The sequence below is a fragment of the Zingiber officinale genome, chromosome 3B (genome assembly GCF_018446385.1).
Source record: "Zingiber officinale cultivar Zhangliang chromosome 3B, Zo_v1.1, whole genome shotgun sequence".
Classification (NCBI taxonomy): Eukaryota; Viridiplantae; Streptophyta; class Magnoliopsida; order Zingiberales; family Zingiberaceae; genus Zingiber; species Zingiber officinale.
In genome coordinates, this window is record NC_055991.1 from 104,768,417 (window position 1) to 104,840,505 (window position 72,089).

General features: G+C 37.1%; 2 protein-coding genes across 2 annotated transcripts; both read left to right on the plus strand.

The window, feature by feature from the left end:
- The first annotated feature begins 25,930 nt into the window (after positions 1 to 25,930).
- LOC121967208 (ribosome biogenesis protein NOP53-like) lies at positions 25,931 to 34,723 on the plus strand. The gene is made up of 12 exons (XM_042517288.1): positions 25,931 to 26,185; positions 27,570 to 27,742; positions 27,816 to 27,861; positions 27,955 to 27,980; positions 29,035 to 29,115; positions 29,219 to 29,329; positions 30,677 to 30,762; positions 32,890 to 33,009; positions 33,090 to 33,212; positions 33,975 to 34,041; positions 34,120 to 34,199; positions 34,419 to 34,723. The coding sequence occupies exons 1-12, from the start codon at positions 26,005 to 26,007 to the stop codon at positions 34,429 to 34,431; spliced, it is 1,107 nt and encodes a 368-aa protein (XP_042373222.1). The 5' UTR covers positions 25,931 to 26,004; the 3' UTR covers positions 34,432 to 34,723.
- Positions 34,724 to 36,040: 1,317 nt separating this feature from the next.
- LOC121967207 (transport inhibitor response 1-like protein Os05g0150500) lies at positions 36,041 to 50,591 on the plus strand. The gene is made up of 3 exons (XM_042517287.1): positions 36,041 to 36,659; positions 48,577 to 49,069; positions 49,421 to 50,591. The coding sequence occupies exons 1-3, from the start codon at positions 36,187 to 36,189 to the stop codon at positions 50,195 to 50,197; spliced, it is 1,743 nt and encodes a 580-aa protein (XP_042373221.1). The 5' UTR covers positions 36,041 to 36,186; the 3' UTR covers positions 50,198 to 50,591.
- The last annotated feature ends 21,498 nt before the right edge of the window (positions 50,592 to 72,089 follow it).

Sequence of the window (72,089 nt, forward strand, 5' to 3'; positions counted from 1 at the left end):
ATATATTTATCTATAATTTTCATAAGTAGAGTATAAAATCTATAAATTCAATATCAAAACTATTATTTTTTCCATTTAAAAGTTAATTCATGAACTTGCTAATGAACATATTCACGAGCTAACGAGCCGAGTATTGTGAAGCTTGAATTTGGTTTGCTTATCTTAACGAGTTCATTAAATGAGCTCAAACGAGTTTTTATCGAATTGAGTTTCGAATAGCTCACGAGCGACTTGATTCATTTACACCCCTACTTGTAACTATGAGATGCTCGCTTCTGGCTATTCGCAACAAGTATTTCTCGATTTATCCTAATAGTCTGTGGAAAATTTTCGTAAGATCGAATGGGTCATCCCAGTGGCGTAGTTAGAATTTGCATTCAGGGGGGCGAATTCAAACTGACCATAGCACACTACTGAGGTCACGCGCCAACCTCGCCACCTCACTGCAAGGCCGCAACTAAGGAAAGACCTCACTGTGAAGCTATGGCCAAAGCGAGACCTCGCTGTGAGGCCACCGCCAAGCAGTCACTAAGAGAGGAGAGGGAACGGGAGAAGATCGTGCATACCGACAAGATGCATGCCAGTGCTGGAGATCGAAGAGGAGAGGAGAGGAGCGTGTCAGAGATCGGAGAGAAGGTCGATCAGAGAGAAAGATTTTTAGGGTGCTGGGAAGAAAAATCGAGAATAAAAACCTTAATTAGAAAGTTAATTAGTAACAGAAACTTAATTTTTGCTAAAATAGAGACGAAAACTTATTTTGTTGCTTAAATAGCGAGGGAATTAAGTTTTGTAGCAAATTAAATAGGTTAAATAAGTATAGAGATGGAATTGACAACGAAATTTAATTTTTGTCGCTAAATTACTGACGATAATCTATTTTAGTCGTTAATTAGTGACGAAAATTAAATTCCGTCATTAATTGCAGGTTTTCTTGTAGTGAATTATATGATGAGAAAAAATAAATGATATGATTTAATTGATCAAATTTTGAAATTGATCACCTTCATATAACAAATCAAACATTAAGCGTTTGGTTAAATGATGAGAATGACTATGGGTATGGGTTTGATAGTAAGGTGTAATGGGAATGGGAATGGAAATGAAACTCGCCTAGTTATATGGGTTTGGTTGATTCCCATACATCTAGAAATCATTCCCAAATTGTCATTCTCAAACCCACAATCCAAACACCATCTTTTACTATCATTTCATTCCCTCATTCTCAAACCCATCAACCAAAAACCCCCTAAATGCATAGAAGATCTCAATATCTATAAATATTTGGTATACTTAACTAGAAAATAAATTATAAATATATGAAAAATTAACATTATATGTTTTTCCAACACTTAAATTCGTAATCAAAAGAGATAAAGTAAGAAAACTTTACCTCAATCAAAACGCATTTGCTGTGGAGCGTCGACAAAGCGACGATGACAGCGTTGCAACAAATGACAACGGTGCTGGTGATAGCAGCGATAGCAACCTAGATGGTAACGACATCAATGTATGACAAAGAATTTGAGGGTAAAATTAAGATTAGGGAAATAATAATAAGGGGATTATGAGAGGAGGAAGACCACAGGAGAGAAAAAAGGAGAGGAGATTAGGAGGAGGAAGAAAACACAGGAAGGGAGAGGGGAAAAAAGTACGAGCAATGAGAGAGAGAAAAAAAGGTTTGGTTCTTGTTTGTTTTAATTGAACATTTTATCAAAAAATCATGAAATTTTTAGATTTTATAACTAAATCCTTTTTTTTAAATCACTGTATTAATTTTTTCTCCCAAAATTTCAGAGGGGGCGGTCGCACCCCCTCGGCCTCATGTAGCTACGCCCCTAGGTCATCCAGACTCGACGTTACCCGACCTGATTAATAATTTTTTTTACATTTAACTATTTTTCTTGCTTGTTTTTTCCTTTTAAATTAAATTAATTTTTCTATCTCCTTTCCATACATTTTACATGCATGTAACAACCACATACTAATTTTTTTTTAAAAAAAAAAATAGCATCACGTCTTAATTACACTAGCACCATTAGGGTGCTGGTGTTTAAAAATGAATACCATAATAGTACTAGTGTGTTAAGTTCTGATGCTAATTTTTTAAAAATAGAAAAGAAAGATATATTTAGACTCCGAAGCACTATAGAAATTCATAAGAGTTGAAATCATTTCAATCGGAGTTCTCTAATTTTATCAATGAATTTTGATTGAAATTTATTAATGGACCTAAGACATTTGGATTTCTGAAAAGTTAATATGCAATGGAAGAGAGTAATAAAGTTAAGATATTTATAATGTCTCTGTCTGATTTTAACATCCCTACGATAAATTATGTGTATGTAACAATTACCTTAAAGTCATAAACTTTGAAAACCTTCTGATCACTACTATTAATGACTTCAAACTAATTTCTCTCGGCACATATGGAATTCGGGACACTTCAAAAACTTGTAATATTTGGAATGCGTTTGATCGGAGTTTTCTCTCGATTTATGATTGAGCTTTGACCGAAATTCATTGATGAACTTAGGATATTTAAATTTCTGAAAAGTTGACATATAATTGAATAGAGTAGTATAGTGTAGGTATTTATGGTGTTCTTGTCTGGTTTGGATATCCCTATAATAAGTTGTGTATGTATGTATCAATTATTTTCTTTATAAGAGCATAACTTTTGACTCAGGTATTAAAATGAGATGTAATTTTTTTTAATCAAAGCTCATTTAGACATCTACATTTGTTACCTGGTAAAACCCATAATAGCCCAGTTTAAGCTCAAAAATTACCATTTAAAGCCTTTTCAGATCCATCAAAGGGGTTTGGTCAAAACTCATTGATGAATCTAGAGAACTTTAATCGGACCCGTTTCAAGTGCTACAGGTTTATGAAGTGCCCCAGAATATGTGTCTGGAGATATCAACTGGAAGTCATTAACAATAGTAATAAAAAAGTTTTCAAAGTTTATAACTTTAAGACAATTAACACTTATATATAACTTATCGTAGGGATGCCAGAATTGAACATGGACATCATAAATACTTTCACTGTACTATCCTCTTCCATTGTATGTTAACTTTCAAAAATCTAAATCTACTAGGTTCATTAATGGGTTTCAGTCAAAACTCATTGATCAACCTAGATATCTCTAATTGGACTCCTTTCAATTTTTTGTGAATTTATGTAGTACTCTGAAGTCTAAATATGTCGTTCTTTATTGTTTAAAAAAAAATTAATATTACAACTTAACATATCATCATCGTTTTGGTGTTGTTTTTTAAAAATCGGTATAATTATGATGTTGATTTTTAAAAAATAGTGCTATTGTGGTTGTTATATGCATTGAAAGGAGAGAAAATTTTAATTTAATTTAATTTAATAAAAAAGTTATTACATGTAAAAAAAAATATGAGAGAAAAAAAGTAACTTTGACAGAGGGGTAAAATGAGAAAAAGGTACATCTTTTGGGCAATCCTAAAGTTCGACGTTCCTTTTGGATAATTCTAAAATTTAGGTGTCCTTTGAAAAATTATTTTCCAATGTATGAAACCTATAATGATTTTGAAAACCTATGAGATATAAATATTTTAAAAATTAAAAATAGAGAGTAAAGCGGTATACATTTTATTGTAAATTTTTTAAAAACTTTCATGATAGTTATAAATTTTAATATATATATATATATATATACATATTTAAAAAATAATAATTACAATTAAAAAATTCAAAATAATATAAATTTTATAAAAATTAAATATATATCATAAAAAATTTGATAATTTTGATAAAAAAAATTTATAACTTCACATGTATTGCAACAAATTGTATTTGAGTTGTTGGTTACTTTCAAAGTATGGGTACATACATATGACATTATTAAATAGATTCATCCATTTAGATTTAAAATTTAAAAAGAAAATTCTCATGTATGTAGTAGCTTTAACTAAAAATAAATAGTTATTTTTTATACTTTTAATAATTTTTAAAAAGCGTAAATGAATTCGAATGGTCTCTTACATCTATTTATTTAAATATAAAAATTTGAGAAAAAATAATTATGCAGCACTTTAAGGCATAATTATTGTATAATCATTTTTTATTTATTAGTTTTTCATCGATTTAAATTAAGCTCGCACAGGGATTAGATTTTTTTAATAAAAAATAAGACAAAATATTTTATCACTCAATTTAATATGGCTTTTAAAAAAATAGCCGATCACTTAAAATATTTATCTTATTTTTTTTCCATGTTTATCTAAATTAATTTGGCCTAACATTAATTTCTTAGCTTTGACTATTTCTATAAAAGGCTTGAATAGCCCACGGCAGCTAACAGTTCAAAGTCTCCACAAATAGAATAGATCCCCAATAGTTGACTAGATCCTCAAGTTGACTTTGAATTGAGCTGGATCCACCATGTCGAATAGATTCTACTGGGAAAAAAATTATTTTAGGATCGACTATAGGTTTATTAATCATTGTGGTAAAAAAAGAATATGTTTATTCCTAATGTATCCGTCAATCCGTCTCAAGATCAACACGAAAAAAATAAATCATAAATAATTACTAACTTTTGGAATACAACATCGTATAATTTTTATCACTCACAGAAAATGAATTGATTTATCAAAAATAAATATATATTAACTTAGAAGATCGTCTGCCCACGTGATGAAATGAAATAAAGTAATTGTTTTTTAAAAAAAATGAAATTTTTTATGAAATCAGTCAACCTTTCACATGTTAATTCCTATTGTCTCTCTGCTGTGTTAATATAGAAATGTATGTTATTTCACTGATTCGAGACCATCCATTGAGTCAGCAAGCTTAGTTTATCACTAACTAGTTAGTGTTTGTGTAATTCCTATAGTGGATCAATTTGCTAACGATAATCTTCACCTCAGACACTCAGCTTCTTCAATGCAAACTTTATGGTCCTCGCGATAATTTACAATGAGCCTCATTTTTATTTAGAATATCCATTTATTTTGCAGAATGATAATAATAAATATTTGGCAAGATGTATTTAAAATAATTCTTAATTTCTAATTAATGTTCATATATATGATTTATTTTTCTATTCAATAGCTTATATGTCTTGGTTTTATTATGATTAAATAACATGATTAAATAGCCACAAAATGATAACAATTTCTAATCAATAAAGAGACAATTCTCTTCATATTCATGTAAATAAATTTAAAAGAAGATGAAAAGATCATTCTTATGTTCATTTAATATGAGAATTAACGTATTACATTAAGAGATAATTGAATGTATAAATTGATGGAATGTATAAATAAAATGTTATAAAATGGTCCTCCCTCTATCCAATGTATAGGTCTTTGCTTCATCAAAAGGCTAAGTAAGAAGAGAGGTCAAGAGAGAAAAATACAATTGTCTAAGGGGTTCTAGTTTCTTCATACTTGAAGGTCATCATGAACCAAGGTATGCTTTACTTTTGAGTATCATAGTAAAAATCATTTAGTTCAAAACCTTGGCCATTAAGGAATACGTAAAATGAGAAACTTAATTTGCATACTCATGTTGATGAAGATATATGTTATGTTAACATTTGGTATCAGAGCTCTTGTTAAGAACTTATGATTTCTTATTAAAAAATATTTTCTCTCTTGATTGATTCTATGTTAAATGTTTTTTAATATTTTCTTCCGTTGTGATTTACATGTAGAAATATAAACATGTAATTATGAATGTTCTTGACATGTATGATAACTTAATTGAAAAAAATTATATGATTGCACATGTCGAGTAATTATGCAAAAATAATTTTGAGACTAAAAGTTATATATGTTTTTATTGGCATCTCAACTTTTTATGAAACATAATGTTTTAAACATGTTACACTTATTTGTGTTTGATTAGATCTTTGTATACTTTCTAATATATTCATTCATTAGAAATAAATGATTATGATCATCACATATTTGCTTAGTATACGAGTTATGAATGTTTTCTTACTTTGAGTATAATTATGTTTAGATCACTTTGAGTATGATTAATTCATTATTATGTTTACTCATATTTTATGTTTGATGGTTCATAAAGTTAAAAATTAAATACATATGAATCTTTAAATAATTATTGTCATTATTATTTAATTTAATGTCTAAATTATGCATAATATGTTAGTCACCAAAGTGGTCAAATTAAAAAGTTTAGATATTAAGTAAATAATATTAAATTATTTATGAGTATGTAATGCTATGAGATGATATGATGAAAATACTTAACTCTTATCATAAATAATTTAAAGTTGATTGATTATAAAATAATTAAGATTCACCCAAAGGTTGATTACTTTATTTTAATCATGAATATAGTTGTGGTTAATTTATATGCTTTATTAGATATGTTTAAGATATCCAAAGATAACAAATAAGTTTAATTAAAGCAAATTTAATTACCTATTATATGAAATTTTATTTGAGCATCGATTATGTGTGTATTGTAGTATCACCCAAAGGAGAACTTCAATATGCATTTAAAGTTCGTATGAATATTATCTGAATTTTGTATTATAATTTATAAATCAAAGCATTGAAGTATGAGCATTCTATATATTTGGTAGCATTGCTCTTCATTAGTAAGCTTCGTTTATTATGAAGTTCAATGGGTTTATGTTTTCTAAATACAGTGAACAAATCCAATTATATTTAGGTGTTTTGGATATTGATTTGACATTTCTTACAAATAAACTTGTTATACTTATTGATACTAGCAGCATAGAACAAGTATCTTTCTGTAAGGTTTGGGAAAGATCAAATAGATTTAGATTGATGTTTATGTGAATGATCGTAGTAGACATCATTAAGCTAACAATCCATAAAATAGATTATGTTAAGGAATTTATGAAGTTTGTAGAACATCTATTTCAATTTGAGTCTACTGATAAGTCATTTTGTGGGATATTAATGAGTATTTTAACCACCATAAAGTTTGATGGTCTTGTACCATGCATAAGCATATCACTCAAATGATGAATATTGTAGCAAGATTGAATTTCATAGGAAGAAATTGAGTGAAAGCTTCATTATACAATTTATTATAAACCCCTTGTCTCCTGAATATAGTCCATTCCAAATCAATTATAATACTATAAATGATAAATGGAATGTGATAGCCAAGTATGCTTATTCAAGAGGAAGAAAGGCTTAAGAAACAAGGAGTTCACTCAATTAATCTCATGAGTCATTCGAATGCTAGAAAGAAATTAGGAAAGAAAAATACAAAAGATAATAATGGACACTCAAAGTTAAATATGTCATCTGTTCAAAACCAAAAGAAGAGACAAAAGAATGATAAGTGTCATTTTTATTACAAGTCTGGACACTTTCAGAAAGATTACCAAAAACGAATGGCTTGGTTCGAAAAGAAAGATAAGTGTGATAGTATGTTTTGAATCAAATTTGGCTAAAGTTCCTTATAATACAAGGTGGATTGATTCTGGTTATACTACTTATGTTTCAAATACAATGTAAGGATTTCTTATGATCCAAACTATAAAGTCAAATGAAAAGTTTGCCTTTATGGGAAATTGAGTCAAGGCTCCGATTAAAGCTATTAGAACTTATCGTTTGATTTTAGACACTAGATATCATTTAGATCTTTTTCAAACTCTTTATGTACCTTTTGTTAGTAGAAATTTAATTTCTTTATCAAAACTTAATACAGTTGGATACTCATTTAAGTTTAAAAATGGATATTTTAGTTTGCTTAAGAATAAATACTCTATTGGTTTTGATGTTCTTTGTGATGACTTATATAAATTAAAGCTTAATAATTTGTTTGCTAAGACTCTATTAACTTTGCATCATATTGTTGGAACAAAACGTGGTTTAATGGATGAAAGTTTGGCATAAGCGTTTGGGTCATATATCCAAAGAACGATTACAAAGATTAGTAAAGAATGGATTCCTTCATGATTTGGATTTTAGTGATCTTAATATTTGTGTGGATTGTATTAAGGGGAAACTTACAAAACACACAATAAAGAAAATAACGACAAGAAACATACAACTTTTAGAAATTATATACATTGATATATGTGGACTTTTTGATGTTCCTGTTAGATTTTGAGGGATATCCTACGGTAATCACCTTATAGTTTTAGTATTTATTCGATAAATATAGATTCACTATTTGAGTGCAAATTATATATTTAAAAAATCTTAAACTCATTTACTAAATGTCTGTAATGCAATTCATAACATGAGAGAATTCGTGATTGGATCACAACGTAACTTATGATTATCTCTACATGTGCAATTATGAACATATTAGAATTTCCCTAGTCGTCGAATTAGTACATTTGGACATCATCAATTCTATAAGACTAGCATGGATTATACTCATTGGTTTGGCCAAACAGCTATTTCTCACTAGTTTGAGACATTAAAATGTCGAGAGTTAAACATGGATGCTAGCTATGGTTACTATTTCATTAGAGTGACTTGCTGTAAGATTTTATATGGTTCTCTCTCTCTCTCTCTCTCTCTATATATATATATATATATATATATATAAAGTTCTTATTGTAGCTCAAGTACAAGTTTCTTTCGACTTGAGGTATACAAGTCATCTTGGTCATGGAGACTTATACTTTGACATCTTAAGCAAGTATCTCTTGGAGGTGTGGACCCGAGACAATTAGGTATAAGTCGAAGTACCCGAAGGTGTTTAGATAGCCCATAGAGGATTTACCACCCCTTGTGAGGAGATGTATACCCTATGGTCACTTTTTAGGATTATTACTCAAAATTTTTACCAAAACATCACATGTTAAGAGTATGAGACTCTTGTACACATACACGAGTAATTTAAATCGGTAGAACGAGGAAGTATTACTTGGGTTGCGTGTGACATAGTCAGCCTAGTAGGAGCAGACACATAGATCATATCATGAACCAAGTGGGTATAAGACCAGTGAAAAGAACGAGACACGACTCACTATAGCTATAAGGGTTTAGAATTAGTTCTGAGATCAACTGTAATTTTTTGATTAATTGGAGATCATGATGTACTATTAGTGCAGGGTGTATTAAAATCAAACCTGAGTTTTGATTTCTCAAAAGTTCAAGTTAAGTCTTGTTGTGATCTGATGATCTGACTAAGTGTGCAGACTATTTAGTTAACCGAGAAAGTCTTAGTCGTGGTTAGACAGTAAAGTCCAAACAGGTCTGGAGGACCCACTATTTGGTAGGTAGGTTAAGATAAGTAACTGGAGTGGAGTGACAGAGAGGTCGTGTCCTGGGAAGGGACAAGTCCTAGGTCATTGATCCAACTAAAGAAACTAACAGAGATTTCTAAGTTGAGATCAAAACAGTCCTAATTATTATACTCATGTATATTTACTATCTATTATCTAACTCTATTTTGCAGGATCAATATCTATTATCTAACTCTGTGTTGCAGGATCAATTTTTGACTCAGAACTCGAAATCAAGCTCTGTCAATGACCATGTGTCCACAAATCAGAGATCTTCATTTAAACAAGGGTTTAGTCAACTTAACAGGAGGTTCAGTCTACCGATCAGGGCATTTTATTAGTCAAATGAATGGAGGTTTAATCGACCGATCAGGGCATTCTATCAGTTGATCGAATAGACAAAAAAAAAAGGAGAAATAGATCAGGATCATAAACATGGTATCATAGCATGATCGGTCAACTGAAACTGAGGATCAGTCAACCGAATCTCAAATACAAATGATAGAAGATCAGATTGAATCTTCACTATAATGGAAATTCATGGGATCAGTCAACCGATCAAGTTGATCAATCGATTAAACCATAAATGCTCATAAATGCGTGAAGATTAGATCTTGGCAAAGAAGAAAAGTAAGGTGTTTAGTCAACCCATAGAAGGATCAGTCGACCGAAAGGATGAGTCGATCAAACGACTTTTTGGTCTACCGAATGAGATTTATAAAAGGGGTGCTCGAGGTCTGAGCTGAAGCAACTCTGTCATCTATTCTGAATCAGTTCTCTGTTGGTGCTCCTGCTATTCTGCGCTCCATCTTCATAAGCAAGCTTCTCCATCAAGAAGTGTCGACGAGCTTCGCTTCTTATTCTTTGTTGGTATATTTTTTATTAGCTTGCATTGCTTTAATTTCAAGAAAATAGTAATGTGTTACTATCTTCTAGTTGCATTGTACGAATTATTTCTTTTTGAAGATTTCGGAAAGAAGAGTTATAGTAAATTATCTAACAGTGCGATCAAGGATCATGAGTCTTAGAGTAGGAGTCGACATAGGCTTCAAACTATGTAACCACCAGAGTCATCTGTCTTTCTTTTGATATTGTATTTTCCACTATTTTACTTTGATATATGTTTTACAAATCAATATAAAAAAGAAAAGTTTTTAACTAGTGATATCCCCCCTCTATCACTTCATCTCGATCCATCATGTATTACTAGATGCCACTCATGATCGTTCCATAATTAAGTAGTTGATTATGGATGATCAAGATAAACTGGGAACTTATTAGGTCACCTATACTACGAGTCTCTAAAAAACATAAAACAAGTTAGAGAATATGATTCTTAGATTAAGAGATAACTATTTAGTTGGACCATATATGTAATATACCAAAAATATAATAAAGATTTAAATATAATTTAAATGTGACATAATTAAATTATTTTAGGGAAAACAAATATTTTTGGAAGATAATTTATTAGGAAACATGTTTATATGAATTTTTAGAATTTACTGAATTTTTTTCTGGATTTTAAAGGGATTGTTTTAGGTTTTAAGGGGTATAAATGGGTAAGAGAAAAGCATGTTTAGAAATACTCAATTAAAGTAGGAGTTGATAAGATATATATAGCTTAGGGTTTGTTTATCAAAACCTAAGTTCGTTAATTAAAAAAAAATCCAAGCCTTTGTTCATCTTCCTCATGCTCGCTGCACCGCCGTGCTCCCGACCCGATGACGGCCGCTGCTCGCGGACGACCGACGCCTCCCCTCCACCTCTTCCTCTTCCTCCTCCTCCTCCACTTCCGGTGACCTCGAGCGCATCTTCAACAAGATCATCTCATGATGACAAGATCCTAGGAGGAGCTTCGCCGGATGATGGTCGAGGCCAACTCCGACGAGGATGGTTTCATCTCCTTGGAGGAGTTCGTGGAGATTAACGCCCAGACGCACAATTTCATCTTCCTTGTGCTCGCGGCGCCGCCGTGCTCCCGACCCGGCATCGACCGACGAGAGACGTCCGCGTCTCTCCTTCACTAGATGCATGATGGTGTTGTTCCGCCGCGAGAATGATCGGCGTCGCCCAACTGCTGGCGATGCTCCCCCGTCGACACGAGGTGCTACTCCGCCATCGTTCCCCAGCAATTACCAACGCCTATGCTACAACTTCTCAAGCACACTCGCACATCCTACTGTTGCTATCGGCCGGCTCAACCTTGCCATGCTGAGGTCACACCCCTCTGCGATGACGCGTAGCTACCTTCCCTTTCCCTCTACTAGCCACTGTAAGTAGAAGAAGGCAAAGTTAGGTAACCACTTATTGCTTGATTAGCATAATGATAAACTAGATAATTTATTTAGGTTGATTTAAATGATTGATTAACATTGATTAAGTTAAGTTGATTAACGAATCATTTGATAAGGGATATATTAACGTGAATCAAATGATAGGTGGATTAATGGATTAACATATGATGTGATTATAGATAAATTAGCTTTACTAATCATTGGATTAATTGAATTATTAATTAATTAGTGAGTTGATTAATTAATCAAGGGATAGATAAATTAAAGAGTAGATTAATTAATCAATAGGGTTTGATTATTGATTAATAGACTTTTAGATTCCCTATATCCTATATTTGTAGGATTTGAGCTCGAAATGATTTCACAAACTTGAAGATGATTTATACACACATTGGTATTTGTGTTGGCTTGAATTGATTTGATATTAATTATTTCATGAATTGTCACTAGGGGTACCATCCGATTTGACAGACATGTATACCTGATCCTGTCCGAATGCTGAATTGATGGACGCTGGGCACGTGGCGCTCTTCCAACTGATGACGTGGGTCTCTGACCGGCCGTATGGAGCTCCGGCGAACCTGCAAAGAAGTCGGGTCGGGAAGGGGTTCTCGGCGACGACCCTCCGACGCTCAAGTCAGGCAAGAGGAAATCATGAAGTGGCTTCCAATATCAGAGATCGCGTACCTCCGGCGAAGTGTGAGGACCCTTATATAGAGCTGTGAGGAGGCTTATGCACACATACCGAGGTGTACACGTGTCCTCTTACCATACCTCAGTATGGGCTTGCCAGAGGAGCTTGCCTGACACCATACTGCTACAGTCCGAGCACCTCTCTGATGGGACGGCAGAACTTTCTGTCGTAAGGTTCTGCGTATGGCTTGGTCGTCGAACATGCTCGTTGTCAGAAGATGTTCCTCGATGTCCCCTTGTCCTTTTGTCCCTTCTCTCCCCGCGCCGAGCATCCAGCCGCTCGGCATCCCCATCACGTCTGACCGGACGCAAGTACTGGTACGCTCGGGAGATTCCCGGTCATGTGCTCGGCTGAGACTGTTCACGGCCTTGCCACCGTATGTCTCGGCTGAGCGGGCCACCCGCTCGGCCCGACGACCTTGTTCACCATGAGCGTCGGAAACCTGACTCCCCTCCGAGCTATCTTTGATCTTGTTCTGACTCGTTCGACCGGTTGACCCGACCCTTACCCGATCGGTCGAACCTCATCTTGCCCTTAAACTTTTGACCTCTACGTGTCACTGACTTCCCTCAAAGGGGGTCCCCTATCTGTACCGCCGGATCACTTGCCTCCCCTTCAAGTCTAGTCGAAGGAGGCGATTAGTCCGACTGACTGGACCGTTAGTTGCGCCGAGCGGTGTCTCCGTGAAACTATCTTTCGCTCGACCCTCACGTGAGTAGCTATGACGTTCAGTCAACGGCAATATTCCTCGGATATCTTCGGAATTTGCGCCAATCTTCGACATTAAGGCCAGGCACGCGCTCTGTGCCTCGTTAAGGCACTTACTAAATGCTCTCCCGTGGTGGAATGCCACGTGGCATTGCTGCCGTCATCGTACGGCGGCGGCGCCACGGGTGACGAGACCGAGGCGATTTGAAATGGACGGCGCGATGCGTGCTCCGGTTCTCGCGACCTGAATCCGACGGTGGAGGCCGCTCGGGCTCAACCCTATAAAGCCTTCGCCTTCTCGGCCTTCGCCGCATTTCTACTCTCGCGTGCCCAGTAGATGCCTTCGGCGTTTCAGTGCTCCGGTGATCTTATTGCTACTTCTTCCGGCGACTCCGTGTTCTTCGTCGATCTCTGTTCTTCTCTGTAAGGCTCTTCCTCTTTTCTATCTTTGGTTCTCTTTGCGTTTCTTTCCCTAGTTTTGGTCCTCTGGGCGTTGTCTCGCTTGCCATCTTCTTTCTTCTATCCTCTGCCTTTCTTCGCCTTTTTTTTGATTTCATCCGTTCGGACAATGGCTAGTTCCTCTCAGCCTCAAAACCAAGCCCTCGGCCCATGGTATACTACCATGGAGTCGCGCTTCGATCGGCGCGACACCGATATTCTGATGGATAGTTTTGAAATCCCTTCTGATTTTGAACTTATCTTACCCTCCCCCTCCGCTCGGCCAAACAAACCGTCGCGCGGAGCTTTCTGTGTTTTCCGCGACCAGTTCGTAGCCAGTCTGTGCTTTTCAGTCCATCCCTTCATCGTAGAAGTTTGTAATTTTTTCGGCATTCCGCTCGGAAGCCTAGTCCCTAACACTTTCCGCCTTCTATGCGGCGTCGTCGTCTTATTCAAAATCCACAACATTCCCCTCCGACCGAAGGTCTTCTACTACTTCTACTACCCTAAGCAGTCCGAGCTGGGCACTTACATGTTCCAGGCTCGGCCCGGCTTAGTTTTCTTTAATAAACTGCCCTCTTCCAATAAATATTGGAAAGAGTTCTACTTCTACCTTCGTATGCCCGAGCGGGCCTCCTTCCGAACCCAGTGGCAGGTCGGACCGCCAGTCTCCCCTGAGCTCAAAAGGTTCAAGACCCGACCGGACTATCTTCACGCTGCCAACATGCTAGCCAGTCTGAGGGTCGACATCAACAAGTTCTTACCAGAAGGGGTGATGTACATATTCGGCTTGAGTCCGATCAGGACCCCCCTCCTGAGCGGCTTCGGTAAGAATTTTACTCGTACATTTGTCTTGATTGCTAACTGATTTTCTCCTTTTTTTTCTCTGCAGCGGACATCGTCATGGAGTCCGTGATGGCCGGCATTTTGAAAAGAAAAGCGGCGGCCCTCGAGGCCGCGGCTGCCAAAGAAATGGAGACGCTTGGCATTGAGCCGGTCGGCTCACATGAAGGAGAGAGCGATACGAATGCGGGGGAGTCGGCCGCTCAGACTTCTCTCCCAGAGCCAGCGACTGGCGCAACTGCTAGTCGAGAGCCTTCCGTCTGGGAGGAAGGCTCGGCTCAGGAGGAAGAGCGCCCCCTCCGACAAAAGAGGCGCCGCACGGAGACACCACTCCGCTCGGCTACTTCTGCGGTCCATCCGTCCGAGCGGGCCACCGCCGATTCTCGCGGCAAAGCGCCGGAGGTGGAGGCGATCTCGTCCGATCGGACGCCATCCCAACTGGATGCGTCTGCGGACCCCCTCGAGGTCGTTCCGATCAGCGCCCTTCCGCCCGCTCCCCGCCAAGTCCAACGTTCGGCGATTTTGTCTCAATTTTCTGTGTCGGCCTCCAATCCTTCCCCGGCTTCCTCCCAGACGACTCCCGGTCGGCACCGTACCATCCGGGTCTCCTTGCATCTCCCCACCGAAGAGATGATGCCTGAATCCGATCGGCCAACCACGCCCGAGCACCTGATCACAATGAAGGGGCCCCTAGTCGAAATGTGGGCCGACGCTCGGGCACGCGTCGCTATGATTCCGCTGAGTAACCTGGCCAATAGCCAAATGCAGCAGGCCACCGGGGTAAGTGCATTTTCTTCCGAAGTTTTTTATGCATTATTTCCGATCGGCCATTAACAATTCTTGTTTATGCCAGAGATGGGTGGAGGAGATTGCTGTTTGCAACCGTCTGGCTATGGTGGACGAAGAATTAAAGAGGCTGAAGGCTCCGGGCGGCCCGTCCGACTCCCAAGGTCCATCATATGCCGAGCTGCAGAAAGAGCTCAAAAAGGCCCAAGACTTGCTGGCGGCTGAGCAGAAGAAGACGGCCGACCAGGCTCACACTCTGGCCGAACTCGATCGCCGGAACAAATCCCTGGATCGCAAAATAAGCCTGGCCACCAAGCGGAAGAAAACGACTATCTCCGATCTGGAGAAGAAGAATGTCGAGGCTCGGGGCCTGGAGCAAAAGGTTAAGGAGCTGATGGATCAGCTGGCCGGCGAGAAGGCGGCCCGATCGGATGAAGTGAAGAAGCTTGAGGCTGCCTTGCAAGAACATCAGGAAGCCACCGATGCTTCCCGAGCGGCTCTCAAAGAATACCAAGATGCTGAGCCAGACCGGGTCGTCGCCTTGAGGCTGAATTACATCCGTTCGGTCGAATTCTCCGAAAAAGTATGCGAGCGGATGTATACTGCTTTTGAGCTCGCTATGACGGCCACCACAACTTATTTGAAGTCCAAGGGCCATCTTCCCGACTCCGTCCTCATCCCGGCCCAAGACTAAGTGACGCTCCTCGGCACCATCCCGAAGGACCTCTACGATTATCTGGAATAGAAGTCTATGTTTAATTCGGCCGCTTGGCTAAAAAACCTTCTCCTTTTGTAATTCGGCCGCTCGGCCTTGATTCCCCGGTTTTAAATGAAAAAATTATCTGCGTTGTGCAACTTCATTTTTAATTTGTATGCTTGCGGGTGATTGGTTGGAGTATGACACACAACTTGGCCAACTAGGCCTCCCGAGCGGGCATGGGTGACATTCGACTTGTCACTACTTTCCCTTGCCGCTTATCTTCAAACGTCTTTCGTTCCGGCCGGAGGGTTTATAGTTGCCGGCGCGACTCTCGATTGTTAACGTCGGAGCTCGACGGTCTTCCGGCCGGAGGGTTTATAGTCGCCGGCGTGATTCTCGATTTTTAACGTCGGAGCTCGACGGTATTCCGGCCGGAGGGTTTATAGTCGTCGGCGCGACTCTCGACTTTTAACGTCGGAGGGTTTATAGTCGCCGATGTGACTCTCGATATTTAACGTCGGAGCTCGACGGTCTTCCGGCCGGAGGGTTTATAGTCACCGGCGCGACTCTCGATTTTTAACGTCGGAGCTCGACGGTCTTCCGGCCGGAGGGTTTATAGTCGCCGGCGCGACTCTCGATTTTTAACGTCGGAGCTCGACGGTCTTCCGGCTGGAGGGTTTATAGTTCGCTCGGGAATGTGAGGCCCTCCATTCGGTCGATGTGCGCCACCAAGGATACTTGTTCGATTGGCTGCTGGATGACGACCGGTGATATTGAACTTGCAAGTTTGGCTAACTCATCTGCCGCCTGGTTCTCTGCTCGAGGTATCTTCTGGATGATGACTTCTCTGAAGTGGGTCTTGAGCTTTTCAAAGGCCTCAGCGTAAAGCTTGAGCCGAGCATTGTTAATCTCAAAAGTGCCCGAGAGCTGCTGGGCAGCCAGCTGAGAGTCTGAATGGAGTGTCACCCGATCGGCCCCTACATGCCGGGCGGCCTGCAAGCCGGCTATGAGCGCCTCATACTCCGCTTCATTATTGGTGGCTTTGTAGTCCAGCCGAACGGATAGGTGCATCCTTTCTCCTTGGGGAGAGAGTAATAACACACCAATCCCGCTACCGAGCCGGGTGGACGATCCATCCATAAATATTTTCCACATAGCTTCGGGCTCGGGATTTTGCACTTCGGTAACAAATTCTGCTAAGGACTGCGCCTTTATCGCCGAACGGGGTTGATACTGAATATCGAATTCACTCAACTCCGTTGTCCATTTGATGAGCCGCCCGGACGCTTCTGGGTTCAGCAGCACTCTTCCCAATGGGCTATTTGTCCGGACGATGATTGTATATGCTAGGAAATAAGGACGAAGTCTCCGAGCGGCAAGGACCAAAGCAAAAGCCAGCTTCTCGAGCCCAGTGTAGCGAGATTCAGCGTCTTTTAAAATATGGCTCAAGAAGTACATGGGTTCGTCTCCGCTCGTCCTCACTAATGCCGAGCCTACCGCCTGCTCGGTTGAAGATAAATAAATACAGAGCGGCTCACCCATAGTTGGCTTGGCTAGCACGGGCAAAGAGTTCGGATATGTCTTCAGTTCTTCAAACGCCCGATCGCATTCCTCGTCCCAATGGAACTTAGTAGCTTTGGCAGGTTCTTGAAAAAAGGGAGGCTCCGGTCAGCAGTCTTAGAAATGAATCTTGACAATGCAGTTATCCGACCGGTCAGGCGCTGTACTTCCCTCAGATTTCTTGGGGGCGACATATCTTGCAACGCTTTTACCTTGCTGGGATTCACCTCTATGCCCCGTTCGGTCACTATATAGCCCAAAAAATGCCCGCCTTTTACTCCGAACAAATATTTCTGAGGGTTCAGCTTGACTCCATACTTTCTCAGCGTTCGGAAGGTCTCCTCTATGTCCTTAAAAAAATCAGCCGCTCGGACGGACTTGATGAGAATATCATCCATGTACACTTCTAAATTGCGTCCGATCTGCTCCTTGAATACTTTGTTCATCAAGCGCTGGTAAGTTGCTCCTGCGTTCTTCAATCCGAACGACATTACATTGTAGCAGTAAGTGCCGTCGGCTGTGACGAAGCTAACCTTCTCTTGATCCTCTCGGGCGAGCGGCACCTGATGGTAGCCCTGATAAGCGTTCAACATGCATATTAACTCGCACCCGACTGTGGAGTCCACCAGTTGATCAATCTGAGGCAAAGGGTAGAAATCTTTTGGGCATGCTTTGTTGAGATCCCGGAAATCAATGCAAACCCTCCACTTGTTGCCCGGCTTGGAGACTAGCACCACGTTCGCCAACCAGCTCGGAAACTGCACTTCACGTATGTGGCCGGCCTCCAGGAGCTTCTCGACCTCCGCTCGGATGATGGCGTTCTGTTCGGCGCTAAAGTCCCTCTTCCTTTGCTTCACCGGCCGAGCGTCCGATCGGATGTGAAGTTCATGCTGTGCTATACTTGGCGAAATTCTCGGCAGCTCATGCTTTGACCAAACGAAGACATCGCAGTTTCTCTGGAGACATTTGATCACCTCCTTTTTCTGGCTTGCCTCCAGATCGGCCGCAATGAATGTGGTGGCCTCCGACTGGGTCGGGTGGATATGCACCTCCTCTTTTTCTTCATAAACCAAAGAGGGTGGTTTTTCGGTTATGGCGTTTACCTCGATCTGTGGCATCTTCCGAGCGGAATTAGCTTCGGCTCGGACCATCTCGACGTAGCATCGCCGAGCCGTCAGCTGGTCTTCCCGCACTTCTCCAACTTTATCTTCGACCGGGAACTTAATCTTCTGGTAGAAAGTGGAAACGGCCGCTCGGAACTTACTGAGCGCTGGTCGCCCCAAGATAACTTTGTATGCTGAGGGAGAGTCGACCACGACGAAGTTTGTCATCCACGTCCTTCTAAGCGGCTCTTCTCCCAGCGAAATAGCCAGTTGGGCCTGTCCGACCGGCAGAACTTCATTGCTCGTAAACCCGTAGAGGGGAGTTGTCATGGGCAGCTGCTCAGCTCGATCAATTTGTAGTTGGTCGAAAGCTTTCTTAAAGATAATGTTGACCGAGCTGCCCGTATCGACGAAAATGCGGTGAATAGTATAGTTAGCTATTACCGCTTTGATGAGGAGGGCGTCATCATGTGACACTTCGACTCCCTCTAGGTCCCTGGGCCCGAAACTGATTTCGGGCCCGCTCGCCCGTTCTTGACTGCAGCCGACCGCATGGATCTGGAGCTGCCTGACACTTGCCTTCTTTGCTCTGTTGGAATCACCTCCGGTCGGTCCGCCTGCGATGATGCTAATTTCGCCTCGGGACGTGTTGCTTCTATTTTCTTCCTCCCGAGCGGACGACCTAGGTCGTTCCTTAGACACCCGAGGATTGTCCTCGTGCCTCTGAGGATAATGCCGCTCGGGAGTTTGTTGCTGTCGCCTGTCGGATATCCGCTGATCGGCTTCATGGTGTCGCTGTCTCCTGTCGGATGATGGTGATCTACGACGGCTACTTCGAGGAGCGGGGTGGGCGATCAGGGGAAGGCTTCGACAATCTCGTGTGTTATGCGTGTCGGTCCGGTGGAATGAGCAAAACATGGGGGTCCATACCTTCTTCTTTGGTTTGGGCCGCTCGGCGGCTACCTCTTGGACGGCGTGGGACCTCGCGTGGTGAGGGCGGACTGTTTCGGCCCTCGGACCTCTGGGCGGCTCCTGGCGAGTGACAGCCTTCCGCTCGGCATGGGCTAACCGTTCGATTGAAACTTCTTTTCTTCGGGCCGTCTGGGCTTCCTCCACATTAATATACTCATTGACCCGGTGTAACATATGATCGTAGTCTCGGGGCGGCTTCTGAATAAGTGAACGGAAGAAGTCACCATCCACGAGGCCTTGCGTGAACGCATTCATCATCATTTCTGAGGTGGCTGTTGGAATATCCATGGCCACTCGGTTGAATCGTTGGATGTACGCTCTGAGCGGCTCCCTGGGCTCTTGTTTGATGGCGAATAGATTGACACTAGTCTTCTGGTAACACGACTGCTTGTAAAATGGTGAAGGAAGGCCGTGCGGAACTCCTTGAAACTTGTAATGGATCCGTCCGGCAGCCTCCGAAACCACCGTTGCGCCGATCCCGAGAGGATGGTAAGGAACACCCGGCACTTTACTCCATCTGTGTATTGATGTAGGGTAGCTGTGTTGTCGAACTTACCCAGATGGTCGTCCGGGTCAGTGGTTTCGTTGTATTCCCCGATCGCCGGGGGCACATAATGCTTTGGCAGAGGGGTCCTGCAGGATGGCCTCTGAAAACTGCCGGTTGATCCGCTCGGGGGAGGCGTCCGTTCGGGGAGCCTTGCCTTTTCTGTTGTCTCGCCTGGGCACCTCGTCGGATGAAGATCCTCGATCACGGTTAACTGTTGTAACTTCAGGAGGCGTACGAAATAGGGCCCGATGAAATGGAACCGTGGCAGGCAGTGCTTCCGCTCGGCCTCCCGACGCGGACGTCGCTTGCTGCTCCATCTGCTCGGCTTGCGCTTTCTGCTTCTGTTGCTCCACGAGTTTAGCTGCTCTTGCCTCGATTAGAGCGTCGAGCTCCTCCTGGGAGAGCATCACGGTGTGCGGTCGTCCAGTTTCATCCATCTCTTCCGCTCGGATGCAGGTGCGTTCCCACAGACGGCGCCAATTTGATCCTGTCTGAACGCTGAATTGATGGACGCTGGGTACGTGGCGCTCTTCTAACTGATGACGTGGGTCTCTGACCGGCCGTATGGAGCTCCGGCGAACCTGCAAAGAAGTCGGGCCGGGAAGGGGTTCCCGGCGACGACCCTCCGACGCTCAAGTCAGGCAAGAGGAAATCATGAAGTGGCTTCCAATATCAGAGATCGCGTACTTCCGGCGAAGTGTGAGGACCCTTATATAGAGTTGTGAGGAGGCTTATGCACACATACCGAGGCGTACACGTGTCCTCTTACCATACCTCAGTATGGGCTTGCCAGAGGAGCTTGCCTGACACCATACTGCTACAGTCCGAGCACCTCTCTGATGGGACGGCAGAACCTTCTGTCGTAAGGTTCTGCGTATGGCTTGGTCATCGAACATGCTCGTTGTCAGAAGATGTTCCTCGATGTCCCCTTGTCATTTTGTCCCTTCTCTCCCCGCGCCGAGCATCCAGCCGCTCGGCAGCCCCATCACGTTCGACCGGACGCAAGTACTGGTACGCTCGGGAGATTCCCGGTCATGTGCTCTGCTGAGACTGTTCACGACCTTGCTGCCGTATGCCTCGGCCGAGTGGGCCACCCGCTCGGCCCGACGACCTTGTTCACCATGAGCGTCGGAAACCCGACTCCTCGCCGAGTTGTCTTTGATCCTGTTCTGACCCGTTCAGCCGGTTGACCCAACCCTTACCCGATCGGTCGAACCTCATCTTGCCCTTAGACTTTTGACCTCTACGTGTCACTGACTTCACTCAAAGGGGGTCCTCTATCTGTACCGCCGGATCAATACCCTTGGGGAGTGACAATTTTATTGGTATCAGAGCTTGAGTTCAAGTGCTAGATTTTGTGTTTTGGGAATTTTGATCTCGTTTCGATTTACAATTTTTTTTCTTCAAGTTTGGGACAAGGCAAGTCGAAGGACATCTCTGAGCTATAGGAAGTAAGGTATACCTTTGATGATTATCTTACCTTTTGTGTTCACTATCTTGTTAGCTTACGGTTAGACACTCTCTAATTTAGTTGGATTATATATATGTTTCTATATCTGTCTAGTAGGTATTAACTGAGGTGTACCATGATGACACTTAGTCAATCAACCCTATTCACAATTGTGGTCAAGGACTCAACCTTGATGAAGAGAATATTATTTCTCTGGTAGCGCTAGCTGATACTAAGTCGGAAAGCAAGGGTTGAATCTGTCAACAATCTAGTGGAGATCAAGGAACACAGTCTCAGGTCATCCCTTGTTATTACCCGTTTGGTAAAAGACAAGGAATATATGCCTATATTCATAGTTAGCAGAGGATCGATGCATCCTAGTCATGGGGACTTTGACCATGAATTACTTGTACTTGGTTAGCTAACCTAGAAAGTACCTCTAGTATGTGATCTGCACCAATGCGAGAAAAGTATAGAGCTAGCTACTTAATACTTACGAGATACATTCGGGTATATCACTTGACTTGATGCGAAGAATGATATAGATCGCATATCATTGTTGGCTCAGTCAGTAAAGGATCGATTTACTCTGTTTCATAGAATTTCTAACCTTAGGTAGGTTGTGCTTGGTTAGAAACTTGGAGTGCATATTTGAGTACATGATTTGTATAGATACAGATAAGGTTGAATTAACTGTATACCATCTACGGAATCAGGTTGTACTTGATGGCAAATGCAGAAGATGATATTTGGGGAACAATGCATCACTTGGTTTTATTTCGAGATTCCTTGTAGAGGCAGTACTTTCCTACTTTATAGTGTAATGGATTGCAAGGCGATAGTTAGTCAACTCACTTAACACGTTTCTATAGGAGATTTTGACTCATATATCGGTCATACATGGTGGATAAGCTCGATGGTACATTGAAACTTATGACCCGTAATGATACAGAGGATGTAGTGTTAGCTATTTAACACCTATGAGATCAGACCGTAGTTGAGTGAAAATTTACAATGATGGTCTTCGAGTGGCAGAATGTCGATTGATAGTTATTTCAACCGACCATTTAGTGTTAGTGCTCCTCTGTAGTGTGATGGATTACAAGATAATGGTTAGTTGATCCAACTAACATTGACTCCATCAATTAGTTCAAGACCTTGAACACATGATCAATTATCCAAGGTCTTGAAGTCTATATTATGTCAGATTAGTCGATACTTTGTTGGCACATGTTGGAGGATATTTTTGGATAAGATTAGTAGAGTTTCTATACTCATATCATATGGATTAACTGCATCCTTACCACTTGGAGAGGGATGATTATCAATCAGGAAGTCTAGTGATGTCCCTTGGATTTCAGTAGTTATACACTTATGAGTGGATGACTTTATTTTGCTCTATCGTTGTTCAAGAAGCAATCAAGTTTGATTGATGTTGAGAATAATTTGAGACATTGATGGATATTATGGGATCATGTTTGGTGATATGCCAATTTCTGATGGTTTATTAGTGAATATTTCAATATATACATAATTATACATGAAGAGATACCCATTAATTGTGATCTAATCATAATTTCTCTCTTGTTATGTATTGTATTATGAACTTCATTAATTGAGTTTAAAATCCAATCAGATACATAGAGAATGTACACTCAAATAGTGATTTTATTTTTCCAATAAATAGTATATTATCTAAGGTAATTATCTTAGGACATCTCTCAAATATAATATTTATATGAAGTATAAGTTAGGTTAAGCGATTTTTCTTAACTCCTAATAAGGTCAAATTTGGTTCTTCAATGTACTTAGTTAAAATACATTTTATTTTATAGCTAGTATCACACAACTTATTCCTGCTAAGCAAATTAGACAAGAAATTTTCAACATGCAAAGTTTTCTTAATAAATAAATTTAAAGAGATGTTAACTCAATTACCTTTAACTTGCGTTATCCAAATTTTGACTTGGGCTCGAGTTCTGATTCAGCTCTAGCTTCATCAATTGAGTCTTTGAAATTTGATTGAGCAATAAGATCGATGCAATTAACTTGTTTAGGTTCAGCTTCTTTATTTTTAGCACTTAGCTTTTCCTAAAGCTCTTTTGCATCTTTGAAAGACCCGACTTTCTCAAGTTGGGCTTGAGTTAGACCATAAAGGATGATGGTAGTAGCTTTTGCATTTGATTGAACTGCTTGTTTCATGCTGCTTGTCCATGATTTGAACCTGCATAGCTCACCTTTTGTGTCTCTTGACAAGTTAATTTCATTTTGGATACTTTCCTAGCATTCTGAGTTAGTTTTAAGAATATTTTCCATCTTTCTCCTCCAATTGGAAAAACTTTTGCCATTGAAAAGAGGAGGGTAGGTTATGCTAAATTCTTTCTATAAAGACATATATGCAAAAAGTATTTGTTCAAGTTGTACTAAGGCTTAGGATAGAATATGAGTTTGGTATGGTTGTAATTAGAATTTTGATTTGGGTATGAGCTAGGCTTGGATTATTAATCAATTAATTGTTTGTCTCTGATTCTAAGCACAAAGTTAGTCCTATAGGTTAGATTTAGATTTTACTTTGGATGAATTTAGCAAGAGTTTTAAAAATTTGCTTCTAGGTCGTGGCAAAACACATTATCTTCTTGAGTATCGGAGCAACGACCACTTCCTAGACAAACCTTTTTAAGAATCAGGAGCTAAATCAACTTCAATACGTTGTCTTGGTCTAACTAATTTAGAATGAGGTGAGATAACTTCTGCTAGTTTCACTTGATTAGAAGCACCAAGTAGGGAAATCCAGTCTAAACATGCAACTATCCAAACTTTCTTAGGTTTTATCAACTCAACCCGTTTTAATACCAAATTGTAGAATCGAAATTGATGCTAGTAAGAATTTTTAAAACAAATATTATATAATAACTAAATCAATCAAAATTAGCATAGCAGAATAACAAATTCACTTAGACTAATTCAATTAAGTAAGACAAAGGCAAAAATAATATCTAACAATTTAAGCATGCAAACTAATCAATCAAGCTAGAAGTATAAATATGCAGTAGTTTAAAAATTAATTCTTATTTCTAATTTCTCCTAGGTGGAGAAACCTTACAGAAAAAAATCTAAAAAGTTAAGCACGATCAAACAGATTAAAGCAATACTAAAACAAAGGAAAATATTACTCTAGGTGTTGCTAAAAGAAAATGATATGCAAGTTACAACGTGTCACAACACATAAGGTGAAAGAACACTCAAAGCATGAGAATAAGAGTGAATTGTTTGTAGATTGGACATCTTGAAGGTTTGGCTCGAAACTCCTTATATAGTACTCTCTCGGTCGATTGGAGCCTCTCGGTCGCCTATGAGCCTCTCGGTTGCCTGTATAGGTGCTAACATGGCTACAACTTCTATTTGGTAGATAACATTAACTTTGACTTCATTGCCGTCTGTAGAGCTATCTTATCTTAACCTAACTAGCTCGGGTTGTCGATAACTTCATCTTCCTAGTTGCTTGGAAGCTGCTCTGATTGCTCGTACACTGCGGTCACTTGGACCCTCCAAAATCCAATCGTCGAGAGTTAACATTAGCTAGTCACCCCCTGGACTCCACCCAGTTGCCTAGAATCGTCTAACATGCTTCCCTGCAATTGTTACACGTAATGAGTATGATATAGGATATAAAGTTACTTGCACTTACTTGACTAGATTTGACTTGTCTAATTCAATTTTACCAAGTAATTAGCTGTCAGCAGATTTCACACACTTAAACTTTTTACCAAGCAACTTTCATCTGATTCCACACACTTGAACTTTTTACCAAGCAACTAACTTTCATCTGATTCCACACATTTGAACTTGATTCACCTAACCTCTAGCAAGAAATTTGTCTGTCAAACCTTAATAATTTGGACTTAATTCACCTAGCCTCCAAATAGAAATTTTGTTTACCAAAACTTAATTACTTGGACTTGATTCACCTAGTATCTAGCTAGAATTTTTATCTGCTTAGTATCCAACCAAGACTTAGCTCATGCCTGATTCCCAATTAGGACTTAGCTGCTTAGATCCACTAAGACTTGATCACTGCCTAGTTCGAAATCAAAACTTTAACACCTGTCAAGTATTCTGTACCTGAAACTTAACTCAATTGGTTTGATCACAACTAACCTAACTTTAATCTAGTCATATATCAAAACTCTGGTTACATGTTGTGCACCCAATATTAACCTAAAATATCTTGTTGATATCTGACCTTCCTATGTAAAAGGTCACTATGCTAGTATAAAATGTCTTCATAATTTATTTATCTATATTTTATCATGATGGTAAAAAGGCGAATACGCTCGCCCCCGCTAATCTATCCCAGAGCCAACACGGAAGAGGTAAATCACGGACGGCTACTAACCTTTAAAATAATGATATCTATATTTTATCATGAAGTTGATGATATTAGATCACTTGAATTGAAGAATATAATCCTTTACTCTAACCATAGCCTTTCAAGTTGGTGACCATATTAATAAGTGTTTATTAAATTTAATGAGTTATTTTAAATATATTTATTTAATTAATTTTTATATATTAATTTTGTTTATAGGCCAACATTAGGTCACGCCGCCGCCCAAGCTCTTCGCTTGCCTCCCGCTTATTCCTCTAATTTGGTAGCAGAGGTTGGCGAAGAAGGGAATGGGAAAGGCGGCGAAGGGATCGCGGAAGGGGAAGAAGGCATGGAGGGCCAACATCAGCACCAACGACATCGACGATTACTTCGACAAGTCCACCAAGGACTCCCTCACCGGCAAGGCCTCCGCCATCGCCTCCCTCCCCAGCGACTCCCTCTTCTATGTTGACACGAAATCTACTGACAGTAAGTGTCATCTACTTCTTCCTTTCTTGTAAGGCTAAATCCTGCCCAGTAGTCATGCTCTTGTTTGTCCCGTTTTACGCTCGTTCAAGGTCAATTACGCTGGTCTTGGAGGAATGTGGACTGTAATGGAGCTGTAGGACATGATAATCATTTAGAAAAACGTGGTTCTGTTATGTGGATTGCTTGCAGAATTGGGTTATTTGAGGATCGAAATGATCTTACATTTAATTTTAATAGGTGGACACCATAGGTCGTTCGATAACGAGTTTTTTTTGGGTGATGAGAAATTGTCCAATGCTACCTAAACCGAGTGATTGACTGATAGTGTTGTAACTGCACAGAGAAATAAAAATCCACGATCGTTTCTCACTTGTCAAGCTTAAGTATTTGACATTTTACTGGTGATGGTTGTTTTCACCTAGGGTACTAAACAGGTTTATACAGTACGGATTGTTAGCATCTTTTTTATTGTGAAGATCCAATCACATATATCAGATGATTATTAGGCATTATCGTGTCTATGTAAACTAATATCATTGGCGTCCCACTGGAAATATCAATAATGGTGAACAATCAGGTCTTATGTTGGATTTACTAAATTAACATCGTTTTTGTTTTCATTGTTAACACAGTATCCTATGTTTTTTTTTAAGGTTATTGGGAGTGTCCCAAGTCATTGAGACTGTTCACTAAATAGTCTATACTTCTCAAGATATTTGTCTGTGATATGCCAATAGTTCTCTAACCTCTGAGTAGAATGTGGCATATGTTGCTATTGCATTCCTTTAAATGAATATAATTTTTTTCCAATCAAGAACTAAAACTAATAGTTGTAGTTTGTTGAGATGCTATTAAGAGATGGAGAAGAAAATATACTTTTCTTTCTTTTAGAATACAACATACAAAGTGTTGCAATTCCATCTCAAGTTTATAAGTTATGCTCCTCCCAAGTGTTTGATGGATAAACAAAAGAAAATTTATGGGATTATTTAAAAGCCAATATTTTACAGAAAGAACATTTATAGTTTCTGTTTTGTTAGTATCAATATAAAACACAAAAATGCATGCCGAACCTTCACATGTAGTTTTCATTGTGCATCATTCTGCCTTTCTAGTAATTAATTTGAGTAGCTTTAGTTGAGGTATGAAACAACTTGGAAAGCAACCCTTGAATGTTGTTTTTTCTCTCTCTGTTCCATGTGAAATTCACATTCCAATTTGGCAGTAGCTTGGCCACATATGGTATATGACCATGCTATCTAGTGGATGCAATTGGCTTCTGCAGTCAGTAGCTGCATTTTTTTTGGGTATTAGTTCTTTTACTAACTTAACTAGGTAGAATACCACATTATCGAGGTCTATTGATTGTTATTGACTGATGCAGAAATACCTGCTAAAAGAAAAATTGAGAAACACAGGGAAAAAGTTCTCCATTACGAGAGCTTGCTTCAGAAAAATCCTTTTGTCCAAGCTGTTCCATCTTCTTCTTCAAAAAAATCAAAGCGGAAAAAGAAACAAGTGAACACACAAATAATACAGACTGACAAGTCTTCACAGGCGAGCAATTTTTCTGAAGTGTTTTTATATAAAAGTTGACTATATGCATCTCTTATACTGTTTATGTCTTCAGGTAGATGATATGACTTCCACTCTAACTGACATATGGAATAATGAAGGTTCTTTGACTTCTCTACTGCTCATTTGGTCTATTGTATTGCTAAGTTCTAAAACTTGATTTCAACATCATAAGTTATCTTTAAATATTGCAGGTGAAGCAACTGACAGGCCTAAAAAGGTGAGTTTTTTCGTATTTAATCAATTTTTGGTAATAAGTCCTTGGTACCCATGTGAATGTGTCTCGGATAATTGTTTGTTTCTTGAATTCATAATCTTGTAATGTATCCCAAGAAAAAGTTTGGTAAATTTAAGACACTTGAATTTTCTATTTGATTTTGTCTTTGGTCTAGTACAAGACATGATAACGTATCACCACTTCTATCTTGATTATTTCATTAGTTGAACCATTAATATTTGAAATGAGCATTTGCTCCTCCATTGAGATTGTAAATTATGATGCAAAGCTGTATTTTGTTGTTGATATTGTTTAGTAGGACAAGTATGTGCTATCTAATGCCACTAAATTTTATATGAACAATCTTTTTTTTTCTGCATTAGCCGACTCCATCTTGTGGGATAAGGCTTGGTTGTTAGTGTGATGGTTGGTTTCTATATTTAAATGGTCCTATGCAAAATGCTGAATAGCTGCTATAGTATTTACCGACTAAGATAAAAAGTCCTTTTAAGATAATGTATAGAGAGCCAAATTATTCTATTTGATTATTCCAAACTGTTATGCGAATTAAATTAAAATATTTTGAGTGACAGAAGATAAAATCCACAAAATGCCTACCATTGAGCTAATCAATTTTCATATTGTACCATAAGCATATGATTGAAGGCAACCTTAGCGCAATGGTAAAGTTATTGCCATGTGACTTAAGAGGCCACGGGTTTGAGTCGTGGTAACAACCTCTTACAATGCGGGGTAAGACCGCGTACAATAGACCCGGGTCCTGCATTGGTGGGAGATTCGTGCACTGGCTGCCTTTTTTTTTACCATAAGCATATGATTAACAATGTTTTGCTTCATTGACAAGATGGATTATTTATTTATGATGGTGTTGGATCATGTTATGCCATATTTTCTTAAGGTTGGACTAGGGGTTTTACTTTTAAGTGTCTGTTCCTTCCTCAATAAGCATATCAGTAGTTGAGAAGTTTCTCATTTCTCAACCACTTGATTTTAACTTATCTTTTTTTAAAATTTCTTCGCATTTTCAATCTCGCAGAAACAGAAGTCTTCCATCATTCCAGCTGTTGAAGTGGAGCCACCAGGCTGTTCATTTAACCCTTCATTTGAGGCTCATCAAGTAAATATTCAAATCTTTATGCGCTATTGCTTTGGCATGCATAGTTATTCCCATTCTCCTTTGTAGGATCTCACTTCTGTGTTCTGTCCTACTGTCTATATAGGATTCATTGGCTCTAGCTGTTGCCAGTGAGATGCAGAAAATTTATAAAAAAGAATTGGGTCCTCAGCCTGTACCAGAAACAGTTCCAGGAGAAGCAATTGCAGATGAAGACGTGAGCATTACAAATCTCTTTTAATTGTTCTTATTATAAAAAAAAATGATTTATTGTTGAAGATATTTGATTTGTAGCAAAAAAAAAGCTACTTCTTTGATGAGCCCTTGGTTATCTCTTTGCCATTTTTTTGAAGGGAAATTAGCTGCGGCCAAAACCATTCCGTTATCTTTAAATTAATGCACTGAATCTGAAGGTTAAACCATCACACCAAACATAGAAAGAAAGCAACATATATTACTTTTTTGTTTACACTATAATAGATGAATTACATTATCAGAAACCAATAATTGGTGGCATTTGATAATACTAGTGTTGCTGTATATATATATATATATATATATATATATATATATTGATTAACAAACATTCAACCTTTATAACTGTTAGGTAGCAATGTCAATTTGCGTATTTAGTCTTAAACAAATGTATGCATGTTCCTTCTCTTCATTTTTTTAACTTTTAAAGAAACTTAAAAGGGCAAAGATATTAATCTGCTCCAAACTAAATAGCAGCATAAGACTAAAATAGACCACATTGGTATCTCACAAATTTTTAGAAAAAAATTAGGTGTTGGTTGTGTCAGTTAAAATACAATCACCATTAAGAAAGAACTAAGATGGAAATCATCTGTAAGCTAGATTGCCTGGTTTTATGTCTTCCTTTGCTTCTCTCAAATATTACTCTTAGACATCAATATTAAGACTTCACCATGTGCAATTTTTATAATGTCAAACTAATCAGTTGGGCTCAAGTGTTAATTAAATTCGGCATTTTATAGTGTCAACAATCAGCTGGACGTAAGTGTTAACTAAAGTCAGGACACTGCATTCTATAATTCCAACCAATTAGTTGGGGCCGAAGTGTTATTTAAATTCAGTACACTGCATCTTTTAGCAGAACCAACCTAGGGCTGCATTCCGCCTTGCTGTATTTATAAAAACTAGCACTTTCTAGGACTTGGAGCCTAGGATTCATGCTAAGGCAAAAGGAACTTACTGAAATTCCGCTGGAAATGGAAGGCATTGTTTGAATTTTATTTAGTTGCCCTCAATTACACACGTTTCTTGATTTTTTCTTTCTAAAAACCTTCAAGAATTGTTGCTTTTTAAAAACAAAAAGGTATTTTACATTAGCTAGAGAATGAATTGTATTTACCATGCATTTTCAGCTGTGTTTAAAATGTGCAAACTCAAGATGACTATATTTTTCTTCTTTTGTGCCTTTTGCAGTTATTGAGGTAGACAAAAATAGTTTATGAAAGTTTGCCTTTGATAAGGAAAATGTGTTAAAGGAAACTGGAAAATATTTTGCTCTAAAAATGAATATTTTCTTCTTTTTTTTCAGAAATATTTTCTGGAGGCAGACAATGGAAATGAAAGTGATATAGAAGAGGAAACAGATAATATTACTGATCAACAACCTCTGCCAAGGTAAGCCTTCTGGCATTCCCTCTTCTCCATTGCAAAAGCAAAACGTGGAACACTCCAAAACATGTTGATGTGAAGTTCAAGTTTGTATCTTGCTTCATTGCAGTTTGCTGTTTGCATAAGATGGTTACAAAGTTATAGTTCCTTGGAAACTATGATATGTTTGGTTTTTGAAGGATTTAACTGTTTATTATTACTTCTATCATGACATTTTCATTTGTCTGTTTACCACATCAAGTGAAGTCATTGTCTGAAATACTTTCTTTATAGCAAATGATTACTTAGTATTGTAACTATAGTTTACTTAAATCTTCGTCTTTTAGTTCCTATCTTTTCCATTACTAGATGCATTTCTCATTCATATACATGATAAACCTTCTTGGTTGATGTTATTTGTCAACCATATCGTCCTAATTGATGAGAATTGATAAAGGGTAATTGATGAGGGTGTACATAGCTTAAAATTGGGCGAAAGACTTGAAAAACCAACACATCAAGGTAAGTAGAACTAAAATAAATAATATGAAAGAATGGATATAGTATTTAAGAGTTGTATCTATTTGATTAGAAGTTGTAAGAGGTAGGGAGATTAAAAAAATAACTTTTTAGTTAATGTAAGAAAGAAGATTTAATTGCTTTAGTAAGGTAGTAATATATCCTTGCATAGAGCTTGTTAGAGGGATCAAAATCATGTAAGAAACTCTAAATATTCAGGACAAACATGATTTGATGATGTTGATTCTAATTTCATTATGAACTCCTGATATTACTCATTTATTTGTTGATACTGATTGTCTTAAGCTGCCTAATAGCTCGTTCATTTATTGCCAATTGATATTTAAAATGGTATGCTTGGAGTTAAAGAATTCAAATTTACCAGTCAAGTTGATCACTGTTTGACATGTTTCTATGTCTCATATGTTGGTACCATGAAAATTTAAGTTAAATGTTTATAGAATGTACCATGTGAAAATTTAAGTCATATGTTGGTATGTTTAATGAAGGAGAGCCTTGGCGCAACGGTAAAAGTTGTTGCCATGTGACCAAAAGGTCACGGGTTCGAATCCTGAAAACAGCCTCTTGCAAAAAGCAGGGTAAGACTGCGTACAATGGATCCTTCCCCGGGACCCTGCATAGCGGGAGCTTCGTGCACCGGGCTGCCCTTTACCATGGTTTAAAAAATTGTATGCAAGTGGTATACAAATTAATGTATTCCATCGAGCTTACTGCATATGCAGTATGTGTGTGTATATTCACTCAATACAAAAAATTAAAATTTATATATTGATAAAAATGGCTGGCCGACATACATACCAAAAAGTATATTTATCAACACATCCAATTCATTCTTCAACATAGAGAATAATATATGTTAATCATAGGGATTCATTGTCACTTTGTTAGAAAATGTAATCTGATGAAATTATTTACTTATTTGTCATTTGTTAACTCCAAAGAGCAGTCCCTTCACCCTTGAGTTCAACTACTAGATTTGCTAACCAAATCCTCATGGGGTCTTAAAATTGAATATATTGGAAAAGTTCTAGCTCCTGGTTTGTCGTATCTAATAAAAAGGTGAAATAAAATTCAGTAAGAGAATGAGTTCAAGACTTGTTTCGAGTGAAGAGCTTGAAACATGTCTAAGCTCTTACTCAATTGACATCTACCCTGCCTTATCCAATCAATGATGCTGACTTTTCTTCTATTCTCTTCTTGCAACTAACAGGCCTATCAACCTAAATGTAAATATCCTATAATACTAGGGATTTACATGTAATTTTTTTACACAGTTGAATAATAAATATATTTATAGGGGAATATAATTTTTCCATTTCAAATGCTACTTTGGGGAAATAACCCTAGTAATTTTTTGATTTTTCTAAGTAGAATCTATTTTTGTTCAATAAGGTTGGTATGTTTGTCTATAATTTCTTTCCGGTAGGAAATCCTTTAATACTTCCATGTAATACAGTATTTTCTTTAATATTATCATAGTTATCTACTTATCTTTACCAATTCTTAAGACCTTGGCAAAAGGCTCTGATGAAGATTGTTGCCCAATTAACTTTCACGAAATCTGCAGTGTTAATCGTCTCAATTAGGAGCTTCATTTTCTTTATTTTGCAACAGAAAGTCAAAAACAAAGAGGGTAACTCGTGTGGAATTAAATCGACGAGCCAGGCGCAAGGAGCAGCTAAAAACAGAACTACAAGCTGAGAAGATAAGCAAACTTTCCAAGGAAATTGATAGGTAACTAAAAGAATTCTCATTGACAAATGATCCTCTGGTTCCTTTCATGTTCAAGCTTAACGGCTGCATTTGCTCAACAGTTTACCAGATATAATGAAGGAAATAACTAAAGAGGATGAAGAGAAAAATAGAAGACTGATAAGGCGCACTGTGGCTAAGCAGGAGAGACTGAAATCTGCACCACCTCGTCTAGGAAAGTACAAGTAATGTCCTAAAACTTGTTTCTTGTCTCTGAATTTACTTCACCTGAATCATTAATGTTGATCAAAGAACATGATGTTCTGGTATGCATTCAGTGGCTGTTGGTAGCTTTAATCTGTCCAGCATTATTCAGATATCAATAGTTCTAGATGGGTATTTCCAACAGGATAATATATTTTTGTCCTAAATCCAAATGATCTATTGTTATTTTTGTTTAGGTAAAATATTAAAACTCGTATTTGCAGTCACTGTAAACTTTGTAGAATCTTTAGGACAAAATAAGCTCGTTCAAGCAACTTCTTTTTCCATCCGTTCAACCATGGCCTTATGAGCAGGTTTTATCTGAAATTATGTCGTGATGTGATTGCCTAGCTAAGCACGAAATGTTTTTGTATCAATATATCTAGGATTGAATTTTAATGATACCTCTTATGGAACATACACATTTAATTGTTGATAAATATCATACCCATGAGGAATTCAACACTAGAGCATCTTGTTTTATGTTGGGGATTTCAGCAGTTTTTGGCTTTTTAAGTTTGTGAAGGCGTTGATGTTATAATTATTGAGTAAACCAGCATTGAAGTAGCAATCAGTCATTTGACGATGTTATATAACCTTCTTTGGTATAACAGACCAAGATGCATATATTTGACCCAAAGAACAAAAATGGTTTGTTGTGTTTACTAAGCATCAATTCATTATAATTTTTGTCTGTTGGGATTTGGGAAATCTAATTACTCGTCTTTTCTACCATATTATAGATTTGAGCCAGCCCCTGTGCAAGTTCTTTTAACAGAGGAGATTTCTGGATCCCTTAGGAAGCTGAAGGTGAGCAGCTTCAGTTTGAAGCTTGTTTAAATCAAACCTTTGTATCATATTTAATGTAATCTGAAATTTCGGTTACAGGGCTGTTGTACTCTTGTGAAGGATCGATACAAAAGTCTGGAGAAAAGGGGTCTGCTTCCTCCAAGAGCTAAAGGGAGCAGGTTACATTAGATTGCTGAGCTATTGCTTTTTAGTAGCTTATAAATGTTCTTGACATAAGTCTTCCTATTAAAGTGGAAGGGTAAAATATAGAGACCTAGGATCTTTTGCTTATTTATCTGCTATGAATATGGCCTGTGTGCAAGCCAAATCATAAAATTGCTTCAACTTTTCTTCCTCAAGCATCTTAGTCTAGTATTGGGTTTCTCGCTTTTGATCAGGAAGAGGAAATAATATAACATCAATGATGGGTAGATCAAGATGAACGTCAGACTCCTCAGCAATGATTTTGTGGATCACTCCAAAAAATTTCTCCTTTTAAGTATGTTAATGATTCATAACTCCCAAGTTGTGGTCGTCAGACAGTTGTAGTTAGCTATACCTTGTTGAAGATGGATAAATATGATTTGTATCCTTTATATATCGAGAAGTATTGACATAAAAAAATTTATAATTTTGTATTATTTTTTTGTCATCTTTTTCATGAAGGATTATGATATCTCCATTTCATTATCCTCTTGATTTAGGAATCATTGATTTATTGCTTCTTTTTCAGTCATTGTTTTCCAATTAGCAAGGATTTATTGGCGAGTAAATTAGAGAACGTTTCCTTTTTAACGGAGTTTATAGGTAAATTATAATTATTTATTGTACATAACACAACAAATTATCTATCCACTTCTCAAGTTAAATAACAATTGAGTTTGGCAATGTTGCTGTGGAAGAAGGAAATTGACTCCATCGAATTTAAAATTTTAGTTTAGTTATTTTAAAATTTTGATTATTTTTAAATATCGTTTAATGGTTTGGTTTTAAAAATTTTTATTTGATTAACTTGAAAAAAATAAAATAAAAAATTAATTAGTAAAAAATTATTAGTATTATTTTTAATTAAAAAATTTTGATTTCTTCTCGGAATTATCTTTCGGTACATTAGAGAAAAATCTCTAATCACAATGTTAACTTTGCATGCAATCTTTATGTCCAAAAAACTTTGTTTCCACTCCCTGCATGCAAAGTATTACTTGTTTCAACTCTCTCATGCAAATATTGATACCTAAATTGCCCCTCAGATTTTTTAGGTACAAAAATTTCAAAATTAAGTACAAAAAATTCAAAAATGAGTATAATTCTTCTTAAAGTTAGTACTTTATATTAAAAATCGAGTATATTTTCTAACAAAATTGTTCATCTTATTTTTTAGGTATAAAAAGTCTAAAAATAAGTATAATTCATGTTAAATTCAGCACTTTATACTATAATCTAGTACTGTATACTAGGATCGAGTATATTTTCTATCGAAATTAATCCTCATATTTTTCGGTACAAATAGTCTAAAAATGAGTATAATTCCTATTAAATCCAACACATTAAACTAAAATCGAGTATATTTTGAGGTGAAAAAAGAATCGTACTCAATTTGATAGAAAATATATTAGATTCTAAGTTAATATACTCAATTTAAGAGGATTTATACTAATTTTTAGACGTTTTGTACCTAAAAATATCATGGATAATTAGGTAAAGATATTTAATTGGGGAGTGAAAATAAAAATTTTCATGGATGAGAATTACATGTAAAAATTTATTTACTAATAGGGATTGTATGTAAAATTACCCATTATCTTTTTAATGATACTAATAAAAACAAGGAGTGACCTTTTGGTAATTCCGAAAGAGAAACAAAAGGTTCATGTTTCCAGTTTCCTGTTTCCCGTAACGTTCCCCTTGACGGATCTGAGATTCTGCGCATACGGACGCCGTCTCGTCGAGTCGAGGGGCCCACGGCATGTGGATAAGGACTCGGGACGCATCCGACGGTCCGCATCTCTCCCTGGCCGTGGTACCGCAGGCACTGGGTCTCTCCATCTCCAGATCCGAGCTCGCGTCAAATCCCAATCATGCTCTTCTCTTACTCTCCGCCCCTTTCCCATCTTGCTCTTCTCCCTCTGACGGCACCGGTGGCTCGTCTCAGATCTGGCGACGGGGATGGACAGGGTCTTCTCTTGGGCGGCCTCCTTCCCCGACGAGGTGTGGGAGCACACTTTCTCTTTCCTCCCTACTGACGCCGACCGCAATGCCGTTGCCCTGGTCTGCCGCTCCTGGCACCGGATAGAACGGCTGTCGAGGCGGAAGATCTTCGTGGGGAACTGCTACGCGGTGGCTCCGGCAGCGGCGGTGCGGCGATTCCCGGAGGTCAGGTCGGCGACCATCAAGGGGAAGCCGCATTTCGCGGATTTCAACCTAGTGCCCGCCGACTGGGGCGGCGGGGCGGGGACGTGGATCCAGTCGATGGCCGAGGGGTGGCCGCGTCTCGAGGAGCTTCGCCTCAAGAGAATGGTGGTCTCTGATGATTGCCTCGAGCTTGTCGCCCGGTCCTTTAAGAACTTTAGGGTTCTGTCACTAGTCTCCTGCGAAGGGTTCAGCACTTCCGGGCTGGCCGCCATTGCGGCCAACTGCAGGTCGGAGTCTCTATTTTCTTTTCCTGTTGCCTGCCTACTTCTCTTTATTTTCACTTTCATTTTCATTTCTGGCCTTGGAGTTATAATTTGGTATTCTAATTCTAGAAAGATCAGTTGGTGTTACACAAATTTGACCCTTCTTATTTTTAGTTCCCAATTTAAATTTTTAGTTCTATCTACTTTTTAACTGACCATTAACTGACGTCTAATGTTCTGGTTATTCGGATCCATTAACTTGATTACCTGAAACGAGTCAACTCCACATTGTTACTATGAGTTGCTTTGTACAGAGATATTTTCCCTTGATTTGAAGGGGAAAACCATTCATTCTCCCATTTCAGATTTAATTTGTCCTTTTATAAGCATCTTTTCTACTCTTTAAATTCAAGGAGCTTTTTGTTGGTTTGTATTGACTCTGATGGATAGGTAGCCTCACTTGTGTGTTAATTTGTGTATTTTATCCGCCAAAACTTAGTATTATTTACATATCCTCAGTTTAGCTGTTTGGTGCTTGATTAAGAGACTAGAGGTTTTGATTCTTTATGGATTTTTTTTTTCATGAAAAACATGTTACTATCACTATTATTATTATAGTGCTTCTCAATCAACAGTAGAACTCTCTTTTAATCCCATCATAATCCTATGTAACTAGTATATTTATGAGAAAGTTTTTTGTTGTCAACTTCGTAGCTTTTCATGATTAAAACATATTAAAATCAAAGGCATGAAATACATGTGCACTCTGTAGTTAAATTTAATGAAACAGCAAGGGAATTCATATCAACCTCGCTTTAAGAAAAATTGTCAGTATTATAAAAATTAGTTATGCGTTTTATCAGTGTTTTCAATTGTAATGATTCAGATAATGATAATCATTATAGAAATGCCACGAACAAGGTGTTAAACCAGCATTTGTTAGAATACTGGATCCCTACCTTCTTGTTTCATCTAGTCTAGACCATGGTTTAAAATCTCGACTCGTGTCAAGGTTTCGGTCCCAAATCTAAATGATATAGTTTTGGTACTATATTGTGCCATGTAGACATAGTATTGGTATTTTTTAAATCTAAAATATATTAATTAATTTTTTTTTTGAAAATGGGATAATTTTATTAGACTTTAATTAAGTCTATTTAAATTATCTTAATCATAACTAGGAGTTGATTAAAATTATTAACCTAAAATTTTTAATTAAACATAAGTCATGCTCCCATGTTCCCCTGTTCTGTGCTGCGTGCGGCCTCCTCTAGGCCAACACAACGCCTCCAAAGGGGTTGTCGGACCCGCGCGACACCTCCAGAAGAGTCGCCGGACCTGCGCGACGCTTTCGGATGCGTCGCCAAGCCCACGTGATGCCTCTGGACACTTCGTCGGGCCCGCGTGATGCCTCCGGATGCGTCGCCAAACCTGCGTGACGTCTTTGGGCCTGGCGATGCGTCTGTGGGGCTTGTGGCGTGCCGACACCAACGCCGGTCCACGGGTGGAACGAAATGTTTCACTCATATAGGGCGAAACGAAATGAGATTTGAAATCATGGTCTATACAATAACATTGCCAATGATTTGACTGCTTTGATGTGCTCTCGTACGGAGAAAAGTGCTTGTTTGTTGTGATGATTTATGAAAACTAGAAAAGCTTTCAATGAAATAAAAGATTGTCAGAACCAATTGCTTGGAAGACTGCAATCAAGTGACTTTCTTGACTAGGTGTTGCTGAAGTGCACCATGATTTGAAGCCCATTAATCTCAATAATAGTAATATATGAAACAAAAATTAGAGGCACTCAAATTTTACTATGTATCAGAATATAGATTTAGCATCTACGGACAAAAACCAGCATCTTCATTATTTGCCTAAACTGTAAACTGTTCATTGAGTTGCTTCAGAAGTTGGTAGGTACACAATACACTCCATCTTTAGTATTGTGTGCAAGTTTACTGAAAGTGTACATGATTCCCAATCAATGACCGTTTATGTCACGCCCCAAGAGTAAGGTTGTTTGACGAAAATCGGACAACACCTCTTATGTAACAATGACAATTAAAACATTTATACAATGTCACAAGGCTACTCACAAGCCAACAACAACCGACACAGCTGAATGTAAACACAACCACACAGTTTATAAGTAGCCCACATGGCTGGAACAAAAAAAAGCATAACAGAAGACATAAGCAAAATATAAAAACAATACAACTGACCGCGAGCCGGCCCGGCTTGACACAACACATACATAACCAACTATAAACACATCACAAAACAGAAACCACAATCATGTAAATTATTTCACGGCAGTCTGAAAATCAGAACAAAAATAGCAATAGAAACGTGGAAAACACGATCTCGAGTGTGATGTGGGACTGACAGCCAGGACTTCCAAGTGACATGACATATCCTTTACCTGCTAACCTGGAAATAAAAGGGAAAGTAATGGTAGTGAGTACAAAATACTTAGCGGGTTTAAAAAGATAGTGCATGATACCATATACATGTAAGGAGATCAAAGGAAGCAGTCTTAGGAGAAATACTTGCCATTAAAGTAAGAGTACCCATATAATCATCTGCTAAACAAAATCATACCTCATAATATAACCTCCACTAACATGCTCGACCAGGTAGAACCATTAAATCAAGAGTACTTGCAGTACATCCAAACCCTTCACAAATAAATGCATAACCAACAAATAACAAGACCTGACTATCTCAATAATATGTTACCACGAATGGTCTCGTGGACAGTCAAGATGTTTAAATAGTTCCGCGGGAGAATGCTCTACCACGGATGGTCTGGCGGGCAGGATGAGGTAGCTATCTAACACCTCAGCTACTGACTACGGGAGAACACTCTACCACGGATGGTCCCGTGGGCAGTCAGGGCATATAAACAGTCACTGTCTACGGGAGAATGCTCTACCACGGATGGTCCTGAGCAGACAGGATGCATAAGTGGCCACTGTCTGCGGGAGAACATTCTACCACGGATGGTCGGGCACACAGATATATACAATTACCAAGCCATAATGACTAATAAGCGTAACAATCCTTCCGAGGATAATGCTCTTCAAGCTACCCTATGGTCCAAAATCAACAACAGATAGACGCGAGTCTAAACAATAACCAAGGGTCTAATAGTATACTCGATATCCTACATTATGGTATAATCTTACCAATGTGTAGGCTTGAGGCTACATAACGAGTAAAGGGTCTAGTAGGATATTCAACTATTCACTACGGTTTACATGCAATAGCTCAAGATCACCATCTAGGGCAGTTTAAATGCATAGGCATATATTCAGGCCCGGCTGAAGGCATAGGCCAATGCCTAGGGCCTCAATATAATTGGGGCCCATTAATATTAGATTTTTTAAAAATATATTTAATAATTACAATTTAATTTTAATTAAAAGTTGGCGTTTCATTTCAAACGGCTTCGGCGCTTCGATTTCTGTGCAGGCGTGCACAGTAATATTTAATGTACCGCCGCCGCATCTATTTTTTTACTGTGCACATTGCAAAGCCCGCTTCGATTTCCATGCAATATGCACTGTACAACCTGCAGCCACCTATTCAAATTTCAAATTTCAATTAATTATCTAAACTTTTCAGCCTTCTGCCACCTAATTAATTATCTAAACTTTTCAGCCTGCAGCCACCTAACTTCGGCCTTCTCATATAATTCTATAATCTATATAAAACCACTGGTCCACTACAGAACGTTTTTAAAACTCGTACTCTCAAGTCTCATCCTGCTCATATTTTCATCCTTTAAATTTCATCCTCTTTAATCTATATTTTCTGTCTCTTATCATCTCGACGGTGATTCGATACTGATTCCTGAATACAACAAAACACCCTTCGCATTCCTTAATCGTCAGGTAATATTTTTTTAATTTTTTCTTCATTCTTGAAATGTTTTTTATTGTTCTGTATGAATAATAAATTATTGATGTCTTGATGAAATAAATCCAAATATGAAATATGGTTGGAAAAATAGATTATTAGCAGTTGTATGAAAATTTTTCTTCTCTCGCAAACAAATTACTATTTATGCACTTATCTCATTTATTATATATTTGTTAAGTATAATTTATTATAAAATATAAACTGCTTAAATTAACCGATTCAAATCAAATTTAATATTTTATATTTTTTATTATATTTGTGCAGGTATTAAAACTACACGGCCTAAATCAGATTTTGTTGTTCATTTAATTCTAAGTAATTTTATTTTGATAAAATAATAGAGATTTATATTTTCTTTTCTAATATTATTTTAATATAAATATGTCTATGAAAAAAATATGATTCTGGATATATGAAACGTATGAAAAAAAGAAAAATAGAAGAATTTATTCAATCTCAAAAAGGCGCACTCGATAGATTTATTATTAATAATCAAAATCAAAACTCAGAAAATAATATAATTGAAAATTTAAATGAAAAACTAATTGAATTTTTACCGGAAGATAATACTTTAGGACAAAAAGAAATCTATCAAGAACTTTCTAATGATCACACAACAAATTCATCAAATATTAATATTAATATTAATGAAGAAAATAATTATAATTTAGAAGAAGAAAAAGACGACTTAATAAATCATGAAAATAATTTTTTTAATAATATTGATGAAACTATTATTCAAAATATATATGATCCAGCACAATGGAAAAATATAAATACAAATTTAATAGATTTATTAGTTGAAAAGGGTCCAATTAGAGAAATTAATATTTCTTTTCCAAATGATGAAAATTCTAGACATTTTTCTATGATTCATTACATTCGAAAATTACCCAATGGAGAAAAACATGATAGAAAATGGTTAATATATTCAAAAGAATTAGATAAAGTATTTTGTTTTTGTTGTAAATTATTTAGTCAAAAATCAATTACAATTCAATTAGCAAACGAAGGGTGTTGTGATTGGAAAAATCTTAGTGCCAAACTTAAAAGTCATGAAACAAGTAGTGAACATATTATAAATATGAATATTTGGTTTGATATTGAAATGAGATTGCTTAAAAATAAAACCATTGATCAAAATTTACAAGAAAAAATAAATAAGGAAAAAGAACATTGGAAAAATGTATTAATAAGAATTATTGCTATAGTTAAAATTCTTGCAAAAAATAATTTGGCATTCCGTGGCACAAATGAGAAAATTTATCAAGATAACAATGGAAATTTTTTAGGTTTAATTGAAATGATAGCAGAATTTGATCCTATAATACAAGAACACCTTAAACGTATTCAAAATGGTAAAATTCATAATCATTATCTTGGTCATAATATACAAAATGAGTTAATAAATATATTAGGAAAAGAAGTAAATAATATTATAATTAAAAAAATAAAAGAAGCAAAATACTTTTCAGTTATACTTGATTGTACTCCTGATGTAAGTCATCAAGAACAAATGTCTCTTATATTAAGATGTGTAGATATTTCAACAAGTCCAATCAAAATAGAAGAATATTTTATAGAATTTTTAAAAGTAGATGATACATCAGGAAAAGGTCTTTTTGATACGCTTATTAATATAATAAAGAAAATTGAACTGGATGTGAATGACATAAGAGGATAAGGATATGATAATGGAGCTAATATGAAGGGTAAACAACAAGGTGTACAAAAGAGATTGTTAGATATAAATTCTAGGGCTTTTTATACACCATGTGGTTGTCATAGTCTTAATTTAGTACTATGTGATATGGCTAATTCTTGTCCTAGTGCTATAACATTTTTTGGTGTGATACAACGTATTTACTCATTATTTTCTTCTTCTACAAAAAGATGGAAAATTTTACAAGACCATGTTTCTAATTTAACTCTTAAACCATTATCACAAACACGTTGGGAAAGTCATCTTGAAAGCGTTAAAGCAATAAAATATCAAGCTCCACAGATAAAAGAAGCTTTATATAAACTTGCAGAAACTAGTGATGATCCTAAAACAAAAAGTGAAGCAAATTCTTTAGCAACATATGAGTTTGAAAATTTTGAATTTCTATTAGGTATGGTTATTTGGTATGATATATTATTTGCAGTTAACACTGTTAGTAAATTTTTACAATATAAAGATATGAACATTGCTATTGCATTAGATCAGTTAAAAGGTCTTGTTTCTTTTTTTAATGATTATAGAGAAAATAGATTTATATCCGCTATGATTTCTGCTAAAGAGATTGCAAATGAAATGAATATAGAACCAAAATTTCGTGAAAAACGTGTAATTAGAAGAAATAAACGATTTGATGAGAATAAAATTAATGAAGTGAAGCTTTCACCTGAAGAATCTTTTAAAATTAATTACTTTCATTATATTATTGACCATGTCATTTCTTCACTTCAAAGTAGATTTGAACAATTGAAAATATATGAAGATAATTTTAATTTTTTATATGATGTAGAAAAGTTAAAATTGCTTGATGATGAGTTTTTAAAAATAAAGTGTTTAAATCTTGAAAACTTTTTAAAACATGACATGTTATTTGATATTGATGGTTTAGATTTATTTTTAGAATTAAAAGTTTTAAGAGAAATAATAAATCCAGAATTAAAAACCGCACTTGAGGTATTGAACCTTATAAAAAAATTAAATTCTTTTCCAAATGCATGGATAGCTTATAGAATATTATTAACTATATCTGTTAGTGTAGCTTCGGCAGAAAGAAGTTTTTCAAAATTAAAATTAATAAAGTCTTATTTACGTTCAACAATGTCTCAAGAAAGATTAAATAATCTAGCAATTTTATCAATTGAAAAAAAAATATTATCAAAACTCGAATATAAAGATTTAATTACTAATTTTGCATCTCAAAAAGTTAGAAAACTAAATTTTACATAAAAAATTATTTTAAATTAATAGTTTATTTTAAATTAATAGTTTATTTTTTTTAAAATTTTTTTTTAAACCCACCATTGTCGGTCCCAAGTCCGAATAAAAAAGGGTGAGGGAAAATTTTTTTAAAAAAAAATATTAAAGGACTAAATATTTTTTTTTGGCCTAGGGCCTCATAGAACCTTGAGACGGCCCTGCATATATTAAATAACAACTCTAATAACATGTGTTTAGGTACCACAACAACAAGTACAATAGTGACAATCTCAATCCAAGTGGATCCTACCCATTTAGTCATAATATTCCCTCGGACTCCATGGTATAATCATACATATAATAAACACCGGTGATACGACGCATGATAGTGGGGTCGGATAGTGGATGTGGTCGGAAGTCAAGCCCACGGGGCAGTCAGAAGTCAAGTCTACGTGGAGGTCAAAAGTCTGGCCTACGTGGGATTCAAAAGGCCAGGCTACGGGATGGACCTGGTCGGGCACAAGTGACATTCCGGAGTAAGGCCTACATGGCGAGTAGGAACTCGGAAGCCAAGGATGACAGGTCAGGATTTACGGACTTACGAGTTGGAATACCCGGACAAGGCGTACAGGTCGTGATGTGCAAACCAAGGATGACAGGTCAAGACTTACGGACTTATGGGTCGGGATACCTGGACAAGGCGTACAGGTCGTGATGTGGACGTGGGATTCAAAGGGCTGGGCTACGGGATGGACCTGGTCGGGCACAAGTGACATTCCAGAGTTAGGCCTACATGGCAAGTAGGAACTCGGAAGCCACGACCTGTGCAAACCAAGGATGACAGGTCAGGACTTACGGACTTACGGGTCGGGATACCCGGACAAGGCGTACAGATCGTGATGTGCAAACCAAGGATGACAGGTCAGGACTTACGGACTTGCGAGTCGGGATACCCGGACAAGGCGTAGAGGTCGTGATGTGCAAACCAAAGATGACAGGTCAGGACTTACGGACTTATGGGTCGGGATACCCGGACAAGGCGTACAGGTCGTGATGTGCAAACCAAGGATGACAGGTCAGGACTTACGGGCTTATGGGTCGGGATACCCGGACAAGGCGTACAGGTCGTGATGTGCACGTGGGATTCAAAGGGCCAGACTATGGGATGGGTTTGGTTGGGCACAAGTGGCATTCCGGAGTTAGGCCTACATGGCGAGTAGGAACTCGGAAGCCAAGGATGACAGGTTAGGACTTACGGACTTACGGGTCGGGATACTCGGACAAGGCATACAGGTCGTGATGTGCAAACTAAGGATGACAGGTTAGGACTTACGGGTCGGGATACCCAGACAAGGCGTACAGGTCGTGATGTGCAAACTAAGGATGACAGGTTAGGACTTACGGGTCGGGATACCCGGACAAGGCGTACAGGTCGTGATGTGCAAACCAACGATGACAGGTCAGGACTTACGGACTTACGGGTCGGTATACCCAGACAAGGTGTACAGGTCATGATGTGCAAACCAAGGATGATAAGTTAGGACTTACGGACTTACGGGTCGGGATACCAGGACCAAAGCGTACATGTCGGAATATGTAAGCCAAGGATTACAGAGCAGGACTTATCGACTGGCGGAATAGGATACCAGGACCAAAGCGTACAGGTCGGAATATGCAAGCCAAGGATTACAGGGCAGGACTTATAAACTAACGGAACAGGATACCAGGACCAAAGTGTACAGGTCGGAATATGCAAGCCAAGGATTACAGGGCAGGACTTATAGACTGACGGAACAGGATACTAGGACCAAAGCGTACAGGTCGGAATATGCAAGCCAAGGATTACAGGGCAGGAATTATAGACTTGCGGTGCAGGATACACATACCAAAACGTACCGGTCGGAATATGCAAGCCATGGATTACAGGTTAGGAATTATAGACCGGCGGAGTAGGATACATGGACCAGAGAAGTACAGGCCGGGATCTACAGGACAAGATACGCAGAACAGGATACACGGACCAGAGTCAGGATATGTGGATAAAGGCTTACAGGTTGGGGTATGTTACAGAATAGGGCCGTGCATACGAGATGAGATTTAAGGAACAACAAGCAAAGACCTCGATTGGCAGGACGGTAGGCATAGGCCTAGATCTACTGAGATAGATTGAATAGCAAATACAGGGCGAGACGTACAAATCTGGATTTATGGGACAACAAACACAAGCCGGGGATTGCGCCAGGCAATGCAGGTCTGGGCCTACATGTCAAGATTTACAGGTACGAAGACCCAGTCTAAGGTTAACAGACCAGAGCGGACAGGCACTACACGACAATTAAGCAGAGAATCGTAACAACCGGTCAGAGAATAATCACCACTTGTGGGAATATGCTAATGGTCTGTTGTTCGTTGCCTCTTGATCCTTCCTCAGACCTATAGAAAGATGTCACGTGTCATTCACCGTCAGACCGCCAGACAAATCCTGAGACCCGACATTCCCTGACACTCGTCAGACTCCAGAAGTATCCACTGCCATATAAAAAGGGAGACTTTGTCTCTATGCAGGTACGTTTACTCATCTTTTCATTCTCGTCTTTTACTTTTCGTCCTTTAACTGTTCTTCTGGGGAAAAAGTACCTGACTTGAGCGTTGGAGGGCCTAACCCTGGTTCTTGGTCTCTAACGTAGAGGCGGCTTGTCTGAGTGTGCGCAGAACCCTTGCATCGTCATTGTCGTCATCGCCCCCCGTCATCCGCCCGTGGGAACCTTTCCAGGAGGTACCAGGTCACCTAGGCGCTTCCACGACTTTCCGTCAACACCGGCGACAGCGCGGCCAGTCTCTATCCGACTCAGCTTCCGTACGGGATCAAAGGATCAAGATCAAGTAGTCCTAAATGATGATTTGAAGAGAATAACCTAGTGGGATATACTACCCCTAGGAAGTGATTTCTATCAAGTATAGGTAAGTATGATCTCACTAACATATATGCCCTTACACAAGTATACAACTATACTACATATGATATCAATAACCTTAAGGTAAAAGCCTACGTATATAATCATATTATAATATAAATGCACAAATAAAAGTTTATAACTAGACTATGGTCTGGTAATGTCATGCATATATATAACCAACCTAATCATGAATAACAACTGAGACAGACTACGTAGATATCCAATAGATCAAAATATAAGGGCAAGCAATACAGTATCAAACTCAAGAACCAATTTAGAGTAGAGTCAAGGTGAGTAAATCAGTACTACCAAATTTATAAAATAGATCATGTACTAAAGTTAAAGATCTAAAGAAACAAGTCCAGAAGTACCCGTCTTTATCTGTCGATCGTGCTAAACAATTTCACGTCGAGATGCTTGTCTTGAATCAACATCCTACATCAATATATTTTATTTAGCTAATTTCATCTGAATTAAATAGCTAAATAAAATTCTCAAAACTAATTAAGGAAAATTCAATCTAACGATCAAGCTCGATTCATCTAATATGCTTGATTGAGTCATGTCTAATCCAACATTATCACTTCCTTAATTGATCACACATACCTATTTCATCTGATATCTCAATTAATTATCTAACTATTTCACAACTTCATTAGATTGAGTTTATACATGCATCATCTCTAAAACCCTCCCAAGCAATTTAGATTTAATCATAATTAAATATCACAATCCATCGCTAACTCATCTTTTAATTTCCTCAATTCAGAATGAACTCAATTTCTTATTAATCCCATAACCAAAAACTGAAATTAGATCTTGATTATTACCTAATCTACCTGGAGATGGTGGCTGTGATGGTCGGAGACGAAACAGAGAGGCTCTTCGAGAGGGACTCGAAGATGCTACCGGACATGTAAAGAGGAAACAACTGGCTGGCTGAAATGCTCACCAACAGGGATGGCCGAAGCTACATCAATCTGTCAACCAACTTAGCACAAACGCCCCCAACAGAAAATGGGATTCAGATCTCTGCCAGTCTAATACAAAGCATACCTTATCTATTTCTATGCCGGCAGCTCCCTCTTGACGGAGACCAAATGGAAGACTGCTGACGAGATGGATGAAGAGGAAACCAGCAGTGGTATCCTGGTATTAGAGCATGGAAGGGTGAGAGACCCGTCTGCTAGCGGCCCTTGGGTGTCCGTGGCCAGAAGTGGAAGACCGACGACCGATCAAAGCTTGGGTGACCGGCATCGTCGCAAGTGCAGTGCTAGGGCACGACGATAGCGACACTTTGTTCTTCGACAAAGCTAATCATACCCGAGTTTGCCTGAATTGGAGACGGTAGAGGGGCGTGGGCGGAGCACCAACGGTGGCCTCACTGCGCTGGCTGCTTCGACGGTGAGGGAGAATCGCGAGAAGGGAGGGCACAAATCGAAAATAGGGCTTGGTTTCCCCTCTTGGCCAATGACCAACTTGCGCAGCGGCGACTCAGAGAGGATGGAAAAGAGGCAGACAATGGCGGCGATCGGGCGTTGGCCGTGGTGGTCAGCAGCGGCGAGATCGCGAGGGAGGGCGTTGTCTGGATCTAGAAGAAATCAAAGAGAGGAGTCGGCGGTCAGCAAATGGGAATAAAACTTAGGTTTTAATTTCTTATACGTAGGTTAAACAAAACAATTAAATCCAACTTAATTGGGTATTCCAAATAGACTTTCTCTAAGCCCGATAGCTCTATCCCTTCAAAATATGTCATATGAGCTCCAATTAAAAATTTCTAAAAATTTTCAAAAATTTCAATAAGGTTATTTCTCCAATAATATTTATTATTTTATTATTATTTATCATCGTATCTAACAGTTTAGCTGTCGTCTCAATGTTAAAGTGTTTGTCAAAGTACTCCAGCCTAGCTGATTTAACAATTGGCAAGTGAAAAGAATTTTCCTAAGCTAATTTAGATATTTAATTTTATATTAAAAGATTACGTCTGCATGTGACCATTATCTTGAACATATTGATAGTCAATTCTCTTAACATTGTTCAGCAAATGAAAACTCAATAGGATTTACTACTCCTTTTACTAACCAGTATCCTTTTTCTGCTTGGATTTATTATGGTGTTTTTTTTTTCTCCGCAACAGGAATCTGAAGGCACTTGATCTGCATGAAAATGAAGTGGAGGAGAATTGTATAAACTGGATATCTCATTTTCCAGAATCCTTTACTTCCCTGGTTACTCTTAACATTTCATGCCTGGATGGTGAGATGAATGTATCTATTCTTGAGCGCCTCATTAGCAGATGTCCCAATCTCAAAACCCTTAGACTCAATCATGTCACTCCTCTAGAAAAACTTGTTGGCCTTCTACACGTGGCTCCACAGCTGGTAGACCTTGGAATTGGCATGCTCATAGGAGAAGGTCATCCAGGACTTTTCTCCAAGCTTGAATCTGCTTTTGCTCACTTAAAACATCTGAAGAACCTATCTGGTATATGGGAAGCTGGACCATTATACTTCCCAGCAATATATTCAATTTGTGAAGGTCTTACAGCACTGCACCTCTGTGATTCTGGCATACAAACACCGGAGCTCTCAAAAGTGGTTAGCCGGTGTAAAAATCTTCAACAGCTATGGGTATATCTTCATGGCCTCGTCTAATTAATATCGTTTTCTTCATTTGGAACAATTTCATCTTTTTGATATGCTATCCAGCTATTGCAGTGATAGGATCTTACTTTTACTTACATATGCATGGTTTTTTATTCCTTATTTATAGTTTGTCTTTTCTCTGTGTACATCTTTTCATACAATTCACAATTGGCAGACTCTTAAATTGTTATTGTTGGTTTTATTCTTTTCTGCAGGAATGAATTTTATTAGTACTGTCACCACTCACCAAAAAGTCTATATGATGGTTTTATTTCCCTGATACTATGTTGTGCTTCTGTTTGTGTATGCATATTAACAAGGGACATGCTTTGTCAGGCTATGGACTTAATCGAGGACGATGGGCTTATTGCTGTGGCATCATCTTGCAAACTCCTCCGAGAATTGCGAATATTTCCTTCTGATCCACATGGTTTGGCGCAACCTGTCTCTCTCACAGAATATGGCCTTATTGCTGTCTCTTCTGGTTGCGTTATGCTTGAGTCTATTCTCTATTTTTGCCGGCAAATGACTAATTCTGCCCTCCTTACTATTGCTAATAATCGCCCCAATCTCACATGCTTCCGGCTCTGCATCATCGAGCCTTGCACCCCTGATTATATTACTCTAGAACCTCTAGATGCTGGCTTTGGGGCTATTGTTGAATCCTGCAAGGACCTCCGACGTCTCTCCATATCTGGTCTTCTTACTGATCGTGTGTTCAAAACCATTGGGGCTTCAGCAAATCATCTTGAGATGCTCTCTGTTGCTTTTGCTGGTAATAGTGATGCAGGTCTTCATTACATTCTATCTGGTTGTAAGAAATTACGCAAGCTGGAAATTAGGGACTGCCCATTTGGGGATAAGGCACTGTTGGACAATGCAGATAAACTGGAGACAATGCGATCCCTTTGGATGTCATCATGCTCTGTGTCACTGGGGGCATGCAGATTGTTAGCTAAGAAGATGCCACGGCTTAACGTGGAGGTTATTGATGAGAATGGAGGAGGGTCGTTCGAGTCATGGTCTGATGATTGCCTTGTGGAAAAACTCTACATTTACAGAACTATTACTGGCCCGAGAACTGATGCCCCACCTTTTGTTTTGACTGTTTAAGGTGAAATCAGGTATTAAGGAAGTGATATTATCTTTATCTTGTTTATCAACCTAATTGGCTTTCCAGTAGTCAAGCTCATTTTTTTTGAAATGATGGGAAAGCAGTCAGTTTATAGTATCAAGTGCAGCATGATTATGGTTTTAGATTTCAATCACTGAAAGTTATCATGAATTTTACTTTTGATTGTCACTTATCAATGAGTTGTGGGACTATATGAGCTATATATGGTTTAATATATTGAGGGTAATGTCACCACCAAATAGTGCACTCGCAACATCGTGCAGAACAACTCTTTTAGCCCTGTATTTAACTCTCCTTTAGCAGTGGCAATTTGTTGTATTTATAAGAAATCTTGAAATTCCTAATAAAAAACAATCATGTCATGTGATCTCACTTTGGTGTAGATTATTATTGTTGCAGAACCTTAGAAAATGTTTTGCATTTACAACTTGACGAAATGATCTTGCAAGGTACATTTAGATCATCGATTTAAACAATGGACATCATATGTATTCATCCACTGAGAAAATGCGTTCATTTATTAGTCTTAATTGTCAAGAAAATGCTCAAGTTTGAATAAGTGATAGTTTATTTATTTAAATTTATATTCTCTTACTAACTAGTTCATGATATTTTTAGGTTGACCCAATCTAGAATGATATTATTAGTTGATATTATGTTAAGCCTGCAAGGTTCAATGATGTTTTTATTATCGTACAAGTTCATTTTGAAATACTAAATCACGTCTAAAATTACATCTATTGTAATAAAATGCGGTGATTCATATACAAAATATATTAAGATATTACATAGAATGCATCTACTACGGAAATCTTTGAATTCCTTTCTTGCATTGTTTAAGTTCATTGTTTAGGCTTATTACTACTCACAAAGCAGTAACTTTTGTTACAGGCATTTGTCTCTTGTCGAAACATTTGATTCTCTTTTGAAAATTATTTTGATTTCTTGCATTGTTTATATGGAAATGGAAGTACGATTCTGCTCAATTTTTTTCGTCTGGAAAATAATTAAAATACTCCTTTTCTGGAAACCATATTATTTGATATCTTTATAAATGTCGTTGTATCTTCTTGTAAAGGTTGTTTTTGACCATTTTATGCTCACGTTGTGGTTTTTTAATTTCCTGAGTTTATAATATGTAGTAGATTTGCCAAAACTACTACATGCTATTCTACATCAATCGGCAAAAACATCAATTTGTTTATGTAACAGCTTTGCTCAAACTACTACATAAATCAAAACTTTACTAATTTAATAAATAAACACTCATATTTGTAGAAGATCAATGGATGTTGATCCACAAACTAGAGGGTGTGAATAACATTCTGACTTGCAAAAGCAAACTTTGCTTTCTTTTGCACTTATGCAAGACTAAAAAATTTATCATCAATTGGTTCTACTTTATAATATAGAATTTATAAAATAACATGTTGCTGAGTTTGTAGAAGCAGCTGTCGGACAACACTTGGTGTCATTTATCTTAGTGGCAAAAGGTTTTTTGATTCAAATAATCAGCCTCATTGTCATTTATAGAGAGATTTTAAATGATTTTTTGTTTTTTAAAGAGTGACCATTGTATGAAGAGGGTAGAAATCTGACAAGTATTTCGCTGTCAAGAATTCATCTCTAAATTTTTTTAATGACAACATTCTATGCAATGGCTATTTGTCCATCACGTGAGGACTTTGGTCTCATTTATCTCGACCAAACAGAACAATGTTGGCATGAATATCATGTGCAAGGTTATCAAAAAGCACAGTCGCTCCTAGGTAATGGTGTAATAATTAGACTTTTCAATTATATCTAAGGGATTTAAGCTTTGAGTCTTAGCTACGGTATATTGAGAGATTTTTTTTTTAGTGAAAAATGAGCCTAAGAATGTTGACTATTTAGATGAATTTTTATTAGTGCTTTTTGATTTATCTTAGTTGTCAGTAAGAAATTTCTGTGAACTGGTTGCTTTTAGAATTAATTGGTTCGAAGAGTTGGATATTTGGATTATCATAAAAATGGCACAGTTAATACCAAGTATCTAGTTTATATTGATTAATTCTAGGAATGATTGATCTGATTATATAAAAAATTTTCATCGACTATTAAGATAAATCATAAAATGCTTTACTCGTTAATATCAAGTAGATAATCCATCAGTATTGTTAGATTAATCATTCATTAAAAAAATTTTACTCGTTAATTTTTTAAAATTAATAATTCGATCTATAGAGGCCTAGGAACTGAATATACTCAAATGAGAGCTGAGGAGGAAGAGATCCTCCTCCCCCATTGTTGAATTGGATCATGCATTTTAAATATGTCGTCTAGCAAATTTTCTTTCCATAACGGTACTTAAAGTTTCTTTCCTGTGACTTTCAATGCAATTAAGGCCTCGTATGATAAATTTTAATACAGTCTGACTCCAGCTTAGGCGGCGTATAATACATTTTAATTTAGTCTAACTCCCTCTAATCTGTGCATTGGCCGAAGTTTGGTCAAATGTCTTAATATTTTGAATTAAATTAAAATATGATTAAGTCATTATTTAATGATCAAATTATAACTTTATTATTAATTTAGTCGTTAAACCATAATTTTCTTACAATCCACTTATAAATCAATCTCTAAAATATTTTATCTTTATTAAAATTCAATCTCATCTTAGTATTTATTCTTCTAAATGCTTTACTACTCCACACTTGTGAAAGTCCAACTTTTATACACCTTAGCACTATTTTTGAAAAACAGATGACTAAAATTTGTAGAGACTAAATCTAAGCATTCCCTTCTTTCACATGATCCCCGTCTGGAAAAACAATTCCAAAATAAACAAAATGAAAGTGACAAGAAATTTACTATTTGGTAAATCGAATCAATAGAACCAATAGAAAAGTAGTTCAAACATGGGTCTTCAAGTCTAATTTAATTAATCAAGTTGAATTTGATCAATATTAAATTTTTCAGGCTTAAATCTACTCTCTTGATAGATCTTATTGAAGTTATGATCCAGGGTTTCATTATTAGATAGATTTATTTGATACTTGATTTACTACTTTCTTTATTTTTGCATAGATTAGGATGGATAGATAAGGACTTAGGCTTGATTGATACTTGACTAGTTAGATCTAGGATTTTTAGAAAAAAAAATTAATATTCATTTTCCTTAAAAGACTTTGTCCAGAAGTTATTGTTTCTCCAATACCTAAGAAGGTCTCATACCTCGTCATAGTCTAGAAACTGATTATTGAAATAGATATTTAATCGACTAACTGTTAAACTTAAATCTAATTCAAATATAAATCAATCCATAAAATTTAATTTAAATTGATGAAAATTAATTTAGAAAATCTAAAACGGATGAGATTGATTTAAGTTAAAAAATGAGAACTAATCTAACCTAATTCAAACTAAACCTAATCAAACTTAAACATAAATCAAACCAATCAAATTTAAAATTAATTTTAGAACTTAATTTCAAAACTTAATTAATTTTAAAACTTAATTAATTTCAAAACTTAATTTTAAATTTTAATTAATTTAAAAACTTAATTATTTTCAAAAACCTTAATTAATTTTAAAATTTTAATTAATCTCAAAATCTTCATTTTCAAATCCTAATTAATTTCAAAGTTTTAATTAATTTCAAAATATTCATTTTCAAATCTTAATTAATTTCAAAATATTAATTAATATTAAAATTTTAATTAATTTAAAAATCTTAATTAATTTCAAAATGAGACAATCAAGTGAGAGGAAGGAGGGGCGACGACTCGGACATGTCGAGAAGGAGGCAGACGATAGCGACGATCGGGGCATCGACCGTGTTGGTCGACGGCGACAAGATCGCAAGGGAGAGGGAGGGGGTGAAGAGAGAATCGGGAGGAGAGGAAGAGAAACCTAGGTTTAAATTTTATACCTTAGGTTAATTAATTAAACTTAAGATTAAACCAATTAAAAGCTAAGTTAATTCCTGGAACAACTCTCACTTAATTGATTTTCTAAATAGGTTTTCTCTAAGCCCAATAAATCCATTCCATTAAAACATATCATACAGACTCCATTTAAATCCCGAAATTTTTTTAAAAATTTCTGAAAAATCCAATAAGCTTACTACTCCAATAACACTTATGATTGAATTTGTCATATCTTACATTCTCCCCCGTTAATAAAAATTTGGTCCCCAAATTTACTGCTCAATTCAAGTATCCTCATCTAAAGGATAACAACTAAGCAGCATACTCATATACCACTCCATCCAAGTATCATATACAAATCTCCAACCGTGAGGGATTAAAGTTCTCTTATAAAACTACAGGATGATCCATTTCCAAATAGATAGTGGTGACTTTATAGGTTATGAGCCCACCCTGCTTCCGCTATTCCCACACTGTTGTCTAGCCCACTGAGGGTAAGATCTACTAGTCATAAATGGTCCTCACAACTACCCCTGATATCGATATCACATACTATCAACAAATCCTCCAACATCTAAATAGTGCGATTAGACTGTTCATCTGTCTAATGGTAGAAAATTGTACTAAAATAGAACTCTATACTCATGGTATGCTATAAAATCTGCCAAAAACTGTAATATGAATCACGGATCTCCATACGATATAATACTCAAAGATATAACATGAGGTCTGATAATCTCTCTATAGTATAACTCTGCTAATTGATCCAAAGAATCCGTCCTACTGATCGATAGAAAGGAAACAAATTAATCAATCAATCAATGATTACCCAAATCTCATCATATCCTCCATGTCCTGGGTAATCCCACAACAAAATCTATCATCATTTGCTCCCAATTCCACTCTAGTATATGAATCTACTGGAACAATCTTGCTAGTCACTGATGTTCAACCTCCACTTGCTGACATACTAGAAATCGAGCTACAAAATCTGTGATGTCTTTCCTCATATCGTTCCACTAATAGGAATGCTTTAACTCTCTATACATTGGGTACCACTCGGATGTATCACAAATCTAGAACGGTGTGCTGTCTGGAGTAACTCCTCTTGGACCGGATGTGACTTAGGAACACACATAATCTCCCATGTAATGAATCTTGTATAAATGATGTCACCATATTTTCAAAATGAAAATAGTAACTACAAACTCCAAAATCATGAGTCAGATAATTCTTCTCATGATCTTTCAACTATCGAGAAGAATATGGAACTACTCGACCATGTTGCTACAGAACTGTACCTAACTCCTAATACAATACATCTATTTAGAGTACAAATCCATCTACACTAGAAGGTGAATCTAAGACGAATGCAACAATTAGTTTTCGTTTCAGCTCCTAAAATTAATCTTGCAAGTCTTTGTCCAAATCTTTCCTAAACAGTCCAGTCAATGACATAACAACGCTGGAGAAACCCTCAACTAATCTCCAGTAATATCCAGCTAAACTAAGGAAGCTACAAACTTCCTATAGTATTTTCGGCTGCTCCCAGTTTGTAATAGCCTCTATTTTTCTGTGGGTCCACTGATATACCTCTGCTACAGACAATAGGTCCCTAAAAATCCCATAGAAGACAATCAAAATGTGAACTACTAAACTTCACGTAGAGATGTTCTCATCGAAGCATCTCCAGACCTATGTGAAGATGGTGTTCGTAATCCCCCTCAGATCGAGAATATATATCACCATATTGTCAATAAAGACAATGCCAACTGATCCAAATTCCCTAGAAATATCAGATTCATCGAGTCTATGAAAACATCAAAGACACTGGTAAACCTAAATGGCAATACCAAAGACTCATAATATCCGCACATCAGGCACACTCAACTGTAAAATCACTAATAATGAGTCTATAATATGATTATCAACTATAAATCATCAAATCTATAAATATCACACATGACACTCCCTATGTCATCATCAACAATAAACACTAAATAATAGATCATCAAATCAAATATCTACCAATAGATCATCCAAAAGACAACATATCACCACATCTGATCTCACAATATCCACCAACCTCAAATTATCCTTAACATCAATCAAATCTAATAGCTTCCTGCACCATGATAGAGAAAAAGGAAGGCATCCAACCTTCAACACCCACTTCCTACAAATATCAAGATATTTACCTTGGTTCAGCATTGCATGTCTATGTTGTACCACTACAGGGAATATATATAGTGGAGAAGTTTATTATCGTATAATTTTTAGTGAGACAAGTCAGCCATGTGCTCACAAATCTAACTTCCCAATTAACATCATGATGTACTATCAAAATGTAAAAATATATCATCATCCCATCAAAAGTATATGACTACAAAAGTCCAAGGGATATCTCTTGACTTTTTGATCGATAATCATCAACTCTCCAAATGATAGAGATACGGTCAATCCCTGAGATATGAGTATAAAAACTCTACTAATCTTATCCAAAAATTTCTAAAGAGTATGTCAAATCTTATCCTTTCAAATACTCAAATATCCATAGTAAAGGAATGACAATCCAAAGTCCAAAGGGTCACTCAACCTCCTGACTGAGAGTCTATCCATCGAGAGGATATCTCCACAACTCTCATAATCTTGTTTATAAATATCCCTCAACAAATATCGATAAAAGATCAAACCCTCTGATTTGAGATATAGACTTCAAGACCTTAAGTAAATAGTCATGTGGTCAAGGTCTTAAGCTACTTGATAAAGACAATGTTAGTTGAGTCGCCTAACCATTGTCTTGTAAACATCCATACTACGATTGCTCCACCTGAGGTTCAGTAACCTCTAGTAACAAGACATGCATACAAGGATAGAGGAACATTATCACTAAATAGCTAGTGGAAATATCTATCAATCGATGTTGTGCCCCTCGAAGATCATCATCTGATATTTCCACTCAGTAACAGTGGAATTTTATAAGTGTTAATCAACTAACACCACCTCTTCCGCATTATTACTGGCCGTATAACTCTAGATATCATCAAAGTTATCTAACCATATTCGATCAGTCTATGTGTTAGGATCTCCCATAGAACAACGTTAGGCGATTCGACTGACCATCGCCTTATAAATCATCATGTCACTAAAGGAGGTAAAGAAATACTCTCTCTCCAAACACCTTAGGGCGCGTTTGGTTCAAGATTATTGCTGATAATCTTGGTAGGTTATCAACAAAAATCTTGTTTTGTTTAGGTAATGAGTGATTCTTGGTAATAAGTGATTCCCGCCACGTCAGTAATTTGGGAATACAACCAGGAATCAGAAAACCTTGAAAGCCTAAGGTTTTCTACGATTCCGAGGTTATCATATTATTTTTTTCCAAAATTACCCACCCAGACCAGCAACTTGCCCTTTCCTCTCCTCGCCTGGCACTCACGGCCTTCGCTTCCTCTTAACTCTCCCTTTCCTCCTTCGTTCCTTTCTTCTGCAGATTAAACACGCCACCTTTCGATGGAGTCAACAACCTTGGTTTTTTGTTGTCAACGCCAACAGGCTGAGCACCTTCTTCAGATTAACTCTCCCTTTCCTCCTTCTGCAGATTAACTCTCCCTTTCCTCCTCCGTTCCTCTTTGCCCTTCTTCTTCGGCATGTTCCACCTTCCATCCACAACCCTCGACATCACTAGCAACGACATATTCAGATCTAGCGGCAGGTTCCTATCGGAGCTAGCCACGGAGGAGGAGGATGCTGCCTTTGCGACACCAATTGTGGCGGCGTTTCCATTTATCATGCCTCAAATCATATTATAATGTGATTTTTATTTTTTAAAATTTAAATTAATTGATTAATCAATTCCTAATTTAATAGAATAATTTAAATATTTTTTTCAACGTTAATATTATTAAGGGTAATATAATAAATATAAAATTAGGTTATATCATTAACTAGATTGAACCAAACAACACTAAGGTTATATTTTATTCCTATAACCTTGGTTATGTGATTACTAAGTAATCACATAACCAAGATTATACACGATGACTTGAACCAAACGCGCCCTTAAAGTAATTACTAAGTGATACCTCAATCTCAAAAAACACCTTCTGCATCTTCCTTCACGCGGTGCCTAGTCACACAAAGGATAAGCAACTAACTTCAATTTTCTCGCACCAGTACAAATCATATATCTGAATATACTCTTCAATTCATACACCTTATAACGGTTGTATCTCATAAGTGTTAAGTAATTAGATATACACTTTTCCACATCAGTAGGGGTCACCTATCCGAATATACCTTCTAGGTTATCCAACCAAACACCTACAGTCCATGGTCAAAGTTCTCATGGAATAAGATACATCGATCCTCTATAGACTGATCAAGTTGATAATAGCATACATCCAATTTAATCCTTACTATGTCTGTACAAGTCATGTACTCAAACGTACCTTCTAGGTAACCAAGCACAAGTAACCCAAGGGTCAAAATCTCTAGAAAATATAGTAAGTCGGTCCCCTACTGATTGAACCAACAAAAGTAAGTTGGTCCTCTACTAACTAAACCAACAAGAGTAAATCAATCCTCTATTGACCAAATCAACTAGGTTAAATCGGTAATCTACCAACCAAACCAACAAGAGTAAATCGATCAAGAATGAATCAGTACTCTACTGACTCAATACGAGTAAATTGATACTCTACTGACTGAGCCAACACGAGTATGCAGGTACTATCTACTACCTAGCTAATAATGGCCGAGGTGGTATGTGACTCAAACTCTCAACCAACTAGTAGTATGAGAAATTAGTAATACCGGTGGTATGGTATAAGGAATCCTTTGAGACTGTAATCCCTGATCTCCAATAGGATTAGGTAGACCTAAACAATAACTGACCCACACATGTTATACACACTACAAATAATTGAACAAGTAACAACAGAAGTGTATGATAACAGTATACAAACATACCTCCTATAGCTTGGAGATGTCCTATAGCTGTCTGGTTCTAAAACATCAAAAAGTCACATCGAGAAAACAAAACATGAAATCCAAAACGTAGGAAATAAATCTCATAACCTTGTAGCTCTGATACCAATAAATTCTCGCACCCCAAAGGATTCCTTGTCCAATAAACAGACAACATCTCCCCTGTAACAGTGACAAATGGAACATGAATACAATGCACAGGGTTACTTACAAGCTATAATCAATAGCCTATATGGTTGGAACATACACAACCATGCAGTTATATACACAACCCACTCGGTTGGAACAAAATGATCACGACCATACAGTTATATAATAAACAACTCACACGGTTGTACTAAAAACATAGCAAAAAAAAGGAAAGCTCATAAACCAAAACGACACACTGCTAGCCAACTGGGTTTTACACCACAACCATCAGAAACATTAAAAGTAGTCACAAGGATACAATGTCAAGTATATAAAAACCAAAGAAATGCAATAAAAGAATAAAGAAAAGCAAAGACCGTTCTCCGATATGACGTGGGACAGGCAGACAGGATACTCCAAGCTACTTTATAATCACTATATGCTATCTGAGGAAAAAGAGAATATACAAATACGGTGGTGAGTGCAAGTCACTCAACATATAATAGATAAGATAGTGCATGGTCTATATAAAATATGGAGATCAAAGTATACAGTCTCAGTAGGGAAATAAGAATATGATCATATACAACATAATCAATGCACATAACCATAACTGACATAATAAATGCACATAACCATAACTGACATACGAATACACATACCAAATCTGGAACCAACACATACGGTATAGTGATCAATAAAGTCACTAGGGATCAACAACAGATCTGCTCGTAACACCTGAGCAATATAGACAACAGTATATACATGTACGATAATGAATATGTATGAAGCATGACAACCATATGCAACAATTATATCTCAGTCAAATGCAGCATATCATAATTACATGTAGCTAATATCTATTAGATATATATGTAAATATATCTCAAAGAGATGCATCGCGCATCATATGCATATACATGTATGTGTCACTCCTACACACCGCTCACAACCGCCACTACATCTAAGTGACCTAACGGGCAGGGCTGTGACAACTGCTCGCTTCTCCAAGCTACCACTACATCAATGTGGCTGAGACGGGCAGGATGCAAAGTAGCTATCTAGCTACATAACAACGAGGGTCACTATCTGCATGACTCGATGCCACCACTACATAGAGTGGTCGAGCAGGCACGACAGGATAAGCTCCACTCCATACCACCACTCCTCCCCTGAGTGGTCGAATGGTCAACTAGAAATGACTGACGACTAGCTCATACCATAAAAGAGCAATGGTCGCCAGCATGTAGTGCAATGATGAGCATGATAAGAATAATCATGATACAGAGTCCGTCATTATCAATGCAACGACTTCATCATCATAAGTACCTCTAAATCCATCTAACACCTATATATAGGTATGGATAGATCCAACTAGTGTCTACTAAATAACAAATACAATAAGTAGCAATACCAGACACGTACATACCATACACGCATACAACCTACAACTTAGGTATAATCAACAAGATATCTCTCACATCACAATAGATACATATGATTATCCACATAGGTATTATCGATATAATTTATTTAATAGTACTACTAGACATATATGCACTCAACCACATAGATATAATTAACAGGAAACCTCCAATAACCACACTAGATACATGTACAAAGAACATAGATACAATCAACATGATTCTTCTAGTAGTACACATCATACACGTACGCACTCAACAATATGTAAATGCACGTTCAACATGATAACACCTATAACACATACCAAACATGTGTACGTTCAACATCATATGCATAATCATCATGCTAACTCAGTCAACAAGACATACCCTACAATACATACTCTATATGTGTATACATAACAGAGTATAATTATTCAAAGCTAAGACTGTATATAAAATAATTAGATCATCTCAAAGGTAAAGTACAAGTATCAAGCAGGATAATAATACAAATAGATTTAAGATAAAGCAGCATAATCCATCAAATAATAACCATACACTAAGTTCAAAGAACTATATAGATGCCAAGAAAGAAATACCCGCCTTTAACTACAGATCGTGTTGGACTGTCTCCACTTTGGAATACTTGTCTCATATCAGTGACTTGCAATAAATCATATGATTACAACAAAATCCCCTCTTATATCAAATATCTACCTAAATTCAAATCCAATCAGGAAACCCTAATTGACTCCACCCAATCCATCCACTTCCTAAAGGTTAATCAACCTATTTTAACAATCTGATTCTAATGACATCATCAAACTAATGCTTCAATCTATCATGTAAGCGGATCTACAAAGTTGTCCGAGATTAACTGATTTCAATTATCCCCATTCCACAATCAACCATTATTTTACTCAATCAACTCCATATAAAAATTGATACACAAGCATACATACCCCAATACTAATTGCTCCCTTGTCAATTCACTATCGTGAATGCTTGCCATCGGAAATTGGTGGTCGAAGCAAGATAAAACTAATGATATCCAAATCAAGCATCTTAAATTACAATCAACACATCCACATCCAAGTATCAACCAAAACACTGATCAAATAACTTCCTAAACAAGAGATTTTACCCATGTATGTGCCAACAAATTCAATTCTTGTAGAGACCAACTTCTAGCAGCTAAGCAGCAGGTTATGCCATCAAGGTTGAAGGCAACATCGATGAGCAAAAGGAGTCGACGATCTGCTCAGGATGGTATGGAGGATGTAGAAGGCGCTCCGATGGTGGCACATGTCGGGGCCACGACTGGCGGTGGTTGTTGCTGTGGTGCTGAGCCAAGGTAGAGACGAGCAATGACGACATTAGGGCATTGACTCGAAGGAGCTCGGGAGAAGAAAAGAAAGGATCAGCATTGGTTGGTAGCTGAGGTGTCAACGGTTGGAAATTGGGAGCAGAAAGGGTCTCACGACAATAGGGAGAAAGGAAGAGAGCGACGGAGGGGCTATGCGACTTTCCCAATGGCCCATGGCATCGCCTCCAGCGATGGTTGTGGCTGCTGCATCTCGGAATCGGATGACGACTAGAAAGGGGCAGCGGCATCAATTCCTCCCTTCTGGCGACTATGACATCAGGCGGTGGGTAGCGTCGTCTACGACAATCAAGTGAGAGGAAGGAGGGGCGGCGACTCGAACAGGTCGAGAAGGAGGCAGATGACGACGCCGATCGAGGCGTCGGCCATGGTGGTTGACAGCGACGAGATCGCGAGGGAGAGGGAGGGGTGAAGAGGAAATCAGGAGGAAAGGAAGAGAAACCTAGGTTTATAATTTTATACCTTAGGTTAATTAATTAAACTTAAGATTAAATCAATTAAAAGTTAATTTAATTCCTCAATCAACTCCCATTTAATTGATTTTCTAAACAGACTTTCTCTAAGTTTAATAAATCTATCCCCTTAAAACATATCATACGGACTCCATTTAAATCCTAAAAAAATTCTGAAAAATCTAATAAGGTTATTACTCCAATAACAATTATTATTGAATTTGTGGTATCTTACGTTAACAGTTTTCAAAATTCAAATTTAATCATTGAAACTTAAATGTTTCTCAAAATTTAAATTCAATTATTTTTTTCAAATGTTAAATCTAATTATTTTTTAAAACTTAATTAATGTTTTTAATTAATTTCTCAACCTAATTATTTTTTAAAATTTAATAAACTTAAGATTAAAATCAACTTAAAAGTTAAGATTAACTTAATTCCATCTTATACAAACTCAAATCTTAACATTTTTTATAACATAAAATGAGTGAGATAGAAAATTAGAAAAATAAGTGACTATTTTAAAACTTATTTTTGCATGCTTGGACTCTATGGATGATAATTATGCCATTAATTTTACCTAATTTTAAAGTTAACTGTCTTCTCAAACTTAAAGCACTTATTTTTAAAAAAATCATTTTTTAAGACATAAATCAAGGAGGAGAAAAAGAGCATTAAAAGTTACTATTTTTAAAAATTAAACCATTTTGAAAAAAATTGTTATCAAAAAATTAAGTGTTGTTTTCAAAAGGAAAGTGAAGGCTTTTAAAATCAAATACTTTTTCAAAACTTAAAGTCAAAGTTCTTTTTCAAAGAGATTCTTTTTAAAGTTAAGTATTTAACTAATTATTATTGAAATAAAATTCTTATTAAAGATAAGTATTTAACTAAGTATTTTTTCAAGAAAAGAAGAAAAGTTAAGTATTTTTATTCGAAAAGAAAGTTAAGTGATATGTTTTAAGGGAGCTTAAAGTAAAAATTTTTTGGAAAAAAAATTAAAAGTTAGTTTTTCAAATTTAGATATTATTTTTTTAAAGTTAACAACTTTTTTCTTTACTTAGTTTTTTTAATATATATGTCGAAGGGAAGAAATGTGTTAAAAATAAAATAAAAAGTTTTATTTTGAAAGAGTAACATTTAAGGGGGAGTGGATAACATTTAAATTTATTTCTTTTTGATTTGAAAAATGTTACTCGAAAACTTACTTATTATTTATTATTTTTTCTACATATCTTACTATTTTGAATGTTTTTACTTAACTTTAAACTATATTGTCATAAATCAAAAGAGGAGAGATTGTTTATGCTAGAAGTACTAGTTAATTAAACTTGTGTTTTGATATTGGTAAAGGTTCAAGATTAGACTTTAGAGGGTATTTTAAGTTTTACAATTTAATTTAATTTTTAACAAAAAAAATAGCAAATAATATAGTTCTTGTTTTTTTTTTCTGTTTCTATTTATTTAGGTTTTTTGTTTTTTATTTTTAATAAAAAATAAAAAGAAAATATAAATATAAAAAAAAGGAAATATAAATAAAAAATATTTATTATTTTCTATTTTTGAACAACTAATTAGAAGAGAAAAAAGAAATAAAAAAAAGGGAAAAATAGAAAGAAAAGAAAAACAAAAATAATAAAAGATACCTTGGTACATTTTTGAGTTTCTGCCTTTCGTTTTTTGAGTAGCGATGAAATTGGCATAGCAAGGATCGATTTGGATCTCGTTGGATAAGGATTCAGCTACGCAATTGATGGAAATGGAGGCCGGCAGTACGTCAGCATCCTCTGGAGGAACGCAAGTGCACTGCCACCCGCCACTACAGTCTAGAGGTAAATGTTTTCCCCTTACCACCGACGAATTTTGTGTTGTGCAATTATGTTGAGGGATTATCTGTTGACGCACTGGGATTTTCCTTCAACTGCAATCTATTGAACTTATTTAACTACGAATTCTTTATTTTTGTTTAAATTTATCTGTATAATTGTAATCTATTTCGAGATCTTTATTTAACTATCTTTTATCATCAGATCAGTCCTCTAAATTATCTAGATTTTTACTTAACATTTATGATCTCAAGACTTTCACCTAGTATTCTCGATCCTAAGCTTTTCCGTCTGGTGTCTGTAACTCCAGAATTTTTCCCTAGTGTCCTCGACCCTAAGATTTTGTCCAACGTCCTTGGCCTACCAAGTCTTTGCCCAATCTCACGGATCAGGACTTCGTTACTTGACCACATTTAGGATTTTTCCATATTTTGCGTAGCCTCAACTAGGACTTTCACTTTGCATAAGATCACTTAGGACTTTCCTACACACTTAGTTTAACTCGTTAGATTACAATATGGCTTAACTTTGAACATTTGCTAATATTAAAATACAGATTTGATTAGTTAGTGCTTCCAGCACCAATAATCTTCCTCTTTTTTATTTATGATAATTTAGTTCAAAGTTAAGTAAAAATATTCAAAATAATAAAGTAAGATTCGTAGAATAAATAACAAATAACAAGTATGTTTTCAAATAACATTTTTCAAGGTAAAAAGAAATAATAAGTTTAAATGTTACTCACTCCCTCTTAAATGTTACTCTTTCTTAAAATAATTTTTTTTAACTTTATTTTTAACACATTTCTTCTCCTTTGACATGTATAAAAAAATGTCTCGCCACTAAGCAAGCGACTGAGAGAAAATTACAGCTTGTCTGTTAAGTATAAATATGATCATTGATCGAGCGGCTAAATACAGTAAAATCAATTGAGTGGGAACGCTAAGCGGACGATTAAGTACCATTTCTGTAAAGGCACGTAGGACGATGTACGTAACTTGTTGAGAAGTGGTCCTTTGGCCAATGAGTGCAAATGCCTACGATAAACATATGACCATATGGTCATTAAGCACAAGGAACCCTGCTCATAACTTGGTCATAAGGCACAAGAGTCTAGGATCTTGATTCGAATAGACGATCGTTGGACACAAGGAACTCCGCATATAACTTGGTCATAAGGCACAAGAGTCTAGGATCTTGATCTGACTGGACGATCATTGGGTACAGGGACCCCTACTTATAATTTGGTCATAAGGTGCAAGAGTTTGGGATCTTGATCCGACCGAACAGTCATTGGGCACAGGGGCCCCTGCTTATAACTTAGCCATAAGGCGTAAGAATCTGGAACTTTGATTCGACCAGATGGTCTTTGGGCATGGGAAACCCCGTTTATAACTTAGTTGTAAGGCGTAAGAGTTTGGGACTTTGATCTGACCAGACGGTCATTGGGCATGGGGAACCCCGCTTATAACTTGGCCATAAGGTGCAAGAGTATGTGACTTTGATATGATCAGACAGTCATTGGGCACGAGGCACTCCACTTATAACTTGGTTGTAAGGTACAAGAGTTTGGAAGCTTGATCCCATTGGACGGTCGTTGGGCACCGAAAACCCTATTTATAACTTGGTTGTAAGGTGCAAGAGTTTGGGATCTTGATTTGACCAAACAGCCATTTGGCACAGGGAACCATGCTTATAACTTGGCCTTAAGGCACAAGAGTCTGGAATTGTGAACCGACCGGATGGTCATTGGAATCTCGATTATAACTTGACCCTGAGGCACAAGAGTCTGGAATCTTGATCCAACTGGACAGTTGTTGGGCACGAGGAACTCCGCTTATAACTTGACTCTAAGGTACAAGAGTTTGGAATTGTAAATCGGCCGGATAATCATTGGGTATGAGAAACTCCACTTATAACTTGGCCTTAAGGCTCAAGAGTCTAGAATTGTCAACCGACTAGATGGTCATTGGGCACAGGGAACCCCATTTATAACTTGACCCTAAGACACAAGAGTCTGGAATTGTCAATCGACAGGATGATCCTTGGGCACGAGAAACCCCGCTTATAACTTAGCCATAATGCATAAGAGTATGGAATTATTAATCGATCGGAAGGTTGTTGGGCACGGAGAACCCCGCTTATAACTTGGTCACAAGGCACAATAGTCTGGGATTTTGATCCGGTCGGAGGCTCGTTGGGCACAGGGAACCCCGCTTATAACTTGGTTGTAAGGCGCAAGAGTCTGGGACTTTGATCTGATTAGACAGTCGTTGAGCACAAGGAACCCTGCTTATAATTTGGTTGCAAGGCGTAAGAGTGTAGGGCTTTGATCCAACCAGATGGTCATTGAACATGGGAAACTCTGCTTATAACTTAAACATAAGGCGTAAGAGTCTAGGACTTTGATCCGATAGGACGGTCATTGGGCGCACTATCAATCTCCTTCAGGAGGAGAAACCTCTTACAGCGTTGAAGCACAAAAAGAAAGAAGCTAATCTAAACAGTGGAAAGCGCAACAGTGTTTTTACAATTTCTGAACTGATTCTAAACTTCTGGACCAAGGCTATATTTATAGTCTTGGTCGGGGTGTCTGGAAGGGGTTCCGGGCGCCCTGGGGGGATAAAACTTTATCCCCAACATTCAGATCCCGTTTGACGTAATCTGGTCAACAAATCAGGTTCGGGCGCCCGGAAGGGTTCCAGGCGCCTCAAAGCCAAAAGTCAACAGTGGTTGACTTTTTCATCCGGGACCTCTGCTCCGGTTCGGTTCGTCTTGGTCCGGGTCTTCTATTCCGGATCCGTTCGCTTGGGTGATCTCTGCCATCCGGAAAAGGGCTCACCCGAACCCAACTTCCGGTCTTCTCGAGTGAGCTTCCCTCCGGCTTCTCATCCCTCGGAATCGTCACGTGTTTCCTTCTCGTTCGCCGGCGTACTCATCCGCAGTCTTCGTCCCTCGGACGCACCGCGTGCCGTCCTTCTCGCTAGTTGCGTTTCTTGCTCCCCGAGCAATCTTTCACTCCGACTTTCGTCCCTCGGAATCACCGCACGCTTCCTTCTCGTCCACCGGTGTACTCTTCCGCAGCACCTCATCCCTCGGACTGCCGTCCTTCTCGCTAGCTGCGTCTTCCGCTCGACTACCTGTACTCCTAAGCTCCTGCACACTTAGACACAAGGTTAGTAACAAAAAGGACCTAACTTAACTTGTTGATCACACCAAAATAACCTTGGGGTTCCAACATATTTCGTAGTTGTTACAACGTGAATGTTAAACTATAAACTTTGAGATGTCATAACTTTTGATTTGGATTGAACCATGAAATACATAATATATCAAATCGAAGCTCGTTTATAGATCTTTGATTTGATAGATTGTGCATCTCGTGGTTCAATTTGAGTTAAAAGTTATAGTCTCTCAAAATTTACCTAGCATACACATTGTAGTAGCTACAAAACTATAGTTGTTACAACTACAAGTTTAAAAATTTAAGATATCATGACTTTTGGTTCATGTTGAATTATAAGACGTACAATATATCAAATTGAAGCTTGTTTAAAGATATTTGATTTGATATATTATTCGTTCTATAATTCAATCTGAATCAAAAGTGATGATCTCTCAAAATTATAATTTATAATTGTAGCGATTATAATTTCGTAGCTACTGCAACATATTGTTGATCTTCAAAAGACTAGCAACAACATATTGTCGATCTTCAGAGGATCAACAATAATATGTTGTTGGTCTTCAAAAGATCAACAAGAAAGACCAGCAACAATGTATTGTTGATCTTCTGAAAGCCAGCAACACAGTATTCATTAGTGTGTTGTAACAACTACGAACATGTTGTTGATCTTCAGAGGATCAACAATAACATGTTGTTGGTCTTTAGAAGATTAGCATGAAGACTAACAACACATTGTTGTCGATTCTCTGAAGACCAATAATATGTTGTTGTTGATCTTTTGAAGTTCAGCATCGTATTATAGCAAATACGAAATCGTAGCTGCTGCATCTATAAGTTATAATTTTGAGAGGTCATAACTTCCAATTCGAGCTGAACTATAAGACGCATAATATATCAAATAATTGAAGATTTTTTAACAAACTTCGATTTGATATATTTTGCATTTTGTGGTTCAACCCGAACCAAAATTTATGACCTCTTAAATTTGAACTTGTAGTTGTAGCAACTACGGTTTTGTAACTGCCATAATATGTATGCTAGGTAAATTTTGAGAAACTATACTTTTTAACTCAGATTGAGCTACGAGACACATAATATATCAAATCAAAGATCTTTGAATGAGCTAGAGATGTCCAAATTATTTCAAACAAATTGTTCTACATCCTCGGCTAACCCGCAGTAATATACTCATGCTCTCAAACACCAATAAGATACACTGTATCGAGACTAGTTTTTTTCAACTCATTTTTGACATGAGAGATGAAGTTGAAAGATGACTATAAATGGTTTGATGATGATACTCCCTATCTGATACTACAAATGAGTTCAAGGGACTCATTTATGATGGACAAAATTAAATTTTTTATTTTTAGAATGTCCTATATTCATCAGTTGGCTTCGTCCCAAAAGTAATTGATAGACTTAGAGATGTCCAAATTACTCTAAAATAAAGTTCTATGTGCTCGGTTAAGTGTCAATAATATATACACTCATGCCCTCAAACACCAATGAGATATACTGTATTGAGTCCAATATTTTTTTCAATTCATTTTTAACAAGAGAAATGATGTCGAAATATGACTATAAATGGTATGACAATGATACTCCCTATTTGACACCACAATTGAGTTCATGAGACTCCCCTATGATGGACAAATTAAAATTTTAATTTTTAAAATGTCCTATGTCCATCAATTGATTTCACCCCAAAAGTGGCTAATGAACTTAGGGATGTCCAAATCATTCCAAAAAAGTTCTATGTGCTCAGCTCAATCTCAGTAATAGATCTATGTTGTCAAACACCAATGTGATAGACCATATTGAGATCTATTTTCTTCCAACTCATCCCCAACATGAGAAATAATATCAGAAGCTCATTATAAATGGTATGACGATGATACTCACTATGTGATACCACAAATGAGTTCATTGGACTCCCTTATGTTGGATAAAATTAAATTTCTGATTTATAGAATGCCCTAGGTCTATCAGCTGATTTTGTCCTAAAAGTGACTTATGGACCTAGAGAACTCAAAATGATATAAAATCATGACTTATGTGCTCATCTAGTTCTCTCGACTATATCCATGCCCTTAACCATCGATGTAATACATCATATTGTGAGCAACAATTTTTTTTAAACAAACAATAGAAATTCATTCCTTAATTTGTCAAATTCAATACCATTTTACAGAAAAGCTTGCGATTATATTGGCTAGGAAGAGCTAAGTTCTTTATATTATCTAATAAAAAATCAAGCTCTCCAGTCTTTTCAAGTTTTCTAGATGATTCCATGTAGTAAAATATCTCAAGTGGTCTTCCTTGGTATGCTGCTTACTTTAGATCCTTTCATTATCCTTAGTCTTTTACAAGAAGAGATAAATATTCTGTAAATAACAATTAAAGAGATTCATGTTAAATCAAAAGAAAAATTAATAAAGCATACTTAATGCTATTATAATTAGAATAGAAAATAATCTCTTTGTATTATTGTTCAAATCTAGTACAAGATTATGACGTTTCATAATATAATTTATTCCACGACCATTTCATTTCCACATTATTTTCAAAAGGTAGAATATTTGAATAGCAGCAATTAAATATAAGGATAAAAAGAACTAGAACTAAATAATTGATATATTGTTAATGAACCTTTTGCATATATTAAGAAAATCAGTCCAATCCAAGTAACTAGTTAGAAACCTAAAATTTTGGCGCAAAAATATTTGATCAAAGTGACAACAAAAAGTCTAACAAATCAATCGTTATATGAAAAAGTCTATGCTAACTTAAAACTATATTCTTGGACAAATCAGTTAGGAGGTCATCTATACTTTTTTGTTAATTTTAAGTGAATCATAAAATAAATAATGGAAGTTATCTGCCCCTAAGAAATATTTATAAATTCTAAATTGATTCTTTCAAAGATATAAGTCATAGTATATGATCTCAGTTTAAACAAATAAATATTACAAATCAAGATAATTTCATCTACAATATGGTACAAAATAAGAGAAGAATAAGCTAGTTGAAGATGTGATTTGCAATAACTAAAAGTAGTCATCAATCAATGTTAAGTAATCAGACCTGTGATACCTTTCTTGTATTTTTTTTAATATACAACAATTGGAAGGACATAATGACTTGATTATGTATAGTATATGTATGTGAAAATTTAAGCACCAATCTTTCATCACCAAAAGATATGAAATGAAAAAAAAACACAACACATATCTGACTACAAGTAGTATCTATTTCTAATACAAAATGTATAGCAAAGATTGTTAAGAGATCACCAATCATGATCGATCATTATAAAAGTTCATTTGTCTTGATTCTTGAGCACTTTTTCTACCCTCATCAGAAGGAATGATCGAAAATTAACTAAAATAGGATAACCCTCCACAATATCTTCATGTAATCCAAAATTCAATTAGATAAGAACATCGAAGTATTTTTTAACTCATCAAATTTAATGTGATTGCCTTAAACATAAATTACTGATTCCACCTATCCTTCAAATCAGTCCAAATTTTAGTAGCTAACTCATCATTATTCACGCTATTGGCATGAGCAAATTCAATAGTGTTGGGAGTGCATGATAAAACCATGTCATTACTATGAGAGAAAGTTTTATTAGTCAATGTTTGTTTCTCGATATTTCTATTGATAAAATGCATTTTTTTTTAGTGATGAGAGATATACTCATTGAACGAGTCCAAGTAATTGTCATCATTCAAATGTTTTGGGGATCCAAACAATTCCGGGATCATCTAAGTATTGAAATAGAAATGAATTAGAAATGTCAACAACAATATTTCCTCCAACTTTTTTTGATGAAGAAGTGGAATCTATGATTTTAGATGAATACTAAAAAGGAAGGAGGAGGTATTATGGAAAAGAGAATGAGAATAGATATATGATTTGGTTAATCCAAAAATGGGTACACATTTTGGGTAATACGCAAAACTAATATATATATACAGTTTTCATCTCCTGCAGTGATAGTCCTGCGGTTTCGTGCGGTTTGGTGATGTGGCAAGTTCCATGTCGTCATCCACTGTGGTGAGAAGTTTGGACGCACAAAAAACTTTTAACGCCCAGAAACCCATTCCTCGCATTTTCCTCTCCATAGAACCCTAGTCGCCACTCCTCTCTCTCCAAATTACTTCTCTCATCGAAGTTAGGATGTGAGCTCTCTTGCAGCGACGCGCTACATTCCCGACCTCTAGCCACCCTCTCTTGTGGAAGCTACGACTCTCTCACAAAGAGCCCTCTCCTGCCACGAGCCCTCTCTCGATCGGTGAGCTCTCCCTTGATGCGAGCCCTCTCCTTCCTTTCTCTCATCACTTGCCGATGAACTAGGGTATCACTCTCCGCTGAACCAGGGATTCACCTCAACAAAGTAGGAAGTTGATTGTTAAAATCTCCTCTCATTTATTGATGCAAGAAGTTCATTTGGTGCCTTGTCAAACATATGATCCAAACATTTAATTGAGTTGAGGGATTGAGCTTGGGAATTCTCCCTTACAAATTTATTTTTTTTTAACTCTTCGTAAAACTTAGCTTCTTCTGATATTGCTACTATTTGA

Excerpts from the sequence above, each read along its gene's own strand:
- LOC121967208 (XM_042517288.1), top strand. The coding sequence starts at position 26,005 with ATGGGAAAGGCGGCGAAGGGATCGCGGAAGGGGAAGAAGGCATGGAGG. Across the intron at positions 26,186-27,569 it reads TGACACGAAATCTACTGACA|AAATACCTGCTAAAAGAAAA; the intron begins GTAAGTGTCATC and ends TGACTGATGCAG. Across the intron at positions 33,213-33,974 it reads CCTCGTCTAGGAAAGTACAA|ATTTGAGCCAGCCCCTGTGC; the intron begins GTAATGTCCTAA and ends ACCATATTATAG.
- LOC121967207 (XM_042517287.1), top strand. The coding sequence starts at position 36,187 with ATGGACAGGGTCTTCTCTTGGGCGGCCTCCTTCCCCGACGAGGTGTGG. Across the intron at positions 36,660-48,576 it reads GCCATTGCGGCCAACTGCAG|GAATCTGAAGGCACTTGATC; the intron begins GTCGGAGTCTCT and ends TCTCCGCAACAG. Across the intron at positions 49,070-49,420 it reads AAAATCTTCAACAGCTATGG|GCTATGGACTTAATCGAGGA; the intron begins GTATATCTTCAT and ends ATGCTTTGTCAG.